The following is a 72,089-nucleotide window of genomic DNA, read 5'->3' on the forward strand; positions in this document are numbered from 1 at the left end:
ACCGAAATTTTTACACGTAATAGAGCTACTCCCGAGGATACCGGAAATCTGGTTGTGGCTGCAATACACTCCATGGAAGTTGATATTGACAAGAATTGGGAGGACAAGCACAGCAAGCCCAAGAGAGGAACGTGCAAACTTAAGAGTATGGCAAGGAATCGTTATTCATTTGTTTTTCTTAGGTCACACACACTGTTGATGAAACGTTATATAAGAGGAATCTACAAGCACCAAACCCCGAAGCGAGGAACCAACCAAATAGCAAGGAACTACTTGTGACGTCATGATGACTGGCAGGTGATTCGAAGCGCGAGCTAGTGTTTGACAGTCATAACTTGGACCCCATTGGCTGCGCTAGCTGTCAGTAATCTGCCGTTGATCACGCGGCAACCCAAGCACCGCCCTCCATACCAAAACATATGGGAATATATGTTGCAACAATGTGCGAGAGCGTGTCTGTGCCAAAAGGGGTGGAACAAGCTGGTTTCGGATGGCTTAGTAACGGTGCAAGCGGTACGACCTGCAAGGAACGTACGGTGGCCATTTTCTACCTCGCGCAATTAGTCGACGTAAGGTAATAGAAAATAAATGGGGACTTGCATCTTAGGGAGATAGACTAAATTGTGGTAGAATGAAAGATTATTCATATAAAAGGAATATATTTGTCATCACTTGGACTTGTTACTTGTTTGGGTTAGTTCTTAACACCGCTTTATGCATAGAAAGGCTAATCAGGACTGGACCTACAGTTTAAAGTGGAACCATCGTGCAATGTGCATCTACCACCACCATTGCAGGGCATCAGATATTATTATATCCATGGATATTGTGATGTATTGGAGGCTGATCGCTGTTCGAGTTGCCAGTTGGGATGTCTAGATAAAACTGTTTTCAAATATATTTTAATTCTGGCTATTTAAGCCATGTTGGAATTTTCTTAACTTCCATTGGAACACCGTTAAGTCATGTTGATATTTACTTATATTTATTTATTTAACATAACATATTTGTACAGTCATGTTGACCTAGATGATGATCAGATGAGGAAGTACCGTGCGTCCATTTCGATCTGCAGCCGAGAGATCGGGAGAAGCGTGGCTGGCGGAGATGCTGACATTTGCGGCCTGAAATGCCCGCTTATTTTTATGGACATATGCAGACATTTATATAAATATTGCAAAACGAGCACTAACCTGTGTTATAAGAGTATGTTTTAATTTTAGTAGCTTAGTGGCTGTATGTGCTGATGATTTTGACACTCCCATCTCCTGTGAAACACGGCGTAGAGGTTTGTTTGGATAACTTTCTAACGCTGCCCCAATTTCATCGAGTTCATCGAGGAAGCTCACGAAAACCATTGACTTTTAATGGTTTCGTCGGCAGCGTAATCTTGATACAGTGTTGCACATTCGAAACCTCCAAACGATCCCCATCGACACAAAACTCTTTCAAGGATATAAACTTAAGCAGGACGTTGCTGGTCAAAACTATGATTAAAATGTTTTATTATCTGTGACTCTTATCGTCACTTCTAAAGCGTATTTTTTTGTGTATATAATTGCAGAACTTGGAGGAATCACAGATGATGAATTATAACACAGGTTAGTGCTCGTTTTGCAATATTTATATAAATGTCTGGATATGTCCGTAAAAATAAGCGAGCATTACAGGCCGCAAATGTCGGCATCTCCGCCAGCGCCGCCCGCCAAGCTTCTCCCGATCTCTCGGCTGCAGATCGAAATGGACGCACGGTATATATGAAATTCAGGGTGTTTCACTCGCTCTCGGTCCCGGAGAATCGTGATTTCGAACAGAAACGTAACTTCGAATTTCTTTATTTCTGCATAACCACTAACCATTTGTAGACTGTCATATAGAGCGATTTGAGTCAAGAGAGTTGTGAATCCGATCCTGTGCATGTAAGCAATATTTTCAAGGGTTCGAGACTATATGGCTCCGTGTCTGTGGATTACACACACTCTTGTCGAACAAGGGAGAAGTGGTCTCGATCCATTGATTGATTGATTCGCTTTATTTTACTTTGCTTTTTGTGCCACTTTTGGTTTATTTGAGAAGATGGGGATGAATGATGATATGATGAAATTGGTGAATGGTCACTCACAAACATCCATGTCCAGGCCGGGATTCGAACCATGGGTCCCTGGCTGGCGGGCTACCTATATGCTGGCAAGAAAAATGGGAAGCGGGGAAAACTCAACAGAACAACCAGACAACAGCGGTGGCAATTAGAGTTACGACGGTCGCGGGAGGAGATGCTTAACGCACCTCATACTACAGCAGCTTAACACAAGACTGCTGTGTTTTTCATCGCACTGGATTGGTCGCTTCCCCTATCCCACTTTTCTTGCCAGCATGTAGAGCGCCCGCCGTAACAGTAGACAAGAACTATAACTTCCATTCTATTTGATCACGTATACACTTTCAGTGAGAAAGCTTGTAATAAAATATTCAAATTAATTTTGAAAACAAACAAAACGTTTTTAGCGTGATGTCAGCTATATTTTGACACGGTCGTGCCATGTTCAACCATAGGATATTAATAGCCATAAGAATATATTTATCTCAATACAAATTGAGAATGAGCAACATGAGACTGTATATTGGTATACACGTGATACCTCCCAGAACACAGGAAAAAACCCATTAAGATTTGCAGAAAATAGAAACAAGAACACAGAACTTACGTTTTAACATATGAATTCAGAATCTATTTATCTTGATTATGCAATTTAAAAAGAACCAAAGTTGTACATCATAACGAAACTCACAAATAAAAATCTCGGTAACAGCAAAATTTTTCTCTCATGCACTTCCATTAATCTCGTCACTTCCAGCACAAGATTCATATCTATCAGGTGGGATGGTGTACTTCAACAGTCTGTTCATACGTCCGGGAAGGACATGTCAATCGCCCCCTCCATTGAGAAACAAAATCAACGACGACTCGTGGAAGCACTCACAGTCTAGGAGATTTTGGATTCAACCTTCTAAAAGTATCTTCCTCATGTCTGGAGAACAATTAAAAATCTTCAGATTGTCGAAATTCACCTTGCACATTTCCTTGCGAGATTTTGTGTCCAATAACACTGCCATGTTGAATTTCACTTGGGTAGCTATGAACGGTTCTGTTCACAAATAAAACAACTTGGAAATGGTTCGGTTAACAGCTGAACTTGGACGATGACTTCTTAGCAACACCAGGTCATTCTCCTTCAACTGCAAAGCATGGCACTTCTTCTTCAGTTTCCGCCTGTGCACAGCATATCGTTCCCTTAACTGCACTTGAACAACCTTACTCTGCCAGTCTTTCTCACATTCTTCTGACCCAGGCCATGGAAAATCTCTTAGCACTTGTGGTGGAACTGAATGGCGGAAAAACAATGCAATGGGTGAATATCCTGTAACTTCAGAAAGAGAATTGTTAATTAACAAGGCAACTTCATAAAGATGCTTGGACCAAATCTGGTGATCGTGTTGGCAATAAACCCTAAGTAAACGAGTTATCTCTTGGTTTGCTCTCTCCACTAAGTTTCCTTGAGGGTGGTAGGGCGTCGTACACACATGTTTCATTCCCATGGATTCGATGAAACTCTGCCATGACCGTGAAGTGAACTGGGATCCTCTATCTGACAAAATTAGTTTAACAGCTGGATAATGGGCGAAATATCTCTCCTTCATTAAGCGAATTATCTCAACGGTACTAGCCTTCCGCTCAGGATAAACTGTGACGAACCTGGAGAAAACATCTATAAGGCTGATAATATAATAGTGCCCTGAAGAAGGCGATAACTTTCCAATAAGGTCAATGGAAAGCATCTCGTGAGGTTACTTTCCACTAATGTGCAGCTTTTCCTTCATGATACCTAACTTGTCAGGCTTCACTTTTGCACAAATCAGGCAATCACGGATATGGTTAGAAATATCAGGTTTCATTCTTTTCCAATAATATCAGGATTGCAGTTGCATATAACACATTCCCACATCAAAATGACCACCGTCATCATGAATTTTTTTCAGCAGCTCGGACGTCTGGAATTCGGAACACACAACTTGTACTGTGGAGCCTCCCCACTGTAACTTCTAACAGCAATCCATGATGAAGTTTAAAGGACTTCCGTAACCTGGTCATGCCTGCATCTTCGTTTTCAGTAGGCTGCTGAAGTTTAGCAATCATTTCACTGCAAAAATAATCTTTAGCCAGGGCTTCTTTCCAATCACTCACTTCTTCATCTTCATCTTCTTCCCAGAGAAAATTTAAGTGGTAATGCAGACAATCAGACTCCAGCTTGCTCTCAGTATCTGCCTTCACAGGATATCTAGATAACGTATCAGGAATAATATTTTGCTTTCCACTAACATACACTATTTTGAACTGATATGATTGGATTTTCAAAGACCAACGGGTCAATCGACTATTCCAATTTTTACTATTTTGCTGTATAAATTTTAAATGTTCGCCCCTTAAGATAGACTGCAAAGCGTTCTATTCCAAATAATATAGCAAGGCACTGAAGTTCATGAACAGAAAAATGAAGTTCAGTGTTACGTAACTTTCGGCTGGCATATTGGATAACGAAAATATCATGTCCATCTGTCTGGAACAAGACGCAACCAAGCCCTTTTCCACATGTATCTGACTGTAGACAAAATTCTTTAGTAAAATCTGGTTGCGATAGCACAGGTGCACTAACCAAATCAAGTTTCGTCAATTCGAAAGTTTCTTTTTCTACTTCGGTCCATTGAAATTTCACATTTTTGGACAAAAGATAAGTAAGTGGTTGCACTTTCATTGCAAAATTTTCAATGTACTTTCTCCTCCAACCGGCAAGTCCCAAAAATTTCCTAACGTCTTTTCCTGTTTCTAGGTCTAGGAAAATTTAAAATGGCGTCGTTCTTCTTAGGATCAGTTCGTATGGAATCCCCAGAAACAATATGGCCTAAATATAATAAATATTTCCGACTTAACCAAGTCACATTTCTTCAACTACACCGTCATTCCAAATTCTTCTAGTGTTTCTGCAAATCACAATTGAACAGTAATAAATCGTCGATATACTGGGTCAGAAATGAATCAGTTTCGGCCCCAAATATAGAATGCATAGCCGAATCAAAAACTGAGACTGCGTTAGCTATTCCGAAAGGCATTTTTGTAAACATCCACTGTCTTCCTTTATAAGAAAATGCAGTGTATGACTGACTTTCTTGCTTTACAGGAATCTGCAGATACCCGGATACCAAATCAAAACTAGTGAAGTACTTGGCACCTTTAAATTTCTGAAGTGCTTCGTCTATTGGTTCAACAGAACTTCTAGGAACAATAACAAACTTGTTCAACAACCGAAAATCTACACATGGGCGTACAGACCCATCCGGTTTGTCCACAACAATGAGCGGGTTCAAGTACGGAGAGTTACAATGCACAATTAATCCCCAATCTTTCCATTTTTGCAACTCAGCCTCTAGTTTTGCCCTTTTTGCCACTGGAATCGGGTACGGTTTTTGACTCACTGGAACAGTACTGGACAAACTAATATCACAAACTAAGTTCTTGGCAGTGTCAGGCCTCTCTGAAAACACCTTACTATGTGCAATAAATATTTCGAACAATTCGGCTCTTTGTTCCTGAGCCAATAATTCACTGGAGTCAATCTCTCCCTTATATCCTCTAGCAGTGTAGCCCATTTATCGTAGCTAGCTTCAATCCTCCGGACGCTCATCTGCTTATCAACGGAATCATCATCTAGCTTTTGCTCAATTGGCTCTCCATCCACCATTAAATACAACTTTTTGATTGATCTCTGCTTCATGTTTCTGCAGAAATGAATAACCAAATAATAAGTCTGAAGGCAAATCCTTCACAACAAAAATTTCTTAAGGTATGGTGCTCTCGGCAATTTCCAGCACGACTCTGTGCTTTCCCACAACTCGAGTTAGACTTTTTCCAGTGAAATCAATAAGTTGCACCTCTGGAGTAGCTTGTAACATGGGCCCTGGCAAAGTTTGCTTTATTTTCTTCCAAATCTCTAGACTCAGAAGAGATATTTCAGCTGCAGTGTCCACTATACAAGTTATATTAGCATTTGCTACACGTGCCTTGAACTCAGGCGCTCTTCCAAAGTTTTTAGACTGACTAGCCTGACACAAATTGTAAAGAAACTCACTCTCTTCATGATTGATAACAAACACCAGCTTCAGATCATTACAGACTGGGAAATATTTTTTGCAGGCCCCAATTCTATACGAGACCGCCCGACATCAGAAGGGGACGTTTCTATGCCAGGCGTGGGGTAAAATCCCGCACTGCAGCATCTGTTTGTAAGGCACTGCTCGCCACTTGCAATCGTGGAGAGCTACGACCTTCCCTCAAAGGTTCACTGTGCTCCGGTGAAGATAAACGGTTCTCAGTTCGTGGTCTCTCACAAGGTTTGTATCTGGCAGCAGCATACTCACGTCTGCCTATTTTGACTTTGTTGACGATAACGATTGCGGTTTCTATATGGACCTGCAGCGATTTTCATGGTAATTATTCTGCCTCTGGACCATATGAACCCTCGGGTTTTTGTTGACATAGTTGCCTGGAATATCTTGGTTGTTCTGGTGAGTAGGATTCTCCTTCCTCCACGCAGTTCGCCAAGCTTGCTCGTATCTAACAAAATCTGCAAGCAAATCAACATTTACGGGAGCATGGGCCATACACAATTGCTTCACTCTATAAGGCAATTGGCCGATTATGAGGTTTACCAGCTCCTGCTCTGTGTAGTGGCTACTCAGGTTTCTGTAAGCAGAGTATACAGAACAAACATATTCTTCCAAACAATTGTCATTGTTTTTGATGTACCGTTGGGCCCTAACAAATGCCAACTCCCTTTCTTTTGCCTCTGAAGAAGCAAGACTCCTCTTAAACGCCTTACGGAAATCTGAATATGTGTGGAAATCATTCTTATGAGAGTAGAACCCATGATAAGCCATGCCCATTAGCAAACTAGGAATAATCTCCAGCTTGTTTCTATGTGGGATCTCAAGGTTGGTATCTAATTCCTTCAGCCGAAGTGGCTATAATATTTCCGTCAAATTTCCGCATGGAATTCAGGTCTGCCATCTGGGGACTCATCCCACCACGCGTAGCATTGGTTCGAGATTTTCTTTCTTTTCTGTTTTCTGATAAAGTTGACTCGCTGCCTGAAGAACTGGAAACGATCTCTCTGTGGGGTCTTTTTTTTACATGTGTACGGTTTCGTTGCCCTGAAGAGACATCAGAACGACTAGGAGACAGCAACCTTCGAAAAGGCATGCCCAGCTGGTCCACCCGTGGTAACTCTGGTTCACAGGAAAGTGGCAACTTGCTTAAAGTGGTGGAGATTCGAGCCACTTCGTCACAAAGATTACGCATGTCTGAAGAAAGCTTCTCTTGTTTGGATTTCATATCATTTTTCCACTCTTCAGCATTCTCTCTAGGACCCTCTGTGCCTTTAGGTTTTTCCACCACCGTCTCTTCAACTCGCAAATTCAGGTTTTCTCTCAGCTGATATGCCATACTGGTCACCTGGTTGTCCAACTCTCTGGACATTTCTTCCCTGAAACAGCTCTGCGTTTCAGTGATTTTCTTTCGGAAGTCCTCCTTGGTCTGCTCAGCTTCTTCCCTCATGGAGTTTAGATACCAGCTGCTGAGAATTTGACTGACACGCTTGACGTAAGCTCATCATCTCAATTTCAAGACTTTCGTTCAATTTCTGCTGTCCCTTAGACATTTGCAGTGTCAGTTGTACGATCCTCCGTCCCATCTCTGAATTGGACGCAGCGAGTTGTGAACAACTCTGGGACAGTTTCTCCTCCATCCTTGCTTCTAGCCGGCACTCAAGAGTTCTACTACTTTCTTCCAGTCTTAGTTGTAAACTGTGCTCCAAGATATTCATATTTTCCTGAAGTTTATCCTCTAACCTCCTAGAGTTCTCATGTAACTTAGTTTCCAAGCTACCACAATGTTCCCGCATTTTAGATTCTAGATTATCAGCATTTTCTGTAATCCTTTCCTGGATTCTAGGTTCTAGATTACTAGAATTTTCCTGGATTCTAGGTTCTAGATTACTAGAATTTTCCTGGATTCTAAGTTCTAGATTACTAGAATTTTCTGCCATTTTAGCTTCCAGACTGCTAGCATTTTCTGTCATGTTTTTCTGGATTCTAGTTTCCAGGTTGCTGGAATTTGCCTCCAGCATTCGCTGCAGTGATGCGAGCAAATCAGCAGTAACAGGAACAACAGGAACTGCAAGTTTTTCTTTGCATGCGAGACATGTTAATTCACCAGTGTGTGATGTGCTTCACTGTGTTTTTACCCTAAGGGTATACAACGTGCGAAGTGTCGACTGAGCAACTTAGATCAAGTGAGGCAACCCTAGAGGGCCAGGGGTGTGGAGGAGGCAAGGCGAAACTCCGAAAGCACGTGACCTTGACTGGACTATACTTTTTTGGCGTCAGCTTTAGTAGAGTGTAATAACACTCATTTACAATTCATAAATACTTAAAAAAATGAATTGTTCAAAGAATGGTGAAGTAACTTTCTTTGTAAACAAGAATTAAACTTACAGGCTGTATTGTCGATGCATTTTTTGCATATAAATGTCTGAATTATTGACAATCCATCTATAATCTGCATGAAAAGTGTTCACAATTCATAGCATAACAGCAGAAGTAACAATGGAAAATGTTTAGATTCCCCGCTGTCAAAAACTCTTCGCCACAAATAGGCACTAAAAAAACATGTTAATTAAATGAATTTCACTGTTTTAATGCAACTCAATACCCAGAAAAGAATATTCCCTCTTGTTTCTCCGCACTTCATTTTTATTTCACTGGCGTTGTTTCTGCATTTATGAGAGAAGAAACCTCTTGATTTTTTTCAGAATAATGAAAAACTAAATATGCTGACCAAGGCAGTAATTTATTTTATTATAAAACAGAAACTAAACGTAACATTTCAACCTTCTAGCAATGTCTTCTTCAGACTCTGCACCAAGTACAAATGTAACAAGATACAAAAACAGGACATTATATATACACAAACATTACTCCCTCCAGACTATTAGAAAGTTGTTCTGGAACATTCTAGCAGGTGGCTTTCCCTTCTCAACTGTACTTTCACCTAAAAGGCTAAACATATTTACTTCCATATAGAATATCATTGGACTCTTTATCTCACGCTCTTTTTCCTTCGCTTCACTCGCAATTCGTCTTTGTGCTCTCTAATGCATTGTAAATTACCAGACAGAGACATAAGACTTGTCTTAATTGATTTTATTTAAAATGTATGAACAATTGCTTTCAGAAAAGGGAACGTGCACATTTGAGACACAATTGATGTAATTTTTACTTTTGGTTTATTATGAGATAGATGAATTGATTGTGTAATGTATTTAAATAATATATGAACTAACTAACTAACTCTCTAGCCTTCTTAAACCTGAAGGTTCATGGCTGCAGCAACACAGGCCTTCCATCTTTCCCTATCTTGACCAAGTTCTATATACTCTTTTCCATCCCTACCGATTTCCCTTAGGTCCATCTCAACGTTGTCCCTCCATCTTCGTCTTGGCCTTCCTACAGGTCTCTTACCATCAGGTTTCCCAACAAGAATCCTGTAAACTCCTCTTTCCTCTCCCATTCGTGCCACATGGCCTGCCCACCTAAGTCTTCTTGATTTAATCATTCTAACAATATCTGGACATGAATACAAATTATGTAGTTCTAAATTATGTAACCTTCTCCACTCACCTGTCTCCTCATCCCTTTTAGGTCCAAATATTTTCCTAAGGATCTTATTTTCAAATATTCTCAATTTATGTTCCTCTTTCAATGTAAGGGACCAAGTTTCACATCCATATAATACTACAGGCAAAATTACTGTTTTGTATATTTTAACTTTTAGTTTCTTAGATATTAAACGAGAAGACAAAAGTTTATGAAGAGAGAAGTAACATGCATTTCCTGAATTAAGCCTACTTTTTATTTCCTCTTTAATATAATTTTCATTTGTTAATATTACTCCTAAGTATTTGAATTTGGAAACTGGTTCAAACGAGTTGTTATCAATAATTAGATTTTGATTATTACCTAACACTTGGTTTCGGCCTGTAATCATATATTTAGTTTTCTCTTTGTTAACTTCCAAACCTATCTCTTTAGCAGTTTTGAAAAATATTTTAGCATTATTCTTAATTGTATTCACATCATCCCCCAGTAAGTCTACATCATCTGCATATGCTAACAACTGAGTCACACCATTTAATTTTAGTCCTTCTTTAGATTCTTTTACCTTCCTAACAGCATATTCTAAGGCAAAATTAAAGAGCAATGGAGATAATGCATCTCCTTGTTTTAACCCATCATGAATTGTAAATTTGTCAGACATATTAATACCCACACGAATTTTACTTTCTGTTTCACTGGTGCATATTTTTATCATACTAACAAGCTTCTTAGGTATTCCAAACTCTACTAATATATTATATAATTTATCTCTTTTGACCGAATCATATGCTTTTTTGAAATCAATGAATAGTTGATGGACATTTTGATTATATTCCCACTTTTTTTCAAGTGTCTGTCTGATGTGAAAAATTTGATCTGTAGTTGATCTGTTACGTTTAAATCCACATTGATAATCACCTATAATTTCATTAGCATGTGGGGTTAGTCTTGTTAAAAGAATGTTAGATAATATTTTATATGTTGTTGAGAGTAGAGAAATTCCACGGTAATTATTGCAGTTCATCTTATCACCTTTTTTTTAAATAATATATGTTTTGTATCAATGAAACTTTGATTGCGCACACCAATTTAGCGTTCATATCGCTCGTTGTATACCGGTATATGTGAAACATATATCGTGCACGAAACGTTATACATGATAATGTAAAGAAGAATTATATTTGGAATGCATTTATCAAGCATATTTCGTCTTTCAAAAGTAGTTTGTGTGCTTGTTTTCCATTACTAATGTGAAATTGAAGGTGTTGAATGAATAATTCAAATCGTTTGTTCGAACACAAATGCTTTAGCACCAACTTCTATCCCCCTTTTTGCGTAATTTACGAGGATAATGACTTCTTTGGTACTACTAGTACTACTACTACTACTACTAATAATAATAATAATGTTGGTCCTGGGTTCAAATCCCAGCTTGGGCATGGATGTTTGCGAGTGTTCATTCATCAATTTTACCTTATCATCACTCATCCCCATCTTCGCAAATTAGCCAAAAGTGGCACAAGTAGCAAAGTAAAATAAAGCAAATCAACAATAACAATAATAATAATAATAATAATGTTATTATAATAACATTATTAATTTTATGATTATTAACATAACAATAATTATTATTATTAAAATTATTATTATTATTACTGGTAAGTTTATCCTGGTACTTGCCCCCCCCCCAAAAAAAAAAAATAGTGTTTGCGCCTCTGGACACGGCACAAACTAAAAAGACCAATTGTTAATTGTGTCCATTACCTTGTTTTTGCTGATCGCTGATTAAATTGCTTTTTACATACCACTTGTAAAATATTGATTGCATATTGAAAACACTTGTTTTGTAAAAATAAAACCAATCTAACGCAGGCTTAGCATTGTCCGACCTGTCATGGTATGCTGTAACTGCTATTGGCGTACGTGAAGAGATTCCTTCCAAGAGTTTTCTCACTAGGCACTGGATTAACGGTGATACTATATATTTTATACCCTGAGTTCCTTACCGTTTGAAAGAAGTATGCACACAAAAATTACAAAGTAATTTGAACTTTCAGAATTCGTGATTGGAGTGATTTTGTTTTTCCTTTGCTTTTCTGCCACTTTTGGCTAATCGCAAAGATGAGGATGAGTGGCGATACAATGAAATTGATGAAAGGACACTCACAAACACCAATGATGAGGCTAGGATTCGAACCCCGAGACCCCTGGCGACGTAGTGTGCATTGATAACCATTCCGCCACGGAAAACAGCTTTTCAGGATGCTTCTAATACAGTGGGGCGAGGGGGTTTAAACTTTCAAAAAGACTCAACATGTACGTTCCTGTCGCCAGGAAAGAGACTAGCATGCAGGCAGTTTTTTTTTTTGTTCACCCATCGTAACCACCCTCCATCCTACTGGTATAAATCATGGTTGCAGTTCAGTGTTGCTATACAATGGGAAACTTCCCTCAGGGCCGGAGAATTCAGACAAAATTGTAGGTGAAAAGTGATCGAAACGGCAGAGATATTTGAAGATACAGTCGTCGCATATTAAAATCAAGCATGAATGGAGGCATAAATTATCTGCTTTTCGTAATTACATACCATTTCAAACGTGTTTTAGTTTTTCCTTGAATAAAGGGAATTTTTTCATACTGAAAAGGGAAACTATACATTCCACTTTTTGCAACAGTTGTTTGTTTTCTAAGTAACAATTTACGGAGTTCCGTGATTAATAATGGAACAATGAAATCCGAGTGTTCGCATTCCCATCATCGCGGTTATCTTAGCTTAAAATGAGTTTGAGTTTTTGTTTTAGTCCATTTTATGCACAGAAAAGCTAATTGGGACTAGTTTTACCGTTTAAAGAAGTATCCAAACCACCATGTATCGAACTCAGAACCCCTTGATTACAAGGCAATGACATTACCACTGCTCCATCGGGGAGAGGTCTTGGCTTAAAAATCGAAAGAGTCTTTGGTAAAGAAAACATTCTCTCTTTCAAGTTTTCATGTCCATGCCTATGTGCGCAAAATAAAACGTAAGTACATAGAAGTGCCCAATGTTTCCTTTTATCTCTCCAAGCTACTCGCCACAAGAAAAATATAAAAACTATTAACGTAAATAGTCATTTACAATTTTGAGCACGCCTTTACATGAAAAATTACATAAATTGCTTACAAAATTTCAAGGTTGTTTAAATCAGGTTGATTTAAATTGTGTGATTGACAAAAATCAGTGATTCATGTCACTTTTAAAATAAAAGAAATATACAATAATGCACATAAGTAATTTGTGGATATTAGAATCACTTTTGGTGAAAATTGATTAATTTCTAAATCATTCAATAGTATTTACAGGGTTCTTAGATACTCTTTAATATTTTCCAAGGAGGCCACCCCGATGGCATATTAATCAAGGGATCCCGGGTTCGATACCTGGTACATAGTACCTCGGATCTCACTTTAAACTGTAGGTCCAGTCGCGATTAGCCTTTTGGTGTTTAAAGTGGGCTTAAAAATAAATCTATACAAAGAAACCATTCTCAAAGAAAAATTAAAGGAACAAATTATATGTACTCGTGGAATGAAACTCGTAAGAGCTATGAATGCAGCACTAGCCCCCCCTCCCCCCCCCCGGCCTTCCCAACAGATGCATGAAATCAGCTTAAATGTGAACTCCTTTGCGTCGCAAGGCGTTTTTACGCGAAACGTCCTCTCGTTAATTCTCACACTGATTATACGAGGGGCGATCAGGTTGCTCTGACCCTAACATAGAAAGAGCGGCAATAGGGTTTCATTTTTTTTATTATTTTTCAACATACTCCCCTGCAACTCCAATGCATGTTTCCCATCGGTGCTCAAATGCCTTGATACCTTGCAAAAAAAAATCTTCCGACTGGTCCTCCAACCATGAGTCTACAGCCCTTATCACCTCAGAATCATCAGAAAATTCTTGCCCACGAATGTCATTCTTCAAATATTTGAACAAATGGAAATCACTGAGAGCCAAATCTGGAAAATAGGGTGGGTGGGGCAACAATTCGAAAGATGCATCTGCGATAGCAGCCCTCGCAATGCGTGAGGTGTGGACAGATGAATTGTCCTGGTGAAGGAGCACACCACGGGTCAACATCCCACGCCTCTTTTTCTTGATGGAATCACGTAATTTCTTGATTAGGTCACTGTAGTATGTGCCAGTGATGGTTTAGCCTCTTTGTAGATAGTCCACAAGGACACCCTTGCAGTCCCAGAAAATTGTGGCCATCACCTTCTTTGCTGACGTTTGCACCTTGAACTTCTTCGTTGGTGGAGAATGTGCATGTTTCCACTCCATGCTTTGTGATTTTGTTTCTGGGTCGAAGTGATGGACCCATGTTTCATCCATAGTTACAAATCGGGCAAGGAAATCGTGTATATCAGCACGAAACTTGTCAAGAAGTTTTTGACTGATGAGCACTCAGGTGCGCTTCTGATCTGAGGTGAAGTTTCGAGGGACCCATTTTGCAGCAATTTTTTTCATTTGCAATTCCCGGGTAATTATGTTTTGCACAGTGCCATATGACAGGCCACACATCTCAGCGACATGATAGATAGCGACTCGACGATCCTTCAGCACAATATCGTCGACTTTGTTAATGTTTTCGGTCTTCATGACGGTTTTTGGTGCTCCACCTGCATGTTCATCCTCACACAACTCTCTCCCACAATTAAACTCACAACACCATCTCTTCACCATACTGTATGAAGGAGCAGTGTCCCCTAGTGTATCCACCAAGTCCTCATGAATTTTGGATACCGTCCACTTCTTCACAAAATATTTGATCACCGCTCTCACCTCACTTTTCTCCATTCTTGCACATTGACACAACTTCGCTCAGTTCACATTGACACAACTTCACTCGGTTAAACCCCTGTAAAAAGAAAACTGTACGCTACTCAGACTTGCAATTCAGATTGAAAGCATATAAAGGATCACTAAACAATAACAAAATAAAAAATCAATCATAACGTCATTATTTCTATGTTAGGGTCGGAGCAACCTGATCGCCCCTCTTAACTTCTATATTGATCCTAAACTTTGTCACACCTAATGCACTACTCAAATTCTCTGGATTTTGAGATATTACATGACATGGAAAAATGCAAACATTTGCACCGCACTACAGTGACAACTTATTTATGGATTCCTGACACAGGCAGGCTTCTTTGTAACTAAATTTCTTGGAGACATTAGCTGCCACACAACAATCGTAACATAACCCCCCCACCCTTTGTGTTATTGGAGAGTTTGACAGGTTGTTTCCATCGCAGCTTCTCACCTTTGATCGAAACCTTGCCGCATGCTTGAAGCAGTGTTTGTTTTTAGTTATCGGTACTTCAGTGGCGCAAACTTCGTCCATGGGCTGCATAGGCGTGCGCAGACCCTGCGATTAGGGGGGGAGGGGCAAAGCCTTGATGAAAATCCAGTCTGGGAAATAAAATCCTCATTCCATATCAAAGGCCCATACTCAGTTTTTTTTAGGGTATGGGGAGGTCCAAAAATGTGGAACAAAGAGAAGGACAGAAAATGCTGTTGGATTGTTTGAATTAGGTTATTTTACATCACTTTTCTGCCACTTTTGGCTATCGTGTAATCGTGACGATGAGGATGAGTGATGATATGATGAAATTGATGAAAATCACTCACAAAGAACACCCATGTCCAGGCCGGGATTCGAACCTGGCGCCAGAGCGTGATATGCTAGCCACTCTGCCACGGTAGTCGGCAAAATTCTTTTGAAGTAATAGATGTGACCAGCAATGCTATGGTGGTATTGGAAGGAGCTAATAATTGTACAGTTGAAATTATGGTCCAAAGTAACTGAAAAAATTCAATTCATCAATAGACACTCCTTCCCCCAACCTGACAATCAGCAACGCAGTCGCTCTCATACAAAGTCTGCCATACAGTGCACAGCTGAGTGTTTATTTTTGCACTCAATTCTCAGAAGTATTTTAATAGCACTTTCCTCTTCAAATTGTGGTTTCAATTTTCCTTTAATTTTCTTATAGCAGCGGCATTGAACAACCATAATAATTCTAGGTTTAGATAATAATATATTTATAAATTAAATGATGTGTATTAGCAATGATTCTTATAGTAAAAAAATGTAATTCTGAGTTAACCAAAATAACATTTTTGCATTTTCGCAACACCACTGCAGTTAAAAGAGAAGATGGAGATGACTGGCCGAATCTAAACAAAATTCCCGACCCTTCTCTAACTAAACCTTTCACTACACACACGTTTGCAAAATGTACATGTCGCACTTGAGGTACTATCAGAATCATTCAACCACCTAAGTATGAGGGAGTGCTAATAACAAGAAATTTTCCGGAATGTTAATGAAAATAAATTTGTTAGAGAATAAAATGAAAGTCCAATTACATAGTAAATAATGTATCCCTATGTAATTGCTTGGAACTCTCATTGATATGAACATAGAGTGCATCACACATATCTTTGCCGTTGCGCACATACAAATTTTCGTTTCGTCTCCCTCTCTCTTAACATCACGTGTTCTACGAAGCTCGTCAACCTTCGACATTGTTGCCATATTGTCATTCCATTCCTGGACACACTCACACAAACATCATTGAAAACAATTGAATAGCGCTCCAGCTCGCGGTTCACACCGTTCGGCAGGGATGGTAATGTGGCAATATAGCATGACGAAGTGGTTGCTTCTTTTATGCAGTGCATGTTCATTGGCTAGCTAGTAACTAGTATTGCCAACTGTAATAATGAAGCACTATTTCTGTCACTGAAGGAGAAAGGCAATTAAAGTGACGGTGAGTTTTGTTGGATTCAAAGCACCATATTTTTATTTTTATTTCATACTAAGTATTTGACCGGTTTGACGTTGTGTGCGTTAATTGTGTGTGTGTATGTGAAAGTGTGTGTTTGTTAATGAACGTTAAATTCCATAATGCCTCCAGTTCTGTCAAAGTTGAAATCAAAAACCTTGCATAGCCAAGCTCGAAAAATTCACAAATTGTTCATATTTCATAATTTTGGAATTGTTCAAAAGAAATAAATTATGAGGTTCCATGAGCATTGGCTCCGGCACATGTTCTTGTAGAAATTGCATAGACTAGGCTGTCATTTTTGCTGCTTAATGCGATGCATATTGTTTTCTGTGTTAAAATTGCCATGCTTTCTTGGTTAAAAATTTCATAGAAGAAAAAAACAAAAAAAAACAGCTTATCACAGTATATGTGTGTGTTATTGTTGTGGAAGCTGGCATCCTTTGTAAATGTCCAACAAAGGCAACATTGCTTGAGGAGGAGTGTTGTGGTCCAATTGTCGAGGTTTAACACGTTCGCATGTTATTAGTTCCAGGGGCGCCAACTTGTCAAAATTATTGGGGGGCTCTGATCACTGAAATAAATAAATGAATGACTCACTCCCTCCCTTTTTTTAAAAATAAAAATTACATCTTTGTATAGCAGTTTTTAAGCAGCTATTATATTTCTTGTGCAAATGAAATGTAACATGAAAGACGTGTGTCTGCTCATTTGCTTTTTAGATAACAATTTACATTTTTATTTAAAAGTAGGCTATATTGACATTAAGAGGCCAACATAACAGTTTTATGCCGGCGTCGGTAGCCGAGCATGTTGGATGGTCAACTCAACTTGCTTTGATCTGGAGGTCTCGGGTTCGAGGGCATAGGAGTGTTTTAATGTCCGCAACAGACTTGTAAGGAAAGGACATGTGATGGGTGCAGAGAACCTTAGTGTTGACGTACCCATAAAAATAGCGAATATTTACAATATTTAAGTTTTATTTAATTATTTACATAAATGCTAACACAAATTGCAGACAAATAGTTTTACTTTTTTGTTCTTGCTACAATATTTTACTTTTTAAATATAATTTTGCAATAATAAATAAACACATAGCACGCCGTGCTTTAGCAATAATGCCTTTGATCATAGCTGTTCCCGCTTTCGCAATACAGACTTTTCATAAGCTTTCCTTGCATACTTTACTGCAAGCCAGTGTTAAATAAATAAGGGGAAAATAATTCTAAAGTCTTCGAGACTTTAGAATTATTTCCCCTTATTCTTTGGACTAGAGGAAGAGATTTCGAGGATAACTAAATATCGTACATATCAATATTGCCTGAAAGTCGTGTTTACTACCTCAAATTGTTCAGAATTCACTAAACAACATACTGGTATAATACATATTGTCATATTACCTCGTTATTTTGAAACTCTTTTTTTAGTAAAAATGTTAACAATACTCATAATTATATACTTAGTATATAGTAATAAGTCATGTGTTTTGCTGTCTCCGTTCATAGCCCCCCCCCCCCCAAAGTTGATGGTTTAGCATTCTCAGCCCCCCCAAAATTGATGGTCTAGAACATTTTAAATGTGTATTTAAAGTTAAGTTCATGTGGCACAATTCAGAGTAAACTACAAGAGAAGCAAAATAATAAATTAGATCCTCTTAAGCAAAATTATTTGAGGGCCTCTGCCCCCACATCCCCCCCCCCCCAAGCCCCATGGAGTCGGCGCCTATGATTAGTTCTGAAAGCATACTTAGTATATAGTAATAAGTCATGTGTTTTGCTGTCTCCGTTCATAGCCCCCCCCCCCCAAAGTTGATGGTTTAGCATTCTCAGCCCCCCCCAAAATTGATGGTCTAGAACATTTTAAATGTGTATTTAAAGTTAAGTTCATGTGGCACAATTCAGAGTAAACTACAAGAGAAGCAAAATAATAAATTAGATCCTCTTAAGCAAAATTATTTGAGGGCCTCTGCCCCCACACTTATCTACACTTATCTGATGAAAATCAGCCAAAACAGACAAACTTGACATGGCATGTTTTAATGTATTTTTCCAATTTCGCTTTTTTATGACACATTTCTTCAATTTTCTCATAATAAGACATATATATATATATATCTGTATAATTTCGTAATTGTCTTGCACGTAATCGGTTATTTCATAATTTATTCTTCGTACCTTTAAAGCAACGGATAGGTTATATTATTGATGGCAGTATGATGAAATTAAGGACAAAGAAATTAAAAGGAGGTGCGTTCTTTTCTTACCAAGTATCCCCCCACCGATTTTTTATCCCTCGACAATTGATAGCCGTGCGAACTTTATTGAGGAAAAAAATGTTCAGTCATTGTTGAGCGTGCACAAGACTCACAGCAAACAAGTGTCAATTGTTCTCGTTTCTTTACCTTTTTTTCGCTTCTCACAACAATCAGTCAAAAGTAAAAATTGCATTCTGTACATTACAGCCCCTACTCTGTCGGGAATCGAGTACAGGAGTTTCAATATATCTTGTTGTTGGAGCCAGTGTGTGTACTATGTCCCTGCTTAGGATAATTACAGTGAACCTCACGATATTTCCTATATTGTCCCAATACATTCTTCGGTTAAAAGAATTCTGACTTAATTTAATGCCCCACCTCCCTGTAAGATACTGACTTTCTGAATAATGAGAAATTTGAAAGTATTGTGCATATATATTTAGCTTTACAGGGAATATTTCTGCATTTTCTGACATTTTAAATATTTGACATATTTTTAATTTTGTGACATATTTTTATAATTTTTATGAAATAATTACATACATATTTTAGTTTTATAGAACATAAATTCCCGGGCCCTACACATAATACATACCCTAAGCTCTTGTTCTCCCTTATTCATGATGACAATATCACCACGAACAGTGTTAATAATATAGAACACTGACAAGTATCAAACTGAAAATGTAATAGATGATTATGAGCATTAATTTAGTTGTGAAAAATCTTTAAAGGAATGTTGTAATTATGAAAATCTTTGTTTTGTTAGACGCTGAGACTTTATTTCTAAAATATAATAACAATACGAGACAAATTGTTGGGTGATCTTGAGCTCCACAGTTGGCGCCACTGAGATACATCGTACCTGAGCAATTCCGTTGAAGATTTTCACCTATTTGATGTTATGTACATACAACACTCCAGTAAAAAACGCATTTTTATGCATGTACGTTCATAAGAAAATAAAATTAGCTACTGAAAATTCATGGCAATGTAGTGAAAAGTCCTGGAAAATATAAAAACTTTTTTTTCATATCCTTTCATATTTTCTACTATGGGGCAGTTACCTCAAAGGCACTGGGATCACCTATCCAGTGGTAGCTTCTCTCACAGACCCCTTACAATAGCACCGCACAGGACAATGCTCTTCAATCTTCTTCTCATTTACACATTATATCCCAATTTTTTATCTTCTAGTGTCAGTAAATTGGCAAAGCAGGTGTTGGTGGGGCCATACCCCTCATCCCTTTGGCACAGCATTCCTTCAAAATGGAGGCATAAGCCTCCCTTATAAAAACCTTGACTTTTTGATGTTGATTTGCTTTATTTTACTTTGCCTTTTGTGCCACTTTTGGCTAATTTGCGAAGATGGGGATGAGTGATGACATGATGAAATTGATAAATGGACACTTACAAACATCCATGCCCAGGCCAGGATTTGAACCCAGGACACCTGGCATCGTAGTGTGATGTACTTACTAACCACTCCACCACGGGGGTCGGCTAAAAATCTTAACGTACCCCTGTATGGGTACAGAAAAGGTTTGACAAGCAAACCCGTGAATAGCTTTAAAGAAAATGAGGGGGTTGAGGTTATAGAGATACATGTACATTTGATTCCAAAGTTAAGATATTTATATTCAGAAACACGTATATTGCTGGGTGGTTTATGCTTGATTGTTTATTTAGTATTCTTCTGAGTTGCTGAGATGCTCAATCAATCAAATGTTTCTTCTCGCAAAACTAATTCCGACAGAACTAACAGATCTTTCTTCCTAAAATTGATGTGTGGCACTGAATTCTTTTCTTGACCGGGTTCCAGGAGTGCCCGCAAGAGGAATTCATAACGTGCCTGCGTCATGGGAATATTTAGGGGGGGGGGACAAAATTTTATAGTTTAGCTACAAATTATATACATCTTCACACAAAAATGTGGGGATCGTTTCGTTTGGTTCACTTGTTATTGATTGTTAGTTATGGTTGTTATTATGTACAGCTTTGCTACCTACCTGTGGGTGATCACTGCGATAGGATAGAAATGCAACACCCCTCTTATGCGTTTAAAATCTGTTTGGAAGGGTGGGGAACATGCTGTTCTCATTAATACAAGGTTAGTCAAGCAAACAAACTGTTAAGAATAAGGTTCAGTACACTAGCAATGGCAGTGAGCCTGAGCAGATTTGTACGTTTTATGTTAGCAAACATGAAAGTGAGTCGTGCTTTTTCTTTCTTTAGTCTTTTAATTTCAACTGCAATGAAAGGTTTCGAATGTCATGCCCCTTTCGATTGCTGGCAACTCGACCAGTGGCAAACATGTCTGGGTAATATCTTTGAACAAATCCTTAAAAGAGAGTGAAAGTTCAGTTGAGGCACAGGCGACATGATGGGTTCTGAAGAAGTTATGTATGATCAGCAGGAATGCGTTAAGAATAGCTTTTGTAAACCATACGGTGTTGTTGTCCAGTTGTCGACCTTTCCAAATGTGCAGATATTGTACAAAATTCTAATCATCGTACCAGTGATAAGTTGCTCTGCGGTAAGCATAATGAGTGTCATTAGAATCATTAAAAGCATACTATGTTCGTGAATGGCTGATCAGTGGTTAAAGTCGACCATGATTCCATCCTGTGAGTCTGATATTTCAAAGTGGTGCAAAATGAGGAAATTATCGATAATTTTTCTGCAACAACTTTGTAACGTCAGAAGTTATTATAATTTATGTAAGTGTTATTTCAATCAATATCAAGTTAACATACAATAAACATATAAATGTATTATTCTTTGTAGCTAATCAGTGGTGATTTATTCAATCTAGTATATATGTACTAGAATATATAAATGTATATATTGTAGACAATACCTAAAGTAAACATGTATTGCTTAAATTTGTTTGTATTGTATATATTGTTCCGCAAATTTTGTGACCAAAATAATTTGAGTAAATAATTTGGCATAAAGGCGGGGGTGGAAGGAATATTCTACCTTCATGGGGGAAGGAGTGCGTCAAAGGCCTTGGGGTAATGGGAATCCCTGCCGGGATGTAGAGATATTTAGCTAAGACTTTCCTTCAAGTTTAGGTTTCCTGAAAAAGGAATGAATGTTCCTACAAAATGAACTTACATGTTTTTGAACTGAACTTTGAACTTTATATTCTCAAGACACAAAAACAGATCTCGTGACATTGAATTAGAGGAATATTTTAGCAAAAATGTACTCCTATGTAATTCACAAGATAATCCTTGAAAATGAAGGGTTGGGCGCCAGCTTGTTTCCTTGCACAGGGTGCAGACAACCCTTCATATCACAAGAAAACGAACTAGCATTTGGGGTGGCTAGATCTGGAACTCGACTCTGTAATGATGGATCCTGGTATCCAGTTCTGATTTTCGGTTCCGGATATCAGATTTTGATTTTCATACCAGATCAGAATATACAGTTCTAGATTCAGATGTGCATCTCACTATTTTTGTTGCATTTTCTTTATACTACTTACGATACTCGTACATTATGCTTCTAAATTGAGCATATAAAGATGTACTGTACCGTACCGCGTTCCGGAGACACAAGCAATCAGGAAGAGAGTTGTCATGGTTTTATCTTTCGTCCTATTGTTCGTAAAGTTGGCATTTAATTGCCAGGAAAAGTAATTTTTGAAGTAACTAATAAAACTGTTACAGTTACCTAAAAATCAACGGAGTTGCAGTGTTATTCCCTTTGGAAGGTAACTGCGTTAGTTAGGTTCTCGATTAATGTAATTATTAGTTCCAAACGGCAGTATTATAAGTAACGAATTTCTTCGAAACACTGACCCATCCCCACTATTTACTTACTTGCATACTCTAATCTTCACCTCCTCGTTGCATATTTCAAACACTTCTGCCTTACAGTGTAAAAAATATAATAATAAAATGAACAGTTACATTGTAAGCAAGAAATGCCACCTATCTTAATTACTTTTTGGAAATTGTAAATAAGCGAACATTACACAAGAATGAACTCAGAACGACAACTAGCACCCCCTCCACCTTATGGCCCTTTGCCTCAGAGGATGGTATTGATTATTTTGGGCATCACTTTTCGAACAATATGGTTTACCATTGGATCTGATCCCAACAGATACATAATGCTATTATTGATTTAGAACATGTCATTCTTTAAAATACTGTAATTACATCTATTTTGAGTTACAACTTACGGTGTAATATAGGTAATTTCTGTCATAAAGTGCTAAATTAACGAATCTAAAAGTTAAAAGTTTGATTCTTAAGTACATTACATTTGCCCCTTTATGTTGATTAGCGTCCACTTTACGTATACAATTTACTTTCTGGTCAAGCATGTAACTTTTCCTCTCTCATAAATTAATGATTATCATCACTCATATTCATTGTTGCAGTTAGTCAAAAGTGACAGAAAGGCGATGTTAAATAACAAAAAACAAATAAAATCAAGGAGAAAACAGATTAAAGATAATTACGTAACAATATTTCAGGAATTATGTAAGCAGCATGACATTTTCTTTGACAAATATGGGGCGGGGTTTAGTGGACCCTGTGCTCTTTTAGTTATAGCTGTAACCCTCCCCCCCCCCTTCTCCCCCGTACGCATCCATGGATGTGCTTTTCTGTTCAGAAAATCTGGCCACCCTAGTGTACTTACAAAATGAAATTGGTATCTTGCTCTGAACAACTGCGTCAAATCTTCTCCTCTGATTTCATGCCACGTGCCGCCCCTGTTGTCTTCTCTGTGACACCGCCGCACCGAACTCCCCTTTCTCGCGACTCAAGATGGACCACCGCCATGTCCGCCTATCCTGTTTCGTATTTGTGTTTTTGTGTGACATTGTTGTAGCTTGGTTACGTGCAAATCAAGATTAGTACGTATAACACAGAATAAATGCATTACGTACAAATAAAGTTTAATTAACACGTTTTAAGTTATATTTTGCCGGGACCTTCAGTAATTTACGTATAAAACAGAATTACGCAGAACTGAGTTACGTATAAAGCAGTCTCAACTGTATTTGCTGTGAACGAATGTAGATAGTGACAGCTACGTTCAGATTGGGTTCGATTGTTGGGCCAGCTACAAAACAGGCAGGCTGATCTAAAATAGGCATATTGTATCAACTTGATAATTGACAGTTGATTCTAATCACCAAATTTTGTACTTGTAACTAATAGTTTCGAAAATATCGCAACATCAAATATATCATGTGATATCGGTTATTGCCTCTCGCGTCAAACAGAAGGTCGAGTTAATTTTGTTTTCAGACTCATCTGAAACTGCTAATACGCACTGAAAATTGATAAAGATTTACAGATCAATACACAAATGACAGTTGAAAAAAGTAAATTTTATATTTTTTTTTATTCGTGGCCAAAAAGAAAGGATTCCGGGTGTCAAGCAAATGATAATTGAAGGAGTGTTGTGATTTTATTTATTTAGTTTTTAGAAATTTGTATTTTTCTAATTTGTGTATTTTTAACATTTCGTGCCCTCAAAAGATCTGAGTTTTACCTAAAGGTTCTACCTTTCCTTTCTTCAATTCACATTTACTTCCGGCCCTTCTAGCATTTATCTGTAATATGCAAGTGTCCTACCCACTGAGGGAGGGGGGAGCAACTAAGGGCTCTATGAAGCAATGCCATAACATGACATCTGAGAATGGGCTTGCTACAACAAAGGTAACACCAACGAAATGGAATAAAATAAAGGCTCTCCCAGCCCTGTGAAGAAAACAAACATTTAACGATCGCATTTTCTAGCGAGTCATGACTTTGTGTTCTCGATTCCCTTTGAAACAAATTTTGAATTTCAGTCAATGTTATTCCAAGCAACATGCATTCATTACTGCCAGTAAACAGTAAAGATTAATTCTAGGATAGGTGTACTAGAATTTTGGATTCCTGCATCAGAAAATTTGTGGCTATCCCTACTAACAATGTGTATCGTATAGTATGGGTTGTACAAAGGAGTTCACAAGTACTGCTAGGCAAATTGTCCATAGCAATTTTCATGAATTATTCTCTCTCATCCTTCGTGCTCTTAATGTCTGCTGGTGTAGAAGTTTGTTTGACTTCTTGTTTCAATGCGATGGTGATGGACAATTTGCTTGGCAATACTGAATTTGGTGTACACGAGGGCTAATCGGGACTAGACATACAGTATAAAGTGGGATCCGAACCATGTGTGCTTGTACTGGGTATCGAACTTGGGACCACTTAATTACAAGGCGATGACGTTACCACTACGGCATCGTTGCAATACCCATGTATCCCACTGCACGGAAAAAGATTGCACTTCCGGATAGAAAGGAGTCACTTTGCAAGCATGTAGGTTTACACAAAAAAAAAAAAAACTATTTCAGAAGGGGTTCCCTTCGGAAGAATTACGAGGGTCACTATTTATATTTTGAGCCTAACAATGAAAAAACAGCAATTTGGCATTGAAAACTGCTTTATTGTTTTTCGAAGTATTCTCCTTTATGGTCAATACACTTTTGCATTCGTTCGAACCATTTGTCAAAGCAGTTTTTCCAATCTTGAGACACCTGCATAATATGGTTTTTGAACGCATCAACGGCGTCTTCCGCCGACGAAAATCGTTGTCCACGCAATTTATTCTTGACATTCGGGAACAAGAAGAAGTCATTGGGTGTCAAATCAGGACTGTATGGCGGATGACCCATCAATTCGATTTTTTGACTGTTCATAAAGTCTGTTGTTAGACGAGATGTGTGACAGCTGGAATTGTCTTGATGAAGAATGATCCGATGGCGTTTGTTTGTTTTCCGTATTTGACCGAAGACCTCTGGCAAACAAATTGTTGTGTACCATTCAGAAGGGGCCGCGGTGGCTCAGTCGGTAACGCGTCTGACTACCATGCTCAAGGTCCCGGGTTCGATCCCCGGCCGGTTCAAATCCGGGAACTTTTCTAACGGTGAAAGCGGCCCCGGCGCCCACCCAGCGTCGAATAACATGGGTACCTGGGGGAAACCCTGGGGGGTAAAGGCGGTCAGGGGCGTGATGCTGATCACATCACCCCCACTCACGACCGGATCAAGAAAGTGTGGGGCGTTACCCCTACACCCCCTATACGCCTTCATGGCGTGGTGCTATGCACAGGGGAACACTTTTACTTTTTTTTTTTTTTTACTTTTTTACCATTCAGAGTTGACCGTTATACGTTCCTCTAAAGGCACAGTTGCCACATGACCAGTTTTCCCGAAAAAACAGACTACCATTTGTTTTGATGTGCTTCAAGCACGAACAACTTTTGTTGGATTGGGTTCATCTTGAAACACCCATACAGTCGACTGCTGTTTACGTTCCGGCTCAAATGCATATATCCATGATTCGTCACCTGTTACAATCTTATATACGTCTTTTGAATCACCACGATTGTATTTATTGAGCATTTGTTTGTACCAATTGACGCGAGCGTCTTTTTGAGTTTTTGTCAAATTGTGTGGGATCCAACGAGAACATACCTTTCTCGCAGCTAAATGATCATGTAATATTTTATATATGCTGGTGGAACTAATGCCTATGGTTGCCTCAATCTCACAGTATGTCACATGACGATCTTGCAGTATTAGGTTTTGCACAGCATCAATGTTTTCTTGAACAACAACTGATTTTGGACAACCTTCGCGAATCTCGTCGGTGAGCAAATGGCGGCCACGATTAAATTCGTTATACCAGCGTTTCACAGTGGCAAAGGATGGGGCTTCATCGCCAAATGTGGAAGTAAGTTGATCGATGCACTCTTGTCTTGATAATCCACGTCGAAAATTGTAAAAAATCATCGCACGAAAATGTTCACGAGTTAATTCTATTTTATTGTTGTCGCTCAATCTCCAAGGCAACATAAACAACACAAATGAAGCTATTGACAAAACATTTGAAGTACGTTATGGTCAATAATGCCAGACAATTCCGTGCAAACGTCAAATCGCGCCTAACTTCAATCAGTGTTGCCAAGACTCAAAATATAAATAGTGACCCTCGTATACTAGGATAACAGCGTAATCTTTCTTGAGAGATCATATCGACAGGAGGGGTTGCGGTTATAGAGGGTTAACTTTTCAACCTTTTCCTGTAGCATCCTTCAGTATTTGATGTTAGTGCTATTCAGATACTTATGTGAAATCTTACTTCCAGGTTGAACCAGCTAAATATAATGATGGAGTCCTATATTTGAAAGAAATCCTTTGGAACACAGTTTTTTGTCCTGATAGATTGAAGATAATCATCCATAGATTACAAACCGTTATATCAAAATTTTCCACAGAAGGCGAGAAAGTAGTAAAAGAAATAATGAAAGACATAAGATTTAACAAGGGTAAGTTTGACCTTTTTAATTTCACATTTGTAGCAATTGTTTGGAAACTGTCGCAATGGCTAAGTGTGCTGAGAGCATGACTCAAATGATCTGGACATTTACAATGCTTTGTGTTTGCCATGTCATCAATTTTATCTAATCAATATGCATTTTTCATTGTCATTGTTATTCAAGAATGTTAGAAACGTGACATGAAATAAGCCAAGTAGAGCCTGACCCATGAGTCTTTGGCATGCGCTGTAAAACTCAACAGTGTTGATAATGGAACAAATAGAAAAATCGATACAGTGCGCCAACGCACATGTGATACATGACTGACACTACCACTGGTTTGAGAACTAATAACCTACAAATGTATTAAACTGCAACAATTGGACCACACTCATCCTTCGGCAGTATTATTGCCTCAATGTGATGGGTGACAGTCGGCTGCCTTTGTTGTACATTTACAAACTATGCCGGCTTTCACATCAATAACAAGTATATACTATATTGCCACCAGACACTATTCTTTTGTTATGAACTTGTCACCCATCAAACAATGCCAATTTTAACAGAAAACCATATGCATCGCATTAAGCAGCAAAAATGATAACTTCCTAAAAGAACATGTGCAGGAGCCGAGAGTTGGAATGCTCATGGAGCCACATAATTTATTTCTTTTGAACAATTTTAACCTTTTGGATCCCAAGCGTGTCGATCCAGATGCTGTGTCAAGGTCGTAGTTTTTACGTTATAACTTTTCTATTTTTGGCTAGAATTTCGATTTTTTTTATATTGTTCCTAACACATGTATTTAACAGAAATGTTTCTTGCACCTTTTCTTTTTTCTTCATGAAAATGGAGGTGAAAAGGCGGGAAAAGGAACTTCTCTTTTGCATCTCTTTTCAAGGGAAAATATAAATTTCAAACATTTCAACAATTTTTTAAAATAATTTTTGGGGGTTTTCTCCCTTCCCCCTCCATATATACGCCAAATTTGCATAAATTTTGCATTTTGTGCATTTTGACATTTTTTTCGGCGGGGGCGGGGGAAATGCCATTTTTTAAAAAAAAAATATTTTTTGAGGGGATTTCCCCCCTTTCTCCCTCCATATGTACGCCGAATGTGCATACATTATATATCGTCTGAATCTGTGATTCATTCTGCGTACAACGGTATATCTTTCATATCTCTAGGGCATTTAGTTTCTGAGCTATAGTCATTTCAAGGTACCGCTGCATTTTGAAGCTTGAATCAGTGGCGTGCCCACCATTCCTTTTGGGGGTACAACTCAAGTTACATTGGTCATACGACAATGATGCAAATATTTTTCTGTTTCTTACATGCCAGCGATAATTTCTATGTGCATTTTGAACTTTTCATATCCTTTTTTTCGAGGGGGCAGGGGGGGGGGGAATGCCATTTTTTTAAAAAAATTATTTTCAGGGGATTTCCCCCCTTTCCCCCTCCATATAATGCCGAATGTGCATAAATTATATATCATCTGAATCTGTGATTCATTCTGCGTACAACGGTATATAGTTCATATCTCCAGGGCAAATAGTCTCTGAGCTAAAGTCATTTCAAGGTACCGCTGCAATTTGAAGCTTGAATCAGTGGCGTGCCTACCATTCCTTTTGGGATGTACAACTCAAGTTACATTGGTCATATGATGATAATGCAAATATTTTTGTGTTCCTTACATGTCAGCGATCATTTTCATGTGCATGTCGACACTGTCATGTACTTTTTTCGAAGGGGCGGGAGGGGGGCGAAACCCCATTTTTTTTAAAAAAAATTATTTTCAGGGGATTTCCCCCCTTTCCCCTCCATATATACGCCGAATTTGCATAAATTTCATATAGTCTGAATCTCTGGTTCATTGCGCGTACAACGGTATATCACTCATCTCTCTAGGGCAATTAGTCTCCGATCTACACTAATTTAATTGAAACTCTGCATTTTGCTCAAAATCTGCTCGGGACCGTGAGGCTTACTTGTGAAAATGGCCTTGGGACTCAAAAGGTTAAAATGATGAAATATAAACAATAATACTGGAGGCATTATGGAATTTAACGTTCACTAACTTAACCACATACACTTTCACATACACTTTCACACACGCACGCGCGCACACACACACACGCGCGCACACACACGCACACACACACGCACACACACATGCACACAAACGTCAAACCGGTCAAGTACTGAAAATTATATTATGGTGCTTCCAATCCAACAAAACTCACCAACACTTTGTCTTTCTCCTTCCATGATAGAAATAGTGCTACATTAATACAGTTGGCAACACTAGCCAACAAAAATGCACTGCTTAAAAGAAGCAATCATTACGTCATGCTATTTTGCCACATTAACATCCCTGTCGAACGTTGTGAACCGTGAACTGGAGCGCTATTCAATTGTTTTCAATTATGTTTGTGAGAGTGTGTCCAGGAATGGAATGAGTTCTTGGCAACAATCTGGTAGGTGAGTGATCAGGGCAGAACACTTGATCCTAAGAGGTAAGGAGACGAAACAAAAATTGGGATGTGCTGTGGTAGAGACTGCTGTGTCAGCCTCTACAGTATGTTATAGTCTGCAGTCTCAATGATCAGTAACAAAGTTTTTCACCACTACTTATTCCACAAGGGTAAACTATTTTTTAACACATTTGAAAATGTTATTATTTACGAGTACCTACCGTCTCAAGGAAGCTAGCTTCCAGACCAAAGTGACAAGTAGTGCAACCACAAACTACACGCTTTAGAAAAGCATTTCCTCCTGCAATCTGTATATAAATCATTCAGTGTGTACACCCAACCAACAGACAGAGGTGACCTAATACATGCAATTAATAAAATGGACATGAAAGACAAGACATATGCAACTTGTCATGTAACTTAAAGTGTGCACTTAATATGTTAAGCAGATGGGTTGAAAAATGCATTTTATATTTCAGGTAGCAACATATGTGCATCGGGTATTGTTCAGCAGCAGAAATTCCTGAAAGGTATAAATCAGGCATTAGGAAAGGAGCAGTCAGAAGTAATAAAAGATCTGGAGGTGATACGTGGAATAATAACATCCACCAAAAATTTGGGCATTCACATGTCTGCAAGTATCGAACAGTTGATTCGTACCAGAGATCCAACAGCACCATGGCAAAATTTCCTGCCAGAAGATCAACGGGCAGTGAGAAACAAGTTAGTATTTTCTGAAGATTTATATATATAATGGATAAAAGCAAGGAGGGCCAAAAGGGCTAAGTAAAAATCAAAGAAGGTAAAAGGAAACACTCACCGGACAGTAGAAAAATTCAAAATTTTCGCTAATTTCATAGCATCATCGGTGTGAGGAGAAATAGACGGAACACTAATTTCATGCAAGAAAGCCTACTAGCTGTATTTGTAGTATGTGTATGAGGGTCACTATTTATATTTTGAGCCTAACAATGAAAAAACAGGAATTTTGCATTGAAAACTGCTTTATTGTTTTTCGAAGTATTCTCCTTTATGGTCAATACACTTTTGCATTCGTTCGAACCATTTGTCAAAGCAGTTTTTCCAATCTTCTTGAGACACATCCATAATGTGGTTTTTGAACGCATCAACGGCATCTTCCGCCGACGAAAATCGTTGTCCACGCAATTTATTCTTGACATTCGGGAACAAGAAGAAGTCATTGGGTGTCAAATCAGGACTGTATGGCGGATGACCCATCAATTCGATTTTTTGACTGTTCATAAAGTCTGTTGTTAGACGAGATGTGTGACAGCTGGAATTGTCTTGATGAAGAATGATCCGATGGCGTTTGTTTGTTTTCCGTATTTGACCGAAGACCTCTGGCAAACAAATTGTTGTGTACCATTCAGAGTTGACCGTTCTACGTTCCTCTAAAGGCACAGTTGCTACATGACCAGTTTTCCCGAAAAAACAGACTACCATTTGTTTCGATGTGCTTCAAGCACGAACAACTTTTGTTGGATTGGGTTCATCTTGAAACACCCATACAGTCGACTGCTGTTTACGTTCCGGCTCATATGCATATATCCATGATTCGTCACCTGTTACAATCTTATATACGTCTTTTGAAGCACCACGATTGTATTTATTGAGCTTTGTTTGTACCAATTGACGCGAGCGTCTTTTTGAGTTTTTGTCAAATTGTGTGGGATCCAACGAGAACATACCTTTCCCGCAGCTAAATGATCATGTAATATTTTATATATGCTGGTGGAACTAATGCCTATGGTTGCCTCAATCTCACAGTATGTCACATGACGATCTTGCAGTATTAGGTTTTGCACAGCATCAATGTTTTCTTGAACAACAACTGATTTTGGACGACCTTCGCGAATCTCGTCTGTGAGCGAATGGCGGCCACGATTAAATTCGTTATACCAGCGTTTCACAGTGGCAAAGGATGGGGCTTCATCGCCAAATGTGGAAGTAAGTTGATCGATGCACTCTTGTCTTGATAATTCACGTCGAAAATCGTAAAAAATCATCGCACGAAAATGTTCACTAGTTAATTCCATTTTATTGTTGTCGCGCGATCTCCAAGGCAACATAAACAACACAAATGAAGCTATTGACAAAACATTTGAAGTACGTTATGGTCAATAATGCCAGACAATTCCGTGCAAACGTCAAATCGCAACTAACTTCAATCAGTGTTGCCAAGGCTCAAAATATAAATAGTGACCCTCGTATCAATGTGCATGCACCTTATGGAAAACTACACTTGCCTTAGTAGTCCCACAGTTCATTTCTTTATACTGCATTTCCTCAAGGTATAGTTCAAACAACATTGATTGCCCTTAAGGAGAATTTCATATTACTTCATGCAATTAATCCTTAATTTTTCTTATTGAAAACTAAAACTTTTTCAATAGCTCAGTGTGTTAGGGCATCTGACTACCATGCAAGAGATCCGAGTTTGATTCCTGACAGGGGAGAACTGGGATTTTTCTACCTGTTCAATCAGCTCCGGCATTCACCCACCTTCGCATTAAGTGAATACCTGGAGGAGATTCTGGGTGGAGCCTGGTGCTGATCACATCACCCCCACCTTCAGCCATGATAAAGAAAGTGTGTGTATCCTAGGACACATTAAACAGTGCCGCACTCTATAAGCATTCTGGTTTTGATCCCACTTTAAACTATATTTAGTCCCGCTTTGCTCATCAGCATAAAATGAACTAAAAACAAGCTTTACAAAACTTGCGTATTTTCAGATTAATCGACAATTTATTGTAGGTTTCAGGAGTATTCTGGAGGTCAAACACTCGCTCCGCCAAAACTTTTTGTCTCGTATTCCTACATTGAGCATATTTTATATATATATATAACCAGCACGCTAGTGGTTCTGAAGAAAAGCGGGGATTATATGGCTTTGCGAGATTCAAAACAATGACGCTTATTCCTTCGCACTGGATGAGTCATTGCAGTTATCGGCAAGCGACAGCTTTCCAGACGCTAGACTAAACACTGGCGCCAGCTGCAGCGTAAACACAGTGAGACCGGCTGGAAGTTAGAGCAGCAGGTGGCAAAAGGGAAATCATCAGCATTTTGAAGATAACGCAGTTGTCGAAGACCAAACTTTTATCAGCAGTGTGAAAAAGAAAAATGATCCTTGCATTACCTTTTACCATGCAACAGACAATAATACGGGCAATATTTCCTATCCAGACAGCTGCATTCAAACAAGAAAGAGGGACCTGAATTCTGCAATTATCACATTACCATGCACACCAGTGGCGGATAATGAGCTGTTGTAGGAGAAGGAAGGGGGTCACTTTTCTTTTACTTATCATGAGGTTTTTGTTAGTTTTGAAGAAAGTATTCAGAACTGTTTGCTTTTTTTTTAGACACCAAAGGAAAGGAACCCATGTGTGCACACGAGCAAGAAAATCGTGGCGGTAACAATTAGCAACGGACCCCCCCCCCCCCTTGCTGATAGAAAAAGGGGAGAAGTCACTCGGACAACAAAATACTGTTTTGGCAAATTTTATGACTGGCACAGTTGGGAAACGTATGAAGCAGGAAACTGAAGTTGCAACATACGTAAGATCGACGTCAACTTTTGCGGGAAACGTAGATGACAATGTGTTAAGCAGGTTGACGATATTTAGTTGGCCTATGCGGCTTTGATTATCTGTAACAGTTTCCATTTTTTTATGGAGTTCTACAGGGCACAAAGAACACGCTTTTAACGAAAGTGGTTACCGGAAGTTGTCGGCTACCAGGCCAAAAGTTGCTCGCTCACGGGAAATTGCTGTATCTCGAGCTCAGAGCTAGACAGATGGGTGAGACTTCCTGCGATCTTATCTCGCATTTCTCATCTAGCACTGGTGAATATTTCCAAGGTGGTGCATTCAGCGGGGAAAGAGCTTGACCTGCCATGCACATTGACAAAGAATGTCAATGTCCAGCGGGCATTTCCGGCTGCTTCCCTCAAGTTGTCAGCAGCTCTTAGGACAAGGAAACATGTCAAGGTGAAGTTAAAATAACGTCCAAGCTCTCTCCACATTCGATCTTCTCTTGTCGACTTACACAGGTGTCTACTTCGAATTAAGCGTAACCAGTTTTACGGAAGGGTCTTGTAAACAACTTCGTATTAAAAATTATCCGTATTTCGATTTATCCGTACTGAAATACATTATAAATCCTATCTTATCGGCTGGGGAATGGGAAGAACTTCAGATTAAAGGGTACTTCGTATTAACCAATATCGTATTAACGAGGTTTTCCTGTACACACTATCACATTCCTTGCACTGAACCTCATATATAATCCCCTCCTCTCTGTTTTCTTCCTTCCTGTTCGCTATCCTTAAAGTGCTACGCCCTCCCTTTCTATATGTTTTTATGCCCGCTTTTCTAAGTACTTTACTTATTATCTCTGTGGATTTCCCCATACTCCTTATACCAAATCACCTCTCTTTTTCCTTCTCTCCCCCCCTCTTGTTTCTTTATCTTCTTTCTTCTGTTTACGTCAAGTAAGGAAGACAGAAACAATGATGGATTCTTTCCACTGTTGAGGAATTACTTCTTTATTCCACATTAGACAAATTAATTTATGAATTTGACATATTAATAAATTCTCACCATATTTAACTCAGCTGTTATTAAATTAATGCCAAGTGCTTTGTTATTCTTTAGCCTTTTAGTAGCATCTTTAACTTCAGTAAAGTTTTGTTCCGGTACTAAATTTTCTGTTGTTTCTACTTCATTCACTTCTGATTTATCTCCTACATGAAAATTTAAAAGGTCTTTAAATTATCTATTTGGGATTTCGTTGCGGTAGCACTGACAGAGACCAATTCCACACAGGTAAAACAGTGACAGCAAGAAATCATTCTAGCTTGGTAGCTCATGGTAGAGCAATGGCACTGTATGCCAAAGACCCAGGTTCGAGTCCTAGTCGAGCCTGCATTTTTCGCTGAAAATTCTATGAATAACAAATGGTTGTAGTTTATCCCATAATATTTGTGACTTCTATTTGTTGATGTATTTAGAGTGATTATGTGAAATGTAAAATTCCCACCTTAAATTAAATATTTTATATGTATATTTCATTAAATTGAATTTAATAGAATTTTTGAATACATTGGTATCACATAGGCCCTTTATATTGTGTATATATTTGTGTGTATAAGTGTGAGGGTGGTGAGAGGCAGTAATATGTAAGGTTGAAATAAAGAACATAACTGCTTGTAGCCTTGAAACCCAGGAATTATGCTTAAATGTTATCATGGTTCTAGAGTAGCCACCTTGTAATAAAAAAAGCATTAAACCAAACTTTAATTGTCACAATTGTTATTTATTATTCTGCTTTTTCTTCCTAGATTTTCCATGATTTCGGACTCAATTTACTTGAATAGGCCCAAGGACGGAAAAACCAGCTGTCTCTTCAGCTCGGATAACATTGAATCTGCATTTTTAAGTTGCACAATACCATCTGTAACAGACTTCAAGGACCCTGATTTACCGGCTCTTTTGCTGTTCCTGCAGTACACAAGCCAACTTGAAGTGAGTGAAGAGTAAATTTTGATTTTGTGCATTCTTCTAACAGCACCTGATTATTATTGAAACTTGCCGCTGAAAATGAGCTCACCATTCAAGTGTCCACTTTTGTTGTGCACCAGCACTTTGCAATAACAAGTTGAAATTTTGACACACATTAGAGAAAGGTCTGACTATATAGAGTATTCAACTTGGCGTGGATATCTCTTGTCTCTTTTCTGCTTCACTTTTGCAAAGTTTCACCATTTTTCGGTGATTTATTAATTTCTTGCATATTCAGCCTCATATAATATGGATTGTGTGATATACTATATGGAGGCAACATACAAGGTGCATTCAAGTTCTAAGGTCTACTATTTTTTTCTTTCTTTCTTCTTCATAAACCACTTACACAACAGAGATGTAACTTCATTCACTTCTCAACATAGTCTCCCTCTAGCTGTAGACATACACACTTTTAGCAACGCTGACGACATGATTGCATGGCCGCCGCAAACACTTCTTTAGGAGTCTGCTTGGCCCACTGGAAAATTGCTGATGCAATAGCAGCAGACGAAGGAAAAAGTGCGGCCCCGGAGAAAGTCCTTCAATGTTGGGAAAAGCTAAAAATTGCTAGGTGTAAGGTCAGGTGAGTAAGGAGCATGAGCACACACTTCAATGTTGTTGTCATCAAGGAATCTCTGAAGCTTTGCTTCCCTGATGAGCAGGAGCATTGTCTTGATGAAAAAGACACGTGTGAACTCCTCTCTGGCCATTTTTCTGCAAAGGCTGGAAGAAACTTCGTCGCAAGAACTGTTTCGTGGGAAGCAGCAGTGTCCTGGGGAACGCAATATGTGAGGATTATTCCTTCACTATCCCAAAAGATGGCTATCATCATTTTGTCGTCACTGGTAGTAACCCGGAATTTCTTCAGGGGCATCGAATGCTTCCATTGCTTTGATTGTCGTTTGGTTTCGGGATTGAAAAACTGTATTCATGTATCATCCATCGTCATAATTTGTGGAATGAAAGCACCATTCATGCCATCATCACGTGCCAAGAGCGACTGACACATTGCCACACGTGATGCTTTGTGCTTGTCTGTCAGCATGCTTGGAACCCATCTGGAGGAAACCTTTCACATTTTCAAGTCATCATGAAGAATGGTGTGCACAGAACCTATGGAAATGCCGCATTTGGAGACAATGTCTTCCACGGTCAATCGGCGGTCATCCATGACCAATTGCTCCACCTGGGCAATCAAGTTCTCAGACCAGCTTGTACGTGCGCGAGGCTGCTTCGGTTCAGTTGCACACGACGTTCTGCCTTCTCTGAATTTCCGCACCCATGAATACACGTTTTTCACATCCATGACACCATCACCACATGTCTCAGTCAATTGCTGATGAATGTCGATCAGTTCGACCCCACGCAAATGAAGAAAACTGATGATCACACGCTGCTCTTGTAACGTGAATGTCGCCATTGTTAGTATCAGAAACAAGTCTCACTCTACCAGCTGCCACAAGGTTTCTGTGCACAGTACGGTGCTGCCATCTCTCTCACACATTCACAAATAGTGTAGTGTCCAGTGTGCCAAACTGCATGTTTGTATCTGCCACCAGTCCTAAAAATAATAATAATAATAAATAAAAATAAAATAGACCTTAAAGCTTGAATGCACCTCGTAATGTGTGCATACTGAGCCTACATCAGGGTTACTAGAAAAATTAATGCTACCTTGCAGGGTGGATTACAGTTGTAACAGCAGACACACAAAATATGCATTGTTTGACATGTAAGGCTTTTTAAGGCAGGAGTTATTTTATTTGCTAATGTAAACAGGCTGAGGGTATGTTGATACAATACGCATGTTCCATGTTTGGAGATTAGTTTGATGTGTGTGTGATCTATAGGCGAAAATTTATTGAGTCCTGAAGTTTGCTCTGAAGCTCATTTATCAGATTTGAGTCACATTTGCTGTTGTGCACCATCTTCTTCCACAGGCTATAAATCTAGAACTAGTTCTCGGAGGAACCTAATATTTGGAATACAAGCCCTCCAGACATGATTGAACCATCATGCCAAATTTCATCTAAATCCTAAACTATTAACTGGAGACCCTGGTCGATCTGACATGGAATGACCCAATAATAATAATTAGCCCAATGAACGAAAAATATATATTTGAATACACACATTCTTACAGACATAACCATCTTGCCAAACATTGCAGTGAATGGAGGATAGTTTTACTTTGTACTTAACTATCATCCATATTAATATCAAAATGTATTTTTATGCGTGTTCGTAACATTTGTGACTTTGTAGATGCATTATTTCAAAGTTTGCAAAATTTGTTGATTAGTGCTCATTAAATACTGTTAGGCTTATCTGCGGACACAAAATAGTGAGTTATAGTGACTTGCGTGGAAACTCAGATATTCATTGGTCTGGCATATATACAAGAGGCAGATATAAACAGTGCCAACATGCTATATATTGCTTAAATATCATGATGGTTTGCATCACCAAAACAATGTGATGATATGTATTGCTGACACAATATGTATCATCAAACGATCGTGATGGTATATTGTCTAGTTGATACCACCTTTACAAAATGTTTTCAATATCTCAATATATTCCAACATTAATATTGACCCTGCCCATGGTAAAATAGTTTAGTTTTTCCAAGATGTAGCAGTTTTTTAGTAAATATTTCATCTTGTACTTCAATTTATGAAACAAATTGTAAGTCCCTCTTTCTAATCTCCAGAAATGTAGTCTAAGCAGAGATTTGAATGTGCCATCCAAATTTGGAGCTAACTCAACTTATGAAAAATCTAGTTGCAATAGGAATTTCAGCTTAAAAACTAGATTTGCTAGTGATATAATCAAAATTGGTGATTTGCCCCACCCTTCCTAAACCACACACTATATTACAGAGTCGTTACTAAAAATTAAAAGCTCAAGTGATGACCTAACATTGCTGAGACTTGAGCTTCTTAATCTACGACAATGTAACCTCAGATATGAGCATAACATAAAGCTCTTGCAAAACATGTTAAATCTGACTGTCGTCCACCATCTTCAACAGGGTGGCTAGTCATCGGGAATTCTGCATGAATTATTGGGTCTGGGAATTCTGCGAGACTCCGAAGTGAATTTTTCTCCGTAGATGTGAAAAATTGCAACTTTTATTAATTAATCCAAGTTCCATTGAACTTATACATATTTAAAAATGCACTGAGGCAAGTTTTTTACAGTATAGGTTTCATTTTTATTAGGGATAGGACCGATTAATTGGTACTCTATCGGTATCGGCCGATATAGGCATATCGGTGTATCGGTTGATCGGTAAAATTACCGATTATTTTACCGATCCGATATATCAATAAATATCTTATAATTTAGTGCAAAATTCTGCCATTTTGTTGTAATTTTTATGGATAATCTCGATGCCCTACTTTTTAAAAAAGTAATTGTCTAAATATTAAACTTCTTTTGCACTGCAGTCACCTCGAAACACACATTTATTAAGGAGATCAATGAACATTTCAGGTTCTTCATGTACAGTCACAGACAGTTCTGGGTTGTATAAATCCCATTAAGTTTCAATGGAATTGTTACAACCCAGAAGTGTCCGTGACTGTACCATTTCTAATCTTATATCGGATCTGTAGAATATCGGTTATCGCTATCGGTAAATTTTATATCTGTACTTTATCGGTATCGGCCAAAATTTCATATCGGCCCATCCCTAATTTTTATTGAGGAAGAAAAAGAAAGCTGCGGGGAAAATAAAAAAAAATTCTCTCAATCTGTTTACTTTTTTAGTATCTTTGCAGAAAAGTCTACCTGACAGACAAAAGATTATTGCAAGATAAGATAGCCTCCAGTTGAATAGACAAATTTGAGTTTGAAGTTGTACAATTAACAAATGTTCGTAGATTAGTATATCCTGTAACATCCATCATTCGTGTTTGAAAATATATTTCAATTTTGAATATGTGGAATCGCAAATGTAAACTCTGTTCCTTATATTAAATATCTTAAATATATGTACCGTTTAATTGATTTAGAATTTTTGGATACATTGAAATCTCGCAGACCTTTAAATAGTTAATATATTTGTGTGTGCAAAACGTGTTAATGGTGAGATTCGTAATACGTTAATGTAGAGAAAACATGTGCTTGTATACTCTTGAATTTTTGGATAGCTCACCTTGAAAACTGGGAATTATACTTTAATTTTATCATGGTTCTAGAGTCTCCACCTTCTTCAAACATGGTGACCAATTTTTCTCAAATACAACATGACACCAATCTGTCAAGTTATGTTACAACTGTAAAATTGCAACTCAAAAGCTTTACATTTATGGTAAAATGTAAGTTTGTGATTTTACCACCACTCCTAAACTATGAGATACAATTTTAGTTATGACAGCTGAGTTTATTTAGTTCCTTATACTCAAAAATGCATTCTAGACAGCTTGGTAGAAAAAGAGAACAAGGTATAGAGTTTGCAACATGAGATATATATATATATAAGGAAGAGGGAATCACCATCTTAATGCATGGCATGGGAAAGATAACAGAACACAAAAACATTTGCACATGTACAATAATTTGAGAAATTAAAAAATCATTTAGAAAGGGTTCAGATTTAAATATACTGCAATTATAACTTTATTCTGCTTTCACAACATTTAAATACAATGTACTCAATTCTCCCTTGTAATGTTTTATAGAGGGTGGCTCAAAAAGTCACTTAACACACCCGATACAAGGCTCCTGCAGCGCGCAACATGGAAATGGTGATGACCAATCGTTATCAGGCCAAGGGGGAACCACATTGAAGCCACCTGCGCAGTCGCTGGCCATCTTGATGTCCGCCATCTTGAATTCAACTTCAGAATTTCAAATGGGAAGGGGTTGATATATCAAATCAGGCTAGAATTTCACGAGAAATGCATTGGTGAAGGGTTTTTCAACGTATCTTTAACCAGTAAAAACTTATGACTGAATTCTTGTACAAATTTGCTCCTTTTCGAGGTGTTAGAAAAATGCCTTAAAATTTGTTTAGCGCACCGGTAATGCATCGAGATCAAAGTGATGTCTAGGGAGAGAAGTTTGTATGCCATTGCTCAAGATTTTAATCAGATACATCCATGAAGAGCTGCGGATTATGAATGGTTGTCACGAACAATTACAGTGAAAAGTCCTTCACAGTGACAAGGCTAATGTTTATGTTCATAAGGAAGTTTATAAACAGAATATGCGACCCTTTTCATCTGATAACTAACTTTGGACAGAAACTGCTTCACAACGTTCCCATAGTGTTCTGGTGTTCCTCCCTATTGAAAAAACACTGTAAAAAGTACCTTCTTCCATAAGCAAAGATGAAAAACCTGTTTATTTAACAAATCCAAGTAGCCCTAAGCATTTAAGGTTCCGTTGATGGAAAATTGACTAACCAGTCATGTTCCACACAGCACACCACACTATTAACTTACCAGCACTAACCATTCAGCTTCTCTCCCTAGACGTCACTTTGATCTCGATGCGTTACCGGTGCGCTAAACAAATTTTAAGGCATTTTTCTAACACCTCGAAAAGGAGCAAATTGATACAAGAATTCAGTCATAACTTTTTACTGGTTAAAGATACATAAAAGAAAACCTTCACCAATGCATTTCTCGTGAACTTCTAGCCTGATTTGATATATCATATCACCCCTTCCCATTTAAAATTCTGAAGTTGAATTCAAGATGACCGCCGACTGTGTGGGTGGCGTCAATTTGGTTCCCCCTTGGCCTGACAACGATTGGTCATCACCATTTCCACGTTGTGCGCTGCAGTGGCCTTGTACCGAGGGTGTTAAGTGAATTTTTGAGCCACCCTGTACATGCAAAAATGTATTCTATCAGTTCGTCACAGATGCAACTATGATTTGCCATTATGATTTCCCCATAGGAAGTCGCTGATAACCAAAGTGATACCACATCTCAAAATTATGTACTTCATTCAACTATACTGCATTAGTCAATTTTATCTAAAAATTTCAGACACTTTTTCTTTTTTTTTTCTTCAATATATGTTATTATTTCTGTTAAAAGTCCATTTCTAGCATGATTTGAGAAAAATATGAAAAAACCCACTGTGAATTGTACTACATTAATTATTTTGAGTATTATATGTTTGGCTAAGCCTTGATTTTACAAGTTTTCTCAAACTGTTGACAATCATAGAACCTCACAAGAATCTACAGCAATAATAATACATATACAACATATTCCGAAAAGAAAAAAACTGCACAATTTAGGAGGAGCATAGGTGGGGTGGATGGGCAAAGATGGAAAAGTCATCTATTTAGTGACCATGACAACTGTTGTAAATTTCAAAATTGTTTACGCTATGAGCTAATATTTTATTTTCATCATTTCAAGGGTCCAATATGGCGCCGAGTTAGAGGACAAGGCTTGGCGTACTCTTTTAGTTTGCTTACTGAACCCAGTGAAGGGCTCCTCTACTTAACATTAGACCGTTGCACTAATGTTGTGACAGCATTTGAGGCAGTTGGATCGGTGATGGTAAGTTGCCTTCCCATATAATAACAAGTTATGTAGAGTATGGCAGCTAAATACAAGAAGTTTGTAGTGTACTAATGGTACGGGGTTTCTTTGTATAAAATATCCTTTCAACATATATTTTAAATAATTATAGCGACAACTTCATTAATTAGAGAATATTGTATCAGGATGGTTGTGAAAATATATTTTCCAAGTACAGTAGTTTATAGTTTGTAAGAAAGATGAACATTGGCTATTTCATGCGAAATCAACAAATAAAGAAGTACTTTTCAACCTCACATATTTTGATTCATTTGAAATTTAGCATACTGAGGTAGGAAAATATGCAAAGTTGTAGGTAGATGTATATTTTGTATTTCCAAAATTACAGTTGTGCAAACTGTACAATATTTAGCATTTTTTCAACCTTGTTAAATTTAAATTGCAACATTTCCTCAATCAGGGAACCTATAGAAGTGATTCAAATGGCATTGGAAAGGTCTTGAAGGGCTCTTTCACATGAGATATAACATGCCTAGTCTGGCAGGGTGGTGACAGACCTGGAAAACCAGGAAAAGTCGGGGAATTTTGTCTTTATCGACAAATGTTACTTTGAATGGTAGATGTGATGCAATGAATCAGCCAGGCAGGACTGGCTTATTTGATGAACCTTCAAGTAATAAGGGAGTGAAGCTGTCAACCAGAGGAGGTTGACACTCACTATAACTTCTGTTTTGCATTCTGAAGGAAAATAATGAGGGCTTTAAAACATCTGGCTGCACATGTTTTTGTACAAGTGTTTAAAATATTTTTAAAATTGAATATTATTTGGATGAAACTGTTTTGAAAAACGCTTTTGATTACCGAGCCTATTTTGCCATGTAAGCCCCCTGGGACCGGGCCAATTTTTAGCAAAATGCAGGGTTTCATTTAAATGACTGTAAATCAGAGGCTAATTGCCCTAGACAAACGAATAATATATTGTTATACAGGGTTTGTCGGGAAAGTAATGAGACTGGGTCCAGTAAATAAATTTTATTGATCCAATTGGTACAACTTGTTAAAATTCTTCAAAATACTCTCCTTGGCTGCCAGCACGATTTCCACGCAGCGTACGCCTTCTGGAAGTCAGCTTCCGACAACCCCTCAGAACACCCGTCGTTGCTGCTTGGAAGGCCAAAACATCATCAAAATGGCGACCTTTCAAGCTTCTTTTGAGCTTTGGGAATAGAAAAAAGTCCTCCGGGCTCATGTTGGGATTGTACGTTGGCTGCAGCAACGTGGCAACGCCGATTCTAGCCAGTAATGACGTCACAACGAACGTGGTGTCACTCGACACGTTATCGTAATGTAGCTTCCAGCATTTGGCAATCTCCGGCATGTTCAAATTTTCACTCACAATTTCGTGCACCACTGTTTTGGGTAGATTCAGTTCTTCGGCTATCATTCGCACACTCAAACAAAGGTCTTGGTCCAAGAGTTCCTTGACTTTGACGACATTTTCGTCCACACGACTCGTCGAAGGGCGTCCAGAGCATTTGTCATCCTCCATGTTTTCCCATCCGTTCTTGAAATCTCCATGTATATACAGGGTGACTGGTAATTAGATGTATTCCCTGAAAGGGGTTAAAGTAGAGACAATTTGCAATAAATTTGACCATATGATACCCCGTCCGAAAATTAGTAGTTTTCGAGATAATCGAATTTCAATTGTTTTTTTAAAAAATGACAATTTTCCACATAAAAAGATGAATTGAGAAAAAACTGCTCATTGTATGGAACTTATTTCAGCGTTTTCTGATAGCTAACAAATAAGTGGTTCGTTGAAAAAAAAAGTTTTTCCCAAATAACAATCACATGCAAGTAACGGGTGGGTCTAAACTTACAAGTGATGATAAAAAAATGCACTCTTAGTTTACTTGGCAACGTATTAAACGGGTGGGTCTAAACTTACAAGTGATGATAAAAAAAATGCACTCTTAGTTTACTTGGCAACGTATTAATAACAAAAATGGTATGACACGAAGCGTACAAATTACTTAAATTACTTCCTTGTGACATCTGCTTTCCAACAAGGTACAAATGTTGCTAACATTCACATTTGTGTACAAGAAATAATACTTCATTCATCTTCATGTGAATGGAATCAATGAACAATACAATTAAAGAACATTACACATCTTGTTCAAAGTGGGCACCTCCATTACGAATGCAGGCACACAGGTTTTTACGGACATTTGGTCTGTTAACTCGTGATGTGATGGTGTCCTTGTGTTGACCAGCTGTTAAGATCCTCTTCCTGAGCTCTTCTTGCGAGTTTACCGGTGTCTTGTCATGTGGCTCCAAATGTACTCTGTAAATAAAATGGAAAAAAATAATCTGGAAAGGGTGGGATTTGAACCTACGATGTTTTGATCTTGACCCTGACGAGAACAGCAAAAAAAAAGTACTGTCATCTAACCAACTACTCCAGGAGATTACTAACGGAAAGCTCAGAAAAACACGTTGATCTCAGTTGAAGCAACCTTGTGCCGGAATTTCAAACCATTTTTCGCCAAGAACCAAGGAAAAGACGCACTTTGCAGAATCGTTTGGTGTTGTGCAAGGTATCTTGACTACAGATTTCGTATAAATCATCAGAAATTTGCCTCCTTGCATTCAAATGTGACTGCAATTCTTTCCAGATGGATGAGAACCTGTTCGGTGTTTCAAAATGCACATAAATTTCCCTATTTTGAAATTCAGAGCGAAGAATCGTGAAATATTTTCACCATTTGTATTTCTACTTAACTTTTTTTGTCTACTCATGTATTTTATTACTGCTTTAGGGTTTCTTAATGAAAAAAAAAAATCACTAACATTTCCATTTAGGAAGAAGAAATGTTGCAAAGTTGGCTACTTTTAGTTGGCTCTGAAGCGCTATGCTGCCTAATTTACGAATTCCGGAGTTTGAAATTTTTCAGGGCGGTCAAATAAGAAGAGTACAAGAAAACAAAAGACATGAGAAAACACTCGTTGAATCTTGCTATTTTTGAGTGTGCGGATAAACGATATTCTACTGTATTTAATTTTGGAATGAATTTTCAATTGGTAATGCATGCATAATGAAAGATGATTTTCTGATTTCAATAGAAAACAATAAATTGCTTAGGTGATGGAGATGATGATAACTATAATTGTTATAACTGTAACATTGTTCAAGGTACAAATAAATGTTTGATGTAGGAAGCATTTATTCCTCCAAAATGTTACATTGCTTGTAACAAATATAAATTAGAAGAAAAATTCTGTAATGTGTGCAATAAATATGTAAAGGAAGAATTATACTTTCTTTATCACCTTTGAATGTCCATGCAGACACTAATTCTTTTTTAGTAACAATTTCTAGTACTAATTTTTCTTTTAGGAACATCTATTGAATGGGGAAGATTGGGAACCCTATCTTCTGGAATCTGCGAGAATGTCTTTAATATATGAAACAATAGAAGAGGAGAGGAGTCCATATCTTTCTGCAAAACAGTCGCTACTCTCGTACTTCAAAACTGGTGACCATAGTTACAATAGGTAATTTTTACAACTATTCCATACCTTGTCGCTGCACCTGAGAAGTGTCTTGTCAGGTTTTTAAAAGCAAACTGTGGCATTTGAATTCTCTGTGGGGTCATGTCCTGTGTTTGTCCTTTCGTGTGCTAAGTACTCCTGTACAGCCTCAACTTTTAACCAGGGTGTGGAGATTTTATTCTCAGAGACAGTGTAGTTCTAGTTTTAGTTCTTGTAAAGTAATCTGACTGTATTATTTTAAAAATTGAGTGAGAAAGTTTAACCTTTAGTGGATGGCTGATTTTCGAACGAAACCGCCCAAATTATATAGCAGTAATTAACACCTCAGAACTTGAAAACTACACTTGATATTTCAGTTCTGTCTTCTTTATTCATTACCATCCAATACATTACAGCTGCATATTTAGATTATCTCTCATGTATTTTTTGAAATATTTTAAAACAAAGCTCCGATTAATATACTGAGATGAAGTACTCGCTTACTATTTGTAAGATCGTCTTTTCTTTGCTGCACTGGCCTTGTTGGCCACATAAAAACCAGGTTCGTGGATTAGTTAGTACTTAACCACTTGCTTGATTAACCCGAGTTAACTCTGAAATTGTTTTTGCTTTACATATTATTTACCCGAGATATCTCGTTAAAATCTTACAACTACAGTGCACTTTTCTGCCTACCTGGACAGTCTCGTTTGAACTTTAATAGGTGTTAATTTCCATTTTGGCCACTACGTGGAAGGTGTAGATAGCTTGTCGAGGTACTGCTGCCATCTACTGGATTCCCGTGACACTACGTAGTTGTCGCCTTTCCAGTGATGCGAGAGGAAAGAAGATTCGTCGCAAGTCAAGATACTATTGCCCACATTGCGATGTTGCACTCTGTGTTAGCCCATGCTTTCGCGTTTATCACACTGTGGGTAACATTTGATGTGAGACAGTATGTGTGATAGGCTGTAAACTTGGACAGCATTAAAATGTGAAGACATTTTATTTTCGACAGTTTATATGCTATTTTCAAACATTTGTAGTACTTTCCTTATATGTACGAGTTAACTCGGGTTAATAATTATGGAGGGTTTTTGAATAGTTTTGTGACCTTATTTGACCCCAAAAATAGAATTTCGTTACTGTTCCTTAATTGCCGATATTGGTACATTGTACACACAATAAAAAAAAATGTGTAAAATATGGACCATTTTTGGGAAAATAATGTGTCAGGAATGTGGTTAATCTTAGTACAGGAAAATCTCGTTAATACAAAGTATCCTTTAACTCAAGTTCTTCCCATTCCCCAGCCGATAGGATAGGATTTTTAATGTATTTCAGTGTGGATAAATCTAAATACAGTCAACTCTCGATTCAACGACCTTTCACAGTTCCCGGGAAAAGGGTCGTTATTTCGAAGGGGTCGTTATTGGAATTTGCACCAATTTTCAGCTTAAAGGGAGCTCAAACGGACACAAAGATGCCTAGGAGATGATAACACCATTTATCCTGGTAGTTATACAACCTGTTATGCACAGGATGCGTGTTGTGAGAAGGAAAACAGAACATGAAAAAGTTTTCACAAAAGAGAATTTAAAATAATGTTACTTTGTTTTAATTGTGCACAGTCGTTGCTTTCCCAGGAAATTCTTACAATTCTAGTTCATGAGAAACCCATTTCCACTGAGACCAATGGAAAGGAAAACAATCTCTCGCTTATTGCAAGTGAAACTCGAAGAATCTTGACACCAGCCAGACTGGTGCCAGCAAAAGTCGGGAGATAATCGGGCAGAATAAATGTGGGATTTTATACGGGTCTACTGGAGCATTGTTTGTTACAAGATTAACTGGTAAGATTAGATCTCTCGGGAGAAACATCACAACTTCTCTAGGTACCAGACAAAAAAAAATAAAGGCAGGGCTGTAATTTTAGTTCTGGTTCGGCTGCGTAAAATACATCGTAAAAAAAAAGTCACTTTTCTTTGCTTCAACCAACGTCATTCACCCTCCCCCCTTCCCCATTCAAGGGGGCAGTCCAAACTCCTTCCTTGACTTGCATTGTAATCCAGCGTGAAAAAGGAAACGCGCAACTTGCATTCTGTTTTCACCCAATGCGTATTCTAGGACACGTCATTAAACAGCGTGGCAGTCGATAATCATTCGGGTTTGGAATTAAATTTCACTTTAAACTGTATATTTAGTCCCGATTAGCCCATCAGCATAAAATGAACTGAAAACAAGCTTTATGAAACTGCGCATTTTCACATATCAAAATGGTAGATTGTTATTTACTCTCACGTTAATCGACGATTTAATGTTGTATTTAGGAGTATTCTCGATGTCAAACACCCACCCCTCCAAACGTTTTTCCCCTTGAATAATGTATTTTTAATCGGTCTCAGCGACCATTCCTATATTGAACACTTTTTTTTTCCTCCACATGAATGGTTCTGAAGAAAAGCGGATGCAATTTAAATTTACAGATTTGCTTATCAGAAGGCGCAGAACATGAAGTTATTTTAACTCTTGTTTTCCTTACTGGAGATCGAATTTCATTATTGTCAAATCAAAACAGCTTTGCGAGATTCAAAACAATAACTTTTTCCTTCACGCTGAATGAGTCATTGCTGTTATCGGCAAGCAAGAGCTTTGCAGACGCTAGACAAAACACTGGCGCCAGCTGCATCGTAAAAACAAGGAGACTGGCTGGAAGTTGGAGCAACAGGTGGCGGAAGAGAATAATCCCAGCATTTTAAAGATAACGCAACTTGGAACTTTTAACAGCAGTGTAAAGAAGAAAGAAATGACCCTTGCTTTACGTTTTACCATGCAACGGACAATAATACGGGCAATATTTCCTATGCAGACAACAGCATTAAAAATAATAATAATAAATAAATAAATAAAAAACAACTGAATTCTGCAATTATCAACATTGCCGTGCACACCAGTGGCGGAGAATGAGCTGGGGAAAGGGTAGAGGGTCACTTTTTTTTTACTTGTTCTATGGTTTTTGTTCAATTTCAAGAATATATCCAGAAGTGGTTGCCCCATTTTAGACGTGAAAGGAAAGGAAGAGGGGTGGGTCCTTTTCCACCCTCGCCTGTAATCAGCCCGCATGAGCAAGAAAATCGTGGCTGAAACAATCTGCATCCCCCCCCTTATGTTTGCTGACAGGAAAAGAGGGAGAAGTCAGTCAGCCAACGGAACACTTTTTTGGCAGATATTAAGACATCGACACAATTAGGAACACGTATGAAGTGGGAAACGGGAGTTATGATGCACGTAAGATCGAAGTAAACTTTTGTGGAAACCTGGATGACAACGCATTAAGCGGGTTGACGATCTTTAGTTCACCTATGTGGTTTTGATTATCTCTAACAGTTTCGCTTTTTTATGAAGTGTTGCAGGGAACACAGAACACGTTTTGAATGAAACCGGTTACTGGAAGTTGTCGGCTACAAGGCCGAGAGTTGCTCACTCACGGGAACCTGCTGAACTGAAGATCAGAGCTGGACAGATGGGCCAGACTTCCAGGCGCCACGCATCTGTATTTTCGAACATTCCTGCGATCTTATCTCTCAAGGTGGTGTATTTATCGATGAAAGAGCTTGACCTGCCATACACATTGGCAAAGACTGCAAGTCCAGCAGTCATTTCGGGCTGCTCCCACCCTCCCCCGCGAGTTTTCAGCAGCTCTTAGGACAAGGAAACAAGTCGATTTAAAATAACATCCAAGCACATTTGATCTTCTCTTCTCGCATATCCAAGAGCAAGCTTAGCAAAACAAGCCTGGCACGTTGGGTAGCAGCAGTCGGGTGCGGGGTAACATTGGTGCACTTGAGGGAGGGGAGGGCAGAGGTCAAGTGCTATTGGATATCACTCAAGCATGGTGTGGTGGTGTCTATTTTTAGTTCAGACCTAATTGTGAGCGGTAGAGCACTCATAAAGGGAATGAGTGGAGGAAAAAACAATGCAATTTCGGCCAAAACTTTTTCCCCCCAAATTTTTCTAAATTTTTCACTGTTCACGGTAAAAGGGTCGTTACTTCGAGAGGGTCGTTATACCCGGGGTCGTAGAATCGAGAGTTGACTGTACGGATAATTTTTAATACGAAGTTGTTTACAATACCCTTCAGCAAAGACCCTTTTGCTCAATTCAAAGTAGACACCTGCTTAAGTCTAGAAGATAAGGGAGAATGTGGAGAGAGAGCTTAGATGTTATTTTAAATTGATCTTGATTTATTTCCTTGTCCTAAGACCTGCTAACAACTTAGGGGAAGCAGCCTGACCGGCTTGTTGGACTTGCATTCTTTGTTAATGTGCATGGCAGGTCAAACTCTTTAATCACTGAATGCACCGCACCACCTTGGAAAACTGTTAGATAGTAAAAGCCACAAAGGCCAACTAAAGATCATTTAATGGGATGTTATCCAGGTTCTGGCAAAAGTTTGCCTTGATTATTGATGTCGTGACTCCCATTTCCTACTTCATACATTTTCCCAACTGTTCTGATTTCATAAAATTTGCCAAAATCATTGGTGGGAGGGGGGAGTTGATGCCAATTGTTTCAGCCTTGGTTTTCATGCTTGATTAGGCGAGGATGAATGTATTCCCCCTCCTTTCTTTTGACGTCAAATGAAGCAATGAAGATACCAGTCCTGGATACGTTGTTCAAAACAAACAATAACCTTGGGACAAGTAAAAAAAGAAAATTCCATGTACTCCAACAACAGCTTATTTTTCACCACTGGTGTACAGGGCAATGTGGCAATAGCAGAAATCATTGCCCTCCCCCCCCCCCCCATTTTATATTGCAGCTGTCTGCATAGGAAATATTGCCCATTTGTCTGTTGCGTTGACAACATTGTAAAACATATAAAGCAGGGATCATTTTCTTTCTGCTGCACAATGCTGATAAAAGTTCTGGTTTGGATTTGACTATAAGAAAATTTGATCTCCAGGTTAAATTGACTTTGTTCTGCACCTTCTGGTGAGCAAAACTCTAACCTTTTATGTTGCACTTGACACAAGAATAAACATCTTGATCACTCGGAGCAGTGGAAGGAAATGCACACCAAGTTCAATATAATATAATCGCTGCTTTTCTTCAGAGCCATCCTCATGCTACAAATAAATAAATCACACAATGCACAATGTAGGAATCTGCTCCCACTTGGAGTTCCACTGCATTTCTTTCGTATCAAAGACTGAATGTTTATTTTCTTTTTCTTTTTCATCTTTTAGATGAAAACGTTTTCATGTTCTACTTTCCTTCCCACTACATGCATCCTGTGCATAACAGATTGTATAACTATTCACGATAAATGGTGTTTCAGTCTCCTAGGAATTTCCCCATCTGTGTAAGCTGCGTGCCCTCATTTTGTCACATATTTAGTCTAACAAATTGTACTCCATACTTGAGTATACAGTTTCTTTAAAAACTTACAATATTATTATATAGTACGAGGGTTCAGAAGGGGTTCCCTTCGGAAGAATTACGAGGGTCACTATTTATATTTTGAGCCTAACAATGAAAAAACAGGAATTTGGCGTTGAAAACTGCTTTATTGTTTTTCGAAGTATTCTCCTTTATGGTCAATACACTTTTGCATTCGTTCGAACCATTTGTCAAAGCAGTTTTTCCAATCTTCTTGAGACACCTCCATAATATGGTTTTTGAACGCATCAACGGCGTCTTTCGCCGACGAAAATCGTTGTCCACGCAATTTATTCTTGACATTCGGGAACAAGAAGAAGTCATTGGGTGTCAAATCAGGACTGTATGGCGGACGACCCATCAATTCGATTTTTTGACTGTTCATAAAGTCTGTTGTTAGACGAGATGTGTGACAGCTGGAATTGTCTTGATGAAGAATGATCCGACGGCGTTTGTTTGTTTTCCGTATTTGACCGAAGACCTCTGGCAAACAAATTGTTGTGTACCATTCAGAGTTGACCGTTCTACGTTCCTCTAAAGGCACAGTTGCCACATGACCTGTTTTCCCGAAAAAAAAACAGGCGACCATTTGTTTCGATGTGCTTTGAGCGCGAACAACTTTTGTTGGATTGGGTTCATCTTGAAACACCCATACAGTCGACTGCTGTTTACGTTCCGGCTCATATGCATATATCCATGATTCGTCACCTGTTACAATCTTATATACGTCTTTTGAAGCACCACGATTGTATTTATTGAGCATTTGTTTGCACCAATTGACGCAAGCGTCTTTTGGAGTTTTTGTCAAATTGTGTGGGATCCAACGAGAACATACTTTTCTCACAGCTAAATGATCATGTAATATTTTATATGTGCTGGTGGAACTAATGCCTATGGTTGCCTCAATCTCACAGTGTGTCACATGACGATCTTGCAGTATTAGGTTTTGCACAGCATCAATGTTTTCTTGAACAACAACTGATTTTGGACGACCTTCGCAAATCTCGTCGGTGAGCGAATGGCGGCCACGATTAAATTCGTTATACCAGCGTTTCACAGTTGCAAAGGATGGGGCTTCATCGCCAAATGTGGAAGTAAGTTGATCGATGCACTCTTGTCTTGATAATCCACGTCGAAAATTGTAAAAAATAATCGCACAAAAATGTTCACGAGTTAATTCCATTTTATTGTTGTCGCGCAATCTCCAAGGCAACATAAACATCACATATGAAGCTATTGACAAAACATTTGAAGTACGTTATGGTCAATAATGCCAGACGATTCCATGCAAACATCAAATCGCGCCTAACTTCAATCAGTGTTGCCAAGGCTCAAAATAAATAGTGACCCTCGTACATGTAAAGCTTATTTTGTGAGCTCTTACCAAGTTTAGAACATCTCTTATGGGGGTAAGTTATACTCTTAATTTATTTTCACATGACAAACAGGGGATAACTCTAATTCGTTTAATTCAAGGTTGATATTTTTTGGTCCCTTGAACTTCATATTAACTAGATTTATGTCTATATAAATTTGTTTCTCCCCCGAAACATTAAAACTCTGTTGTTCTTAAAATAGCAGGCAAACTCAGCAAAAACAAGCAGCACCTGGCCCTCCTAAAAAAATTCCACCATCGGACTTGTCAAGCATATCAAATACAGTAACTACATATTCAGAAAAGTATACATCAGGCATGCAGTTCACACATGGGTAGGCACAGAAATTAAAGAAACCTATGATATTATGCACTTCCAACATGAACTTTGACAGCAGACAAGTGCACCACTCCACATCTGGATATATCTCCTCTTCTGCAGCAGTCAGTACCCAGGAGTATCAGATGACACCAGAAACAGTTACAATGTTCAAGCATTGATATATATATATATATACCTGTAGTATATCAATAAGAGTATCAACATTAGTTCAAAGTGATATTGGCTCAGCTCTAGTTTGAACATTAATCGATGATAAAAATTCAATCATGTAATTTACCTTAATTGACATTTTCACAATGTGTGCTTCATTTATCTGTTCCATTGAATTTAATATGTCTCTTTGTAGGAAACTACTCAATAAGGTGAAAGAAGTTGGAATTGAAGATGTAAAAAGAGTCGGGCCTTTATATGTTGCAGATTTATTTAATCCAGAAATAGCAAAAATTGTCGTTGCATGCAACCCAACAGAGGTTGAGGAAGTGGTTGAAGGATTCAAAAGGTAAATTAGTCACACTATAATTCCTGTATACGATTGCATGGTATCTCCTTTATCTATTATAAATTTCCTATGAAAATATTAGCCTCAGTCAAGATAAATGATGCTTACTCTAATGGAATTGGTAATGTTTAATATCAGTACATTAGCAGTAAAGTTCAAAGGTTCAAATAATTTTAATTAAAAAATATATTGTATAAAATCTGTAAATAAAGATGTGTTGGTTTACAGCAAAACATTGACCTGTCCTTCTGCTAATGATAAGTCTCCCTCTTCAAAATAATGTTTTTTACACATGCTGCTATATTTGTTCGTGGTTGCTATTAATAAATTAGAATTTTCTAATGACTATAAATATGGTTCTCCTCATTATTTATCTCTAAAGTAGATCTTTTGCATAGTACATACACCCTAGACTACATTGTGCAGACTAATGAGGCTCTAGCACCTGAACCCATGGCTGGATGTTGTGTCCATGTGTGTTTGTTCAGCACTCCTCTACCCAAAACCTGGACTTCACTGTCACTGTGCAAACCAACCACCATAAATTTCCCTTCAATGACTGATTCCCTTCTCCCAATCCACCAACACCTCAGTACGTAAAAGATGGAAGAGGGGCTACATATCAGCCATCCCCTACCTGAACAAGGTCAACCAATAACGTCTCCCTTCCTCACCTTCATCACCACCCTTTTTCTAACCCCACATTGCACCCCTACTCGGGCATTGTCTGTTACAAGATTAACTGGTAAGATTAGATCTCTCTCGGGAGAAACAACACAACCTTTCTAGGCACCAGACAAAAAAAAAGGCAGGGCTGTAATTTTCGTTCTAGTTCGGCTGTGTAAAATACATCACCAAAAAAAAAAGTCATGTTTTCTTTGCTTCAAACAACTTCATTCACCCTCCCCCTACCCCATTCAAGGGAGCAGTCCAAACTCCTTCCTTGACTTGCATTGTAATCCAGCGTGAAAAAGGAAATGCGCAACTTGCGATCTGTCTTCACCCAATGCGTATTCTAGGACACATCATTAAACAGAATCCCAGTCAAAAGTAATTCGGGTTTGGAATTGAATTTCACTTTAAACTGTATATTTAGTCCCGATTAGCCCATCAGCATAAAATGAACTGAAAACAAGCTTTATGAAACTGCGCATTTTCACATATCAAAATGGTAGATCGTTATTTACTCTCACGTTAATCGATGATTTAATGTTGTATTTAGGAGTATTCTCTATGTCAAACACCCACTCCTCCAAAAGTTTTCCCCTTGAATAATGTATTTTTAATCGGTCTCAGCGAACATCAAGCACTTTTTTTTCACACGAATGGTTCTGAAGAAAAGCTAATGCAAATTAAATTTACAGTTTTGCTTATCAGAAGGCGCAGAACATGAAGTTATTTTAACTCTTGTTTTCCTATCTGGAGATCGAATTTTGTTATCGTCAAATCAAAACAGCTTTGCAAGATTCAAAACAATAACTTTTTCCTTCGCGCTGGATGAGTCATTGCTGTTATCGTCAGGCAAGGGCTTTGCAGATGCTAGACAAAACACTGGCGGCAGCTGCATCGTAAAAACAAGGAGACTGGTTGGAAGTTGGAGCAACAGGTGGCGGAAGAGAATAATCCCAGCATTTTAAAGATAACGCAACTTGGAACTTTTAACAGCAGTGTAAAGAAGAAAGAAATGACCCTTGCTTTACGTTTTACCATGCAACAGACAATAAAAAAAAAAAAGAAAAGAAAAGAAAAGGTAAAGTGCTCCCCTGTGCATAGCACCATGCTATGAAGGCGTATAGGGGGTGTGGGGGTAACGCCCCACACGGGTAATATAATACTTCATATGCAGACAACAGCATAAAAAAAAAAGGGCCTGAATTCTGCAATTATCAATATTGCCGTGCACTTCAGTGGCGGAAAATGAGCTGGGAAAAGAGGGGGGGTCACTTTTTTTTTTTACTTGTTCTATGGTTTTTGTTCGTTTTCAAGAATATATCCAGAACTGGTTGCCCCATTTTAGACGTCAAAGGAAAGGAAGAGGTCTGGGTCCACTTCCACCCTCGCCTGTAATCAGCCCATGTGCACACACGAGCAAGAAAATCGTGGGTGAAACAATCTGCATCTCCCCCCCCCCCCTTCCCATGTTTGCTGACAGGAAAAAAGGGAGAAGTCAGTCAGCCAACGGAACACTTTTTTGGCAGATATTACGACATCGACACAATTAGGAAAACATATGAAGTGGGCAATGGGAGAAACCTGGATGACAACGCATAAAGCAGTTTGACGATCTTTAGTTCACCTATGTGGTTTTGATTATCTCTAACAGTTTTGCTTTTTTATGAAGTGTTGCTGGGAACAAAGAACACGTTTTGAATGAAAGCGGTTACCGGAAGTTGTCGGCTACAAGGCCGAGAGTTGCTCACTCACGGGAACCTGCTGAACTCTAGGTCAGAGCTGGACAGATGGGCCAGACTTCCAGGCACCATGCATCTGTATTTTGGAACATTCCTGCGATCTTATCTCTCAAGGTGGTGTATTTATCGATGAAAGAGATTGACCTGCCATACACATTGGCAAAGACTGCAAGTCCAGCAGTCACTTCGGGCTGCTCCCCCCCCCCCCCCTTTCTCACCCGCGAGTTTTCAGCAGCTCTTAGGACAAGGAAACAAGTCAAGGTCGATTTAAGCACATTCGATCTTCTCTTCTCGCGTATCGAAAGCAAGCCTGGCACGTTGGGTTACAGCCCTCAGGTGCAGAGTAACATTGGTGCGCTTGAGGGAGGGGATGGCAGAGGTCAAGTGCTATTGGATATCACTCAAGCATGGTGTGGTGGTGTCTATTTTTAGTTCAGACCCAATTGTGAGCGGTAGAGCGCTCATGAAGGGAATGAGTGGGGGAAAAAACAATGCATTTTTTGGCCGATTTCCTTCAATTTTTCAACTTTTTTTTTCAAATTTTTCAACTTTTTTCTAAATTTTCCACGGTTCCCGGGAAAAGGGTCGTTATACCTGGGGTCGTAGAATTGAGAGTTGACTGTATATGGTGTGATAGTTACATAGCTATAGGGCATATCAAAACACAACTGCTGCACCAGTAAAAATACACTTAAGAGAAAATGCACAGCGTGAAGGAAAATTACCAGAGGAAATTTTAAGAACAATGTGTGGCAGCGATGATGGGTGATGGATTATTTAGAGTTTCAGGCAAAATTTAAATTAGACACATCATCAACATTACAGACCCGAGCCAAAATGAATGCACTGTGCTTATGAATCTGAAACTTTCTCCATGTGGGAGAACCTGTAGAAATTTCGTCAAAATTGAAGAGGGTCAGTAGCGACACCATAGGCCACTTGACATGAAATTATAACGATAAAAGTTGTTTTTTGACTTTTTGTGTCGTAGTTTCGTTTACGCTAGAACATATTTTTGGTTTTACATTACACTTTAAAACTGCTTAAGAAAACCCAAGGATTCTTTACTGTTTTTTTATTACAAACTTCTAAAATAAACTAGCGGTTAATAAATTTTTAATTTGCCCTGGAAAGCTGGAGGGCTTTGTTTTACATAGTTAAAACTAATACAAAAATTACCTCCAGTTGCCTTAGATTAATCTTAGGTTAGTAACATAGATTAATAAACAGAAAATAAACACTTTAACTTCAATTAAAAGAATATGGTTGACCTACTTACGAAATTTACTCAGCGCTGCGCTTTCACTTTGACTGTAATCAACACTTCCGATATAAAAGTACACATCTCAAGAGCTCTCGACACTAGGGGGGGGGGGGGGACACTATTGGCAGAAGCTCCTTGATGTCTTCTTTCCACCGCTTCTTCTTTTCCTCGAATATCTTCGACGTCTATCTTCTTTTCACTTCTCGCGCTATAAAAGTTGCCATAAGAAAAACAGTCTATATTTAAATAAAATTCCGCACGCTCTTTTGTCAATCTCGCGAACGTTCAAATGTCCGGAACACAGGTCACTGTTAACTGTCCACTAAACAGACGACATCTACAAAAACAGTCCACGAATAACTAACTGCAACTTGCTGCCGATAACACAATCAAATTCGCGAATTCTCCATACCCAGAGATCTCGACGCCAACTGCTGCATGTAAACTTCTGCAGCCAACGCGCGAAGCAACGCGGCCTTTCACTCAAAGGCTCTACAAACACTGCTCGAAAAACTTCACCGCGTTTTTCTTTGTCCCTTTACACAATGCATATTAAGGACAGTTCATTTTGCCCGAGGGGTGTTAATCTCACTATCCTCCTCCTTCTCGGAAGAAATAATCAGTCCTCAAAATAATCTGTTGTAAAATGACCCTATTGTCTGAATAGTAATCAGATTTGCAAAACAAATATATAGAGTAAAAATATGCACATTTCTAGTGAAGTATTCAAGAAAAACATCCATAAAGTCCAAACCAAGAATTAACGAAGCATAATTTTTAAAGAATAAATGTGTATTTATTTAATTTGTTGAGATAATGACAATTTCATTTGTTTTACAGAATGAAGTTTGATCTCCTACCTGTGCAAAATAAGTGAGTGAAGTTTTGGGAAAAAAAATTGTTTTCAAACAGATTTGTTCTATGATGAAAAGACAAAAAGAAGAATGATTGTTACAAAGGGTGAAACAGAATGTGAAGTTAACTATTAAATTTTATTTTTTTAATGTCTCGCCAATTTAATAATATTTTTTATGTAATATCACATTAGTCATTAGTGTGAAATATATTAAACACAGACACCTTATCCAAAGGTCCAGCAGAACAGTAAACTCCCATTTCCATCGAGCACAGTTAGTAGTTTGATCTCCTACCTGTGCAAAATAAGTGAGTGAAGTTTTGGGAAAAAAAAATTGTTTTCAAACAGATTTGTTCTATGATAAAAAAACAAAAAGAAGAATGATTGTTACAAAGGGTGAAATAAAATGTGAAGTTAACTGTATTAGATTTTATTTTTTTACTGTCTCGCCAATTTAATAATATTTTTATGTAATTTCACATTAGTGTGAGGTATATTAAACACAGACACATTATCCAAAGGTCCAGCAGAACAGTAAACTCCCATTTCCATCGAGCACAGTTAGTAGAAGCAAAGTAAATTTTACACATAATTTCCTCTTCAGCCAATCACCCCTGCCCACAATATACCAAAATGAACAGAAAGAATTCCAAAATTTAGTACTGTTGGGCAAAGTTATGTTGAAAATGGTTCAATATTTAATTCTAAGAAAAAATTGTGTTATGCAAAACTGAAAAGCAGGTTGGTGACAAATACTTGTAGTTGAGCAGTACTCTAGCTACATGTATTTCATGGGTAAATATTTCTCACCTAGACACAATCGCAGAGGCAGAGGGGAATCAAGGAATTGACATCCCCACTATGATATTAATTTGCTTTAAACCATTTTTCCTACTTGCTATATTGTGCATAAATGTTGTGTGAAAAATATCTGCATTATTTGTTTTGGTTCCTAAGAAATACTCGTTGAACATTTCTTAAATTCACTGTTTACTTCACTGAAGTGGAGACTTACTGCTTTGGCAGGGTCAAAATGATATCAACCATCAGTAGGCCACCTTAGACATACTACTGGTATACTACATGCTGGTTTATTTATACAAATTACACTAGCCTGCAAATGAAAACTTTTTCTCTGTAGTATGAACCAAATTAGGTTACTTTTACTAATTGTGATACGCTGATTTGGAAAATGTATTATGTTCTGTTGTATCACGTCAACACATGGGTTTATCTGGGATTATTTCCTTGGGGAGTTTAAGTTTGGGGATGTTAAGTGTACTTCTTGGACTGTTTTTAAAATGTTCGCCCTAATTCAATTTGTTCATAGATGTTTCCAGAGATTGCACCCCCCCCCCCCTTTCCCTTCACAACATTTCAAAAGGAAAAATATGTTGAATGCAGGAAAAGATGGAAAATAGTTAGTTGTGACGTATTGCTAAGAAATAAAGACCACCCCTTTCCTTAGTAAAGTCATACGTGGGTGGGTGTAATGTATGTGATCAATTGACCATTACAACTTTAGTTTAGTTAGTTTATTTTTTTTTTTTTTTAAATATGAATTCAATTCAATTTTCCTTTAATAAAGGGTGAGGTTCAGCCTGCAGCTGTTCTACCACCTAACCCCAATGGATACATATACAGTGCGTTCATTTCGATCTTCAGCCGAGAGATTGGGAGAAGCGTGCCAGGTGGCGCTGACGGATATGCAGACATTTGCAGCCTGTAATGCCTGCTTATTTTTATGGACATATGCAGACATTTATATTAATATTGCAAAACGAGCACTAACCTGTGTTATAACACGCAAAAGTTCTTCTGTAATTCATCACACAAATAAATACGCTTTAGAAACGATGTTAAGAGCCACAGATAATAAAACATTTTAATCATAGTTTTGACCGGTAACGTCCTGCTTAAGTTTATATCCTTGAAAGAATTTTGTGTTGATGGGGATCGTTTGGAGGTTTCGAATGTGCAACACTGTATCAAGATTACGCTGCAGACGAAACCGTTAAAAGTCAATGGTTTTTGTGAGCTTCCTTGCAATCTGAAATCTCAGAGCTAGAGTTTTTTTGTTACTTCGCGACTAGATGAAGACAGAGCTGTGAATATAGTGGCGAGCAGATGTAAACCAAGAGCAGTGATCAGAACGCTACATTTTAAAAGTAACTTCGCTACAGCTACCCTTCCAAAATGTAGCTTCGTTACAGCTACAGCTACATTTACCAAAAAGTAGCTCGCTACGCTACTCCTGTTCGCTACTCGCTACTTTTTGCGCTACTTCTGCATAAAAAAAATGAAAAACAACCATATGGGTATTAAAAAAATCCCCTACTATTGGTAAATAGATTCTGTTATTTATTATCATGATTCCAATCATTCGATAATTTTGATAGCAGTGTTACTTCAGTTACTTATTTTTACTATAGTTTTTGAGAATACCATACCTATGCAAGTGGCATATCAATTCAAATTTGATATATGAATATTGCAATTAGGGTGTTACCCAAATTAATTATTACAACTATACACAAATAAAATTTTGTAGGATTACGTATTTATGTTCACATCAACATATTTTTCTTGAGAATAAATATTTCATTTTTTATAGACTGATATGAAGTCAGCATTTTGAATAAAAAGTACCTGGAGCCCTTTGACTACAAAAGGGCCCCAGGTTTGATACCCAGCGGAGGCACATAGTGGTTAGGATCCAGTCTTGATCAGATTATCTATGCATAAAATGGACTCAAAACAAAAACTAGTAAAAATGCCAAGTTGGGAGGATGAGATCCTCCATTCCCCACACTGCTCATCATTCATCATTCTTCCTCGTTCTCACAATTAGCCGAAAGTGGCAGAAAGCGACTATAGATAAGAGAATAATTAAATAAACCATTTATCCTCATTGTCATGATTGAGAGAAGTGGAAGAATAGATGAGGACAAATGGGTGGTGGACTATATCAAAGCGTTCAAAGATTAATATGGAACAGGGATGTACCCATGAAATGCAAGAAGGTAATATATAACACATACTATGTGCCAATAATTACGTATGGAGCAGAGACTTGGACAATGACATAGAGAGACAAAGAAAAGATGCAGGCAGTGGAGATTAAATTTTTAAGGAGTCTTTTGAAGAAGACTAGAAGGGATAGAATAAGAAATGAGGAGATCTGACAGACAGTGGGTGTAGTGAAACTTCAGGACAATAGATCAGGCACAGATGAGATGGTTCGGACACATGAAGAGGATGATGCAGAAAGACTACCAGTAAGAGCTTACAATGCACAAGGAGTGGGAATAAGGCCAAGGGGGAGACCAAGATGTCGGTGGAAAGAGTAGATAGTGGAGAGTGTTAGGAGACAAGATTGGAACACCTTGGAAAGAGAGGAGTTGTGAAAGACCTGGGAAAAATGGAGAGGCTTGACTTCTATGTCGACCCAGCCAGAGGCAGGAAACAGCAAAGGATGATGATGATGTCATGATTAGCAAAAGTTACAGAAAAGTGACGCAAAAGTAGGAGAAATACATAAATTTGGAAACTATGTATATTAACTAAAGAAAATTGTCGTTTCTGCAGGAAAGTCAATAACACGTACATACTTTTTGCAATATGATAAAATTATTGAGGAAACTGTCGTGTAAACATGAGTGTTCTAAACGTATTGTAATTTTAAAATTTGTGAACAAATACTATCGTGAAAATAATTGTAATTCCAGAAACACTATCATTCTTGTAACAAAAATTTCTTGCTGGTGAAATCCTATATACTGACTATGATCAGTGCTGTTAACGTACTGAGCCATTTATTGCTGGCACTATTCCCTTGTGAGTGCAGTGGAAAATCCATTGCTCGGTTTTGCACTGCAAGTTGTCTTACACAGTAATTAATGACATTTTGGTGTCTTACACCATGAATATCCACAGGATTTGTTCCGGGGGTGATGCAAATGAAGCACTTTTTTCCAGTGGTGCAGCAAACTAGGCATGTTTCTCCCCAAAATAGCGATGCAGCTAAAAAAACGTAGCTGTTAGCAGGAATATATTCATATATGTCAGTTATCTGGATATCTGAATTCTTCAGATACTAATTAAATAAATTACGCAGATATCTATAATCTACAATCTAGATAATCTGTATCTCCATGTAATAGACTGTCTTTATGAACCTCCTGCAAAATTAAGGGTTATTGTCGATTTTTTCTGACGCTGTTGCCACATTCAAAATTCACCTCAAAATGCTGAGAAAAAAAGTAGCTGTAGTGAAAAATTCGCTACAACTACAGGAAATTTGTAGCTTCGCTACCGCTACAACTACAACAATTTTCAAAATGTAGCGTCGTTAGAGCTACAGCTACAAATTTTGTAGCTAGCTACAGTAGCGACGCTACAAGTAGCTCGCTACTTCTGACCACTGACCAAGAGCATGTTAATTTCGTACTGTGCGCAAGTGTGTTATTCTTGGTTACTTGCCATTAGTTGTGTTATTGCAGTGTAAATGTGTGTTGTGTCAGTGAGACGATTGGAATGCCAGCCGCAAGGTTCATGTTACGAGGGGAGCTGATGTTCTCGGCCTGACCCAGAAGGACTTTAGCTGCAGGCACGAAAGTTTCAGGCTATTCAACGTATTCTCCCCGAAGGTGTTCACACTTGGCACTTTGTGTCACTTCTCTAACCCCTCCAAAAAAAAAAATTCTCCTGGTCTGCAAAAAACTGTTCGGCAGCTGCTGTAACCTCGTTATCAGTTCTAAATTTCTGTACTTTCAGAACTTTTTTCAGTCTAGGGAAGAGATAATAATCAGAGGGTGCAAGGTCTGGTGAGTAAGGTGGGTGGTTAATGCACTGAAACCCTAGGTCCTTTAGAAAATCCATTGTTCTTCCAGAGCCTTGTGAACGGGAGCATTGTCCTGCAGAAACAACACACTTCTTCTCAATTTTCCCCGGCGCTTTTCTTTAATAGCGTCCTTTAACTTAGCCAGAAGACTGCAGTAATACTCTGATGTTATAGTTTGTCCCTTTGGAAGGTAGTCTGATAACAAAACACCATCCTTATTCCAGAATATTGAGGCAAGCATCTTGCCTGTGGACCTCTGTGCTTTGAATTTCTTTGGTCTGGGAGATCCTGAGTGGCGCCACTCGCATGATTGCTGTTTGGTCTCAGGATCAAAGTAGTGGAACCAACTTTCATTCTGGGTAACAAGCAGATTCAAAAAATTGTCCTTAAGAGTTCGCAAAATAACCTGAGAAGAGATAATAACGTTTGAGTTTCTCATCGGCGTTCAAACGTTTGGGCACCCATTTCGCGAGAAGCTTGTGCATGTCCAACTGATCATGGATTATTGACCAGACACGTTCTTTGGATATGTGCAAGGTCTCAGCTATCGCTTGAAGACAAATTTGTCTGTTACTCAAAATCAGGTCATGAACTTCATCCACTTTTTCCAGAGTTGACACTGACACTGGCCTTCCACACCCTTCACCATCTTCTGTGGAAAAATCACCATGCTTAAAGTTTGAGCACCATTTATTCACAGTGGAGTGTGAAGGGCAATGTGTCTAGCATGCAACCATGTATTTCCTTCGGCGACTTCTGTTACAGGAAGAACTACTTCATGACACCTCGCAACTCCTCCTTGGTAAATTCCACATTTGGCTGTGCCATGCTTCAATCAATGGCCTGTAAAGGAAAAACCGTTAGTGATGCGATCATCCCAGCTGGCACTTGAACTTCCAAAAGATCAGTGGTTCAAATGCAATGCATGATTTCAGGATGACATGTGTGGAAGGGGGTCAGGCCGAGAACTTATCAGCCCCCCTCGTAGAACAAAGCATTTTTATGTATGACGCTTATGTGAAAACAGACTCATGTCGAGACGTATGTAGGCAATTTGTACAGAAATTCCGAGACGTTTCACCTCCACACAGAGATACGGTTAGACATCTTGTCCTTAAATTACGAGAAACTGGACCGTTAAATTGTAAAACACTAAGCAAAAACGACAGATTCTAACCGAAGCAAAACTTGATGAAATTGGTGCAGGGTTAGAACATTCTCCAAACAAATCTCTATGCCGTGTTTCACAGGAGATGAGCGTGTGAAAATCATCAGCACATACAGCCACTAAGCTACTAAAATTAAAACCATACAGAGTTTCTATAGTTCAAGAATTACGGCCCCCGACAACGTAAGTAGAGTAAATTTCTGTAATTGGGTTTTGCAGAATATTGTAGATGGTATTGTTGATCCACAGTTAATAATTTTTTCGTATGAGGCATGGTTTCACTTGCGTGGTCATGTTTGTTCACAGAACAATAGATACTGAAAATCCCCAAATAATACACTAAGTTCAGTTACATGATGCAAAAATTGGTGTGTGGTGTGCTTGTAACGAGTGCACTCACGGTTCCCGAAATGACGTGTCAATCATACCCCGACACGGGGCCAAACGTCGTTATGTGTACGGGAAACCGGTCGTGACTCTCACGGTCCAGGTTTTCAAGTTCGGTACTAAGACGGTCATTTATTGTCATACTATTGCGAGGCGGGGATAAATACCTTGAAATATTACACTGTTTTGTTTACCTTTGATATGTAGATTCGAACAATCATAACACACTAATAGCATAATATCTGGTACCTGAAAAAACGTCAAATAACAACACTGACGAACGGTAAAAAGTGAATATATATTGTAACAACAAAAAAAATATTGCAATCAACAACTGTTTACAAAGCTGCCTCAAACGCTCACTCATTCACTCTTTCACACCTCTGAGGTATTTTTACATGTGAAGTATGGATACGAATCATGGATCTCATTAACATATCATTCCTTTTAATTTTTAAACCTTTATGTGAATTTAGGGCATTTGTCTGCCAGCTCCTGTGCTCCTTTAAATTAACTTAAGTGCCATCCCTCGGAAAGCGGTGAACTGAGACAATTGGGTCAGCGTGGTTAAATCTTTCGTTCGAATGAACGTATGCATCCAGTCGTAAGCACGACATTATACAAGTTTCTCGGACGGGGGTTATACACATAAGCCTCTCTCGTCCAATGAGAACAACTACACAATTACATAGTGATGCAAAAACTTAAATGGCTCCAGCTGCAGGAATACACAAATCAATCGTCGGCGCGAGCAAAAATTACATCAAAAACCATTATGCAATAAATAATACTACTTCACGCGTACGACCTTGCAATATAAAAATTATGCTTTCCACAATTAAAAGGACTCATCAGTCAACTATTGACAAATTAAATGGCGCGACGGGGCGGTCGGTTACACAACGAATGGAGCACACTTTGACAATTTACACCTAATATTAAAGAAATGAAATGGATTTCTGACCCTGAATGCAGACAATTAAATTAGAACATCTGAACATGAAATAACCCTTTTTTATAACTATATCAAAAAATTATCAGACACTGGGATTAGGTTCGGGGTTCCTGAGTCACTTTGCAAATAAGTGAGGCTTTGGCGTTAACAGTACGGTGTTGATACTAACAATGCACGTTTACATGGACATAGACCCTCTGAAGTATACTCTACCGGACTCTGCTACATTGCGTGGTCGTAATGGTGGTCCTGGACGCGGGACTTGCACACGGTTCCTTTGTGGCGAAATTGTTCTCCGGGGTTGATCGCGACGAAGAATAATTGCGACGATATGGTGTACTTGCACCTCCTCAGTACTTCGGGCGTTCCTCTTGTCACTAGCGTCGGGTGTACGTGGTCACGCGCCGGTCCGGAATCTCTCTAGCATCGGGCATCAATTGGGCGTCGATCTGCAATCATCTCTCTCTGGTAACGGGCTTCGGTTGGGCGTTGTTCTGGAGTCGTCCTTCTCTCTCTCTCTGGTAACGGGCTTCAGTTGGAATGTCGATCTGGAAACGTCCTTCGGGCTTTAAGCAGTGGTTGGTTTTGGCGTCGTTTGGCTGGCTTCTGCGTCGTTGCAGGTGCCGGGGAGGCGACGGCCTCCCTTCTCTATCTTCTTTAGCCCTCCATTATTATGTAGTCCACGCTTGGCAAAAACAAATCACCGCGTAATCTTCACTAAAATAAGGCGCACACTGGTAAGTCTCTATCTGCAATTCGCTCACGGTACGTAAGAAAATGAAGTCCACGGACACGAAACAATAGTCACGCGAAAGTGTAGCACGGAGATGCTCTCTCTATGAAATCCGGGTCAAAACTGTGTCTGGACTCGTGGTACTCTTGTTTATATGTCACTTTCGAATTTGTCCGTTGGGAAGGACGCTAAGGTGGCTTCGCTTCGTTTTCCCAGGGGATGGAAATGACCTCTGTCCATTGTCTTGAAACGCGGTCACCGAGGCGTCTTCGATCCTTGCAGGCTTGGGCTCCAGCTGATTTTCCTGGTCATCCGTGAACATGGGTTCGCCCGCCCGCTGCGACTCAAGCCCGGTCTCGATGGAAATAATCTTTCCTTTTCTCCGTGTTGGTGCAAATATGTCATCTTGAAAGAAGTGACAGCTCGGCTGTAGCTCAGGAAAAACCCGTCTCCCAACTCCCGACGTCTGGCTCGGATACAAATTTATCCACAAAATCAAGAACCTCACACTTTTATATTTGAACATAAAATGAATCAATAAACAAAAAATAATTTATATCGAACTGCGTTTAACATGTCACTAGATACCGTGACATGCTGTAAGTGCAAAAAGAATAATAGGGCCTATATTTTTTGAATAGACAATAAATTCAGAGAGGTACTGCACACAAATACTCGTGCCGCTTTTCAGTTGTTATCAGAAAATGAGAGACAATATGGGTATTTTCAACAAGAATCGGCCACAACCCATACTGCCGCTGATTCTTTGGATGCTATAAGGGAGGTATTTGATGACAGAAAAATTTCTAGAGGTTTATGGCCTTCATGTTTGCCAGATCTTACCGTATGTGACTATCATTTGTGGGGAACCTTCAAAAATAGAGTCTACCGAAATAAACCTCATAGCATCGACGAACTAAAAGACAATGTAAGGGCAGAACTTGGAAGAATTACGGAAGAAGAATTTTTGCATGTTAATCAAAATTTCATCAAACGATGCCAGGAATGTGTGAATGTAGGTGGGCATCACTTTGAACAACTCTTATAACACAGGTTAGTGCTCATTTTGCAATATTAATATAAATATCTGCATGCTAAAGATATGTCCATAAAAATAAGCGGGACATTACAGGCTGTAAATGTCGGCATCTCCATCAGCGTCGCCTGATATGCTCCGTCAGCGTCGCTATGAACGCATGGCACATACTAAATACATTCTACATACTAAATGCTTGTACAAATAACAAAAAAAAAAAAAAAAAAAAAGGAAAGGAAAACCCAAAAAGACCAGATACAAAATTGAGAACAAAGGTTCATCTACACACTCAAAAAAGAAGGAAAAAGATTGAAAACAAATACACAAATTATTTGACACAATAGTGCTTGGTGTGATATACACAATGTTGCCATTCGTCACCGGACACCCCATACCAGTATGTTAATCCGGTCGCAGCACCACATCAGTATCGTGTAGGGCCCTTTTCGCCACAATGGTGGCCGCAACCTTTCGAGGAAGACTTTCCACCAATTTGCAATAGGTGTCGACGGGAATCTTGCCCCATTCCTCCTGCAAAGCGGTAAACAGCTCAGTGGTGTTTTTTGGGCAGCATAGCCTGGCTCTCAAGTGGTGTTCCAACTCTTCCCAAAGGTGTTCAATGGGGTTGATATCTGGACTTTGGGCTGGCCAATCAAGTTTTTGCACACCCATGCATGTCCTTGATCCATGTGTTGATAATGCCTGCCATATGACATGGAGCATTGTCGTGCTGGAACAGGTATGGGGCAGTACCGAATTGTTCCCACAATGTCTGTAGCGCAAAATTGTCCAGAATTTTTTGGTACGCATCGGTATTCATGTTTCCCTGAACTAAAACAAGAGGACAAAGACCATACCATGAAAAGCAGGACCACACCATGATGCCACACTGTGGGTACGATACAGTCCTGTAAACAGCGTTCACCGTGCATATGCCACACCCACACACGTCCATCGGACCGCCACATCTGGTAGCGCGATTCATCACTCCATAGGATGGTTTTCCATTGTTCGAGAGTCCAATGGCGGCGTTCCTTGCACCACTGTAACCGACGGGTCGCATTGCAGGCTGTGATATGCGGCTTGTGAACTGCTGCGCGACAATGAAAACAAAGTGCGACAATATCCCGGCGGACAGTACGATCACTTGCAGCATTTGTAACGACGCCTTCTGGTTTGACTTCACCATACGTTTCAAGCATCAACGATCACGATCTGTTAACATTTTTGGTTTACTGGGTCTGGGTCAGCATGTCATGACCCCCTCTTGCTTCCACTTCACGATAACATCACTCACTGTTGACTGGGGTATCTGAAATTTGTTGGAAATCTCACGGGTCGAATGCCCAAACCTGTGGGCTCCAATGATCATCCCTCTTTCCGCCTCACTCAGTTCGTCATTTGTCCATATTGACTGCTGTAGCTGGTATGAGTGTATTCTCAACCGGCAACGCCTTTTATAGGTTGTATGACGTGTACAGATGATCCCGAGCACTTTTTGAGGGGTGTCCAGTGACAAATGGCAACATAGTGTATTTAAGACTAATACAAATTAATATTATGTAAAAATATATAAATGTTCTTAATATACGAGAAAGGACAAAATATCGTCAAGGGTTGGCAACATGCAAGAGGTAAAGAAGCAAAATGAAAATACTTGTTTTTAGGAAGTTTGTTCAAAATAATAGCTATTATTCGTGAGTGCTAGAACACAGATATTGTTAATTTAACAGTAGATTTTTGAAGTTGTTGCGATTAGTCAGGGACGTCATGGAAGGAGGAAGTTCATTCCATGCTCTTGCAGCTGAATGTGTGAATGATAATTCGAAAAGCACTAGTGTGTGCTTTGGAAGCTCAAGTTTTGATTTTCCCCTTGTTTTATAATCATGTATTTCCCTTCTGAATTTTAATTTCTGGAATATTTTTTTAGTTGTTTTGGTTTGTAAAAGATTATGAATAAAGCAACACACATGTAATGTTCAGCGTCTGGCCATGTTCAACATTTTGTTTGCATTTAGGGTTGGGAGGATATGATCATATTTTCTTATATGGTATGCGAAGTGAAAACATGAATTTTGGACTTTCTGAATTTTGGTTTTGTTTCAAATGGACAGATTTGGTCCATAAATTACATTGCAGTAGTCCAGTATAGGAAAGATCAGCGTTTCTATTAGTCTCATTTTAATCTCTGTTTTTAGGCATTATTTGAAGCTGTACAGCGCTCTTAGCACAGCGTCAGCTTTTTTAATTTGTTCTTGGACATGAATATCCCAGTTAAGGCATTATCAAAAATGACGCTTAGATTTTTCACATCTGTTGAATAAGGGATTATAGATGTGTCTAGTTTGATGCATATCTCGTTAGGATTTATCAGGGAGAGACTATTTCAGGAACCAATAACAGCAAAAGTTGTTTCTTGTGGGTTTATTTTTAGACCGTTACTTTTACACCAAGTATTTATGCGGGATAAATCATCATTGAGCAAAGCTAAGTCTGCATCCGGTGATTTCGGTGGGAAAGGAATAAGTGTCGTCTGCGTAAAAATTAACTTTATTGTGATTGATTATGGTAGGTATGTCGGCTGTAAAAATGGTATAGAGGAGAGGGGCTAGAATGGATCCCTGTGGGACACCAGTTTCCAATGGCAGGGTGCGAGAGAGAGGGGGCATGGCAGCGTTTATGTATACTCTCTGTTGTCTGTTGTTCAGATACGAATGAATTGTATTGATGCTAGATGAAATGACAGCCTTGGATTTGTTCAGGTTTCTCTTTTAGTTACACCACTGTACTATGTATCTTAAAACAAACTGGATGTACATAGTTATGGAGAATTTGTATTAAATTCAATTCTTTATTAAGGGGCGAGGTTCAGTCTGTGGCTGTTCTGCAACTTGATGCATCTACATTTATTTTTGTGATAATGTTAACATTTCAGTGTAATGGAGGAAGAATAATTTTCTGACAGTCTACAAGACATGCTTTAGTAACATTTCTGGATACTGGTTTCAGTTCTTCTCTTTCAGGCCAACATACAGTATTCCAATGTTTGTCTCTGGCCCTACTATCCCACTCACATAAAAACCGGAATTTTGTGTATCCTCCCAGTTGTCCCAGTAATAAGCCAATGCCTTTAACCCATTAACACCCATGATCCCTATTTGGGGATCACACACATATTCAGTGAGAATAATATATTGACAATCTTTTTTCTTCTGCATACATGAACACATCATTGAAGGTTTTCCTTGCATGACAAAACAGAAAAACAGTTACCACAGAAAATTTAAATGAAATATTTTCATCAGTCAATTTTTTTCATTTTAAAAATATTTTTAAATGTAGTTGTATAAAGTTTTTTATTATTTTAACATAGCATATTTATTCTTTCTATATATCACCTTCATCAAGATCTTCATGTATATGAGATGCCATTTTGTTCTACAGCGTAATTTGTGATAATCCCCAATTGGGAATCATGGGCATTGCCATTTAAAAAAAAATCACATTTCTGTGGACGTAAAGTTTCCTTTTGTGTAACAATAAGAGTTTGGTCTTTTAATTCAATCAAGAAAAAACTACCTAGCAACATGAACATTCCTCCCCTCTGTAAGCATAATGGACTCTTCCATAAAATCAGCTATACTCTGTCCCTGAGTGAGACCAAGAAGAGAGGCAAAAAGGAGAGGGGAACCTAGTGGGCAGTACATGCTGCTGCAAAGGTGGTAACTGCAGTTGCTTTCCTCCCCTCCATGCAATCCCATTCCCTCTCAGATCTTCATTGATGAAGCCGTCTCACATCACTACTTGCGCAGAGACTTGTTTTCTTTCCTTGGTCCTTGTGGTACAGTCAACAGCAAAGATAATGGTAGGCAAATTGTCCGCCACCATTTTCATTACTTCTTTATTCTACATCCTGTGTTGTTTTAAGGAATGAAACTATGTTGGTTCAAAGCAGGCATTGTTCTGTGCTTATTGAAGTCATTATTTCAATTCATTGTCATCACAGTGTGTAATTCAGACCGAATGAAAATGGTGATGGACAATTCGCCTACTGTTCCTTTCGCCGTTGGGTGTACACATGATTTTACGTTTGACATTAGCAATGAGGTCCTCGCTATCACATGCAAAGGCAACAACATAGTGAAAGTGATGTCAAATCATTAGACACTGCATTCATTTCCGCAAGTGAAAAAATGGTCAAAGCCAGAAAAGAAATATGTGACCATTCCCCAACCAAAAGCTTGTATATTATTCAGGATACTGAACAACTCCCATGTGCTCTCAACACAGGAAAACCACCATTAAAATGGTTAACTTACTGGGACCACTATAAAACTGCACTCTTTCTTCACTCTCAATGAAAGTCTTCAGTAAAATTTGCCTTTGACACTTGAAATCAGTTGCAAGTTCCTGTAACCTGACATCACAGTGTCAATATGGTCCAGTGTCATGTCTGTCTCCGATGCAGTATATTCAATTCCTAAAAAAATAAGAGTATAAATAGTACATGTATCACAAAGAGAAAATGGAAAAAAAATAATTGGTTGGGGTGGACCAATGTGATATGCCCACGTTTGGCTGCTACTGATGCTAAACCATTAGGTATGTCCCATTTGTAACAAACAGTGATTATAAAAATATATATTTTACACATAAATGGAAAAAAAAGTTTAACCTGCACCGTGCTGTGCAGTCTGCGTCATGCATTTGGTTCAGACTGTGGGATGTGCCTAGGTTTGTCTTTCCTGGGGGAAGCGTAACAACTTTTCCCCTGAGATTTCAGCGTGTGTATAGAACGCATGGCCATCAACCATCGTGAGGAAATTGGGGAGCTACGAATGAGTAGCATAACCTACAACAATGATCAGGGGTTCGTCGAGATGGGACTGAGGCTGGCAGTCTGTAGATAGGCCCTGGCCCTCATGGCCCGTCATGCCATGGAAAAAAAAACTTTCCCATTTATCTCTGGATTTTTCATTTTTGTTTACACAAAATTATTTAAAAAAAAACATGCACCAGCTTGATGACAGCAGCATGTGAAATGCTAACATGTTAATATAAAAATGCTTCTTATTACACCTTTAAACCTGCTGTGGTTGCACGGGAAAAATATTCATCATTGGTCACACAAATCACTATTGTGATCCATAGAATATTATCGTTTTTACCCATCATTTGTCAAATTTTATATGGTTTTATAGCAATAATGTCCTATGAATAGTATTCTGGTTTCCTTAGCAAAAACTCATTTCACTCAATACATTACAGAGGGAAGGAAATTCTAAATCTAGTGAAATACATTTCAATATGATGAAACCAACAAAAATAACAAAAGATTGTTAGTACTAATATAATCTGCATTTGCATTTTTAAAAATAGGTATCAAACAAAACATTGGAATGTCAACTTATTCCTCCGTATTAACCTTGTATTAATAAGACCTTCCTTGTAATCATTACTAAAACCCCTAGCAAC

At 38.6% G+C, this 72,089-nt stretch overlaps 1 protein-coding gene across 1 annotated transcript; it reads left to right on the forward strand.

The window, feature by feature from the left end:
- Window positions 1-27,134: 27,134 nt before the first annotated feature.
- On the forward strand, window positions 27,135-57,903 carry LOC145983349 (uncharacterized). Its single transcript, XM_083116488.1, has 7 exons — window positions 27,135-27,196; window positions 30,142-30,385; window positions 35,031-35,214; window positions 41,640-41,783; window positions 45,169-45,326; window positions 52,809-52,961; window positions 57,477-57,903. Exons 1-7 carry the CDS (start codon window positions 27,172-27,174, stop codon window positions 57,511-57,513), a joined length of 945 nt encoding a protein of 314 aa, XP_082972614.1. The 5' UTR covers window positions 27,135-27,171; the 3' UTR covers window positions 57,514-57,903.
- Window positions 57,904-72,089: the final 14,186 nt, after the last annotated feature.

This window comes from Lepisma saccharinum, unplaced genomic scaffold (genome assembly GCF_977018435.1).
Source record: "Lepisma saccharinum unplaced genomic scaffold, izLepSacc3.1 HAP1_SCAFFOLD_849, whole genome shotgun sequence".
Classification (NCBI taxonomy): Eukaryota; Metazoa; Arthropoda; class Insecta; order Zygentoma; family Lepismatidae; genus Lepisma; species Lepisma saccharinum.

Coding starts and splice junctions, on each gene's coding strand:
- LOC145983349 (XM_083116488.1), top strand. CDS start 27,172: ATGAAAGACATAAGATTTAACAAGG. Junction 30,386..35,030: donor CAACGGGCAGTGAGAAACAA/GTTAGTATTTTC, acceptor TTTTCTTCCTAG/ATTTTCCATGATTTCGGACT. Junction 45,327..52,808: donor GGTGACCATAGTTACAATAG/GTAATTTTTACA, acceptor GTCTCTTTGTAG/GAAACTACTCAATAAGGTGA.